Source organism: Lontra canadensis, unplaced genomic scaffold (genome assembly GCF_010015895.1).
Source record: "Lontra canadensis isolate GAN:19392208 unplaced genomic scaffold, GSC_riverotter_1.0 scaffold2, whole genome shotgun sequence".
Taxonomy (NCBI): domain Eukaryota; kingdom Metazoa; phylum Chordata; class Mammalia; order Carnivora; family Mustelidae; genus Lontra; species Lontra canadensis.
The window spans coordinates 15,893,229-15,965,003 of record NW_022630996.1 but is presented as its reverse complement, the minus strand read 5'-3'; the positions used below and the strand labels follow the sequence as shown (position 1 = coordinate 15,965,003).

At 43.9% G+C, this 71,775-nt stretch overlaps 1 protein-coding gene across 4 annotated transcripts; it reads left to right on the top strand.

Moving 5' to 3' along the window:
- The first annotated feature begins 41,459 nt into the window (after nucleotides 1–41,459).
- On the top strand, nucleotides 41,460–61,054 carry TSPAN33 (tetraspanin 33). Of its 4 annotated transcripts, none has more exons than XM_032869491.1 (8): nucleotides 41,460–41,793; nucleotides 55,655–55,739; nucleotides 56,398–56,522; nucleotides 56,858–56,932; nucleotides 57,986–58,081; nucleotides 59,360–59,488; nucleotides 59,890–60,051; nucleotides 60,263–61,054. In XM_032869491.1, exons 1-8 carry the CDS (start codon nucleotides 41,692–41,694, stop codon nucleotides 60,362–60,364), a joined length of 876 nt encoding a protein of 291 aa, XP_032725382.1. In that variant the 5' UTR covers nucleotides 41,460–41,691; the 3' UTR covers nucleotides 60,365–61,054. The 4 variants fall into 4 exon arrangements, with proteins under 4 accessions (XP_032725382.1, XP_032725399.1, XP_032725373.1 ...); XM_032869508.1 differs by having other exon boundaries at nucleotides 41,461–41,793; nucleotides 55,682–55,739; XM_032869482.1 differs by having other exon boundaries at nucleotides 41,461–41,793; nucleotides 56,395–56,522.
- Nucleotides 61,055–71,775: the final 10,721 nt, after the last annotated feature.

Genomic DNA, 71,775 nt, shown 5'->3' with positions numbered 1-71,775 from the left:
GGAGGCTGAACTAAGCCAGAACTCAAAAATTAGCGCGCATCACCCCCAGGGTGCAGTGAAAGGGAGCTACAGTGTGTGCGCCCGTTTAAAAATGCAAATTCTGGAGCCCCTGGGTGGCTCAGTGGGTTAAGCCTCTGCCTTTGGCTCAGGTCAGGGTCTCAGGGTCCTGCGATCGATCCTCGATCCTCGTCGGGCTCTCTGCTCAGCGGGGAGCTGCTTCTCCCTCTCTCTGCCTGCCTTGTGTCTATTTATGATTTCTGTCAAATAAATAAATTAAAAATAAAATAAAATAAAAATGCAAGTTTTGGGTCCACCTAGTGGCGGTAATGCTGTAAGCCTGGATGGCGCCCGGGGAATCTACGTGTTAAAGAAGCAGCCAGAGGGTTGGGTATCAGTACCTCGAGACCAGGGGAGTAAGTGGTCTTTTAGGTGCCCTTTGGCTCTGCCCTGTGCTGTTCAGGTGGAGCTGGTGAAGTCTCAGGGATGAAACGAGGGGAGAGGAAAAGCGGAGGAGAAAATCACTCAAGAGTCAGAGAAAATGTTGATGGGGAGTGTTTTAAAAAGCCCATTGTATCAATATTCCCTTTTGGAAAGCCCCAACGACTCTGGTCCAGAGTGAGTTGGATTCCCAGCGTTGGTCGTGGAGCTCTTGCGAAGACAATGCGTATTTTATTCTCCGCTAGCCCACAGAACAAAGCTCTCCCACTAACTTCCCAGCCCTCTGCCCCAGATTTGAATACGCCTGAGATGAAAGGCAACATGCAAAATGCTTCCTGCCCTCCTGCTCCATGGCTTCCCCATGGGTCCCGTGGGGTAGGAGAAGACAAAGGAGGATTTGGACAGTCTGGGGTCTGGTTCTTTGAACCAGATTAAACTCTAGGCCACTCCTCAGCAACACCCCCCCACCCCATCCCTGCAATCCCACAGTTGACTCACCAGCTCAGCGTGGCCATACCACCCTCTTGCGGCAGAAAGCGGGACTCCGCCCGGGGAGGAGAGCAAACACCAGCGGAGCAAACAGTCCCCAAAGACACTAAGTTCTCCGTTCCAAAATTGGGTAAGAGGAGAAAAGTAAGATACCACCAGAGAGACACTCTCCATTGTCTCTTTCTACTTTACCTTTCCTTTCTGCATCCCCACACCAGTCCTCCTACTTGTCCTTGCCCTCTGTCAGTAACTTTTTGGATGGCTTGCAGTTTACAGAGTTTTCACAAATATCCACTCCTGTGATCCATTCTCTCTCCCTTTTCACATCACCTCTCATCCCCTTAGAGAATAAGAAGGAAAAACTGAAAAATAACAACCTATGTAAATGCCTTTCTTGTACTTTGCATAAGGGTAGGAGCCGCGACCACACCCTTATTTTTGGGTTGCAGGACCTCAGAGCTTTGTTCCTGACCTTGACCCCTGTAGGAGCCCCTTAACTTTGTTCTGCTTTGTGGTCACAGACTGAGCCTTAAACTTTCCAGGGCTCGATCACTGGGGGAAAAAGAAAGCCAATCATGGGACTAAAGCAGCACAGGCCTAGATAAACAATTTTTTTTAAAAAAGATTTTATTTATTTGACAGAGATTATAAGTAGGCAGAGAGGCAGGCCAGGGGTGGCAGGGAAGCAGGCTCCCCACTGAGCAGAGAGCCCGATGTGGTGCTTGATCCCAGGACCCTGAGATCGTGACACCTGAGCCAAAGGCAGAGGCTTTAACTCCCTGAGCCACCCAGGCACCCCAACAATTTTGGTTTTGGTTTAACTTTTTAAAAAATTAATCACTTAGGGACGCCTGAGTGGCTCAGTTGGTTAAGCGGCTGCCTTCGGCTCAGGTCATGATCCTGGCATCCTGGGATTGAGTCCCGCATTGGGCTCCTTGCTCGGCAGGAAGCCTGCTTCTCCCTCTGCCTCTGCCTGCCACTCTGTCTGCCTGTGCTCACTCTCTCCAACCAAAAAAAAATAAAAATAAATTAAAAAAAATTAATCACTTATAATAAGACTAGGAATATGCACGGGGCGCCTGGGTGGCTCAGTGGGTTAAAGCCTCTGCCTTCAGCTCAGGTCATGATCCGGGGTCCTGGGATGGAGCCCCGCATCGGGCTTTCTGCTCAGCAGGGAGCCTGCTTCCTCCTCTCTCTCTCTCTGCCTGCCTCTGCCTACTTGTGATCTCTCTCTGTCAAATAAATAAATAAAATCTTTTTTATTAAAAGATTTTATTTATTTGACAGACAGAGATCACAAGTAGGCAGAGGGGCAGGCAGAGAGAGGGGAAGGGAAGCAAGCTCCCTTTCTTTGACGGAGAGAGAGATCACAAGTAGGCAGAGGCAGGCAGAGAGAGAGGAGATGCAGGCTTCCTGCCAAGCAGAGAGCCCGATGCCATCCCAGGACCCCGGGATCATGATCTGAGCTGAGGGCAGAGGCTTTAACCCACTGAGCCACCCAGGCACCCCTAAATAAATAAAATCTTAAAAAAAAAGAAAAAAAAAGACTGGCCCTCTCCCTTTGCCCCTCCCCACCAAAATAAATAAAGAAATCTTAAAAAAAAAAAAAAGAAATATGCACAAGTCATGAATGTACAGTTCAATTCATGTTAACGAATCGAGCGTACTGTGTAACCTGCATCAAGATCAAGAACAGACATGACCAACATTCCCTTAATGCCCTCCTCGTAACCCCACCCAGTCCCAACTCACCCTGAAAGTAACTGCTATTCTGCTTTTAACACCAAAGATTAATGTGGTCTGCTTTTGGATTTCATATAAATGGGATCCAACAATAAGTACTCATGGAGATGACCTTTGCTTTGCTGAGCATTGTGAAATTAATCTATGTAGTTGCACATGGCTCGTCCTCATTAGTGTGGTATATCATAGTAGAAATATACCACAATTTGTCCCTTTTATTGATGGTAGACATTTGGGGTATTTCCAGTTTGGGGCTATTATAAGAATGCTCCCATGAACATTCTTGTCCATAGCTTTTAGGAAATGTATGTACACATTTGGGTTTTGTAACTGGGAGTGGAATTGCTGGGTCCTAAGATTGCTTTAACTGATACTGCCAAACAGATTTCCATAGAGTTAAACTAATTTACACTCCCATGAGCAACGTGTGAGTTTCCATTGTTTTGTATTATTGACAATGTTGGGATATTGTTTTTCATTTTAGTCATCCTGGTGGGTGGGTAATGATATTATTACCTTGTAGTTTTCATTTACATTTCCATGATGACTAATGAAGTTGAGCACTTTTCAAGAGCTTGTGGGCCCTTGGTTTGGGTATCTTCTTTTGTCAAGTACCCAGTTAAATCTTTAAAGCAAACAACTTAAAGCCTACCTTACCCCACCAGGAATGGTAAAAGCATTGTTAAGTATTCAGTGTAATCCCAAGTAATCATGTTCTATTCATGGCTACACTGAGCAATATTCCTTATACTTGTATTTACATGGTGTCATTTGGTTAATACAAGTACTCTGAGAAGTAGAAGGCGGACATTATGTTTGTTTTACAGAAGGAGAAACCACCTCTGGGAGATTGTAATATGCCCCAAATCAGTGGTAAAACCAAGCTCTCCTAGCAAGATTTTGCTGTTTCCTGGCTAAGTGTTCTTTTCGTTGCGGTGGTTCTCAAACCCATTTGATCTCCCCATCTTTTATAACCAATATTTTGTATCACCCACTCTTTACTACAATGAAATTAAATCTATAGATAGTTTCCAAAGATAATATACCTACAGTATAAAGGAAAAATAAAAGAACTATCATTTGGGCACCAGGGTGGCTCAGTCAGTTCAGTGTCTGCCTTCGGCTCAAGTCATGATCCTGGAGTCCCAGGATCGAATCCTTCTCCCTCTGACCCTTTCTCCTCTCATGCTTTCTCTCTCTCTCTCAAATAAGTAAATAAAATCTTAAAAAAAAAGAACTTGTTGATTTATAATAAATAATTGCTATAATTACAAATAAAATAATAATAAGTGCCCAGGACAATTGGACTAGGACATATAATGAAATAATTGATGCTTACCCCTAAAAGCAGACTCACTTTAAATTCAAACAGCCACGAATGAGACAAATACAAGTGGTCATCCTGACAACTCTGACCCCACATGTCGCTGTTCCTGACACGATTTTCCAAATAAGCGAACAACTTTAGGTAAAATTCTGAACAAATGAAGTATAATCACCCTTTAACTTATACAGTAGTTTATTCCTGAAAAAGTCACTGTATTTTTTTTTTGCGAGACTGACGTGCTGCCTACTGTGCTAAGAAGGCACTGAAACGTCACTGTATTTTTTTTTTTTTAAAGATCTTATTCATTTATTTGACAGAGACATAGACAGAGAGCACAAGTAGGCAGAGCAGCAGGCAGAGGGAGAGGGAGAAGTTGGCTCTCCACCAAGCAGGGAGCCTGATGCAGGGCTTGATCCCAGGACTCGGGATCACAAACTGAGACAAAGGCAGCCGCTTAACCGACTGAGCCACCCAGGCATCCCAAAAGTCACTGTGTTTCTAAACCATGTAAAAAATATTTTATGTTTATATACAAAAAGAGTTAGGTTTTAGGCCCAGATAATGAATATCTGAGGATACATTTAAAAATTGGACAGCATGCAACACAATTCTTCATTTGGGGGATTACCACGCTTGTTGTGGGACAACTTAGCAGTCGTGGCTCATGTCTTCCAAATGGCAATAGTGTCCCCCGATGACTGAGACAACCCAAAACTCCTTAGGGCAGTACTGCTCCTACTGAGAGCCCAATACTACACACTCCCTACAGTAAAGTCCCTGCCTGAAATATGGAACGTGACCAAAAATCTGGGTTGGGGACCTGGAAAGACCTGGGTTCAGCACTCAGCCAAGCTTACTCTGTGAGACCTTAAGCAAGTCGCTTAACGTCTCTGAGCTCAGTGACTCCAGTTAGGAGGTTGGCTTCTGTATCCTGGAGCAGCGGTGGCAGCGCTGTTGTGATGTTCCTTGGCACCTGTTGCATGTAGAGAGTCTCTATCCCTTACACTCCTAGTCTACCTCCACCCGGCCCTGCCCCATGTTGGAAGCACTTTGCAGGGTTGACCAGTTACTCCTGCACGTGGTGCCTTTGATAGCCCCAGTCCCTGTTGATAAATAGATTCAGCAGTAGATCGTATGGAAGATATGAGCATGAACTCTCAGGGAAAAAGTATCAAAATTCATATCTATTGCCTGGGTAGAAAATATTCCTTAAGGCCTTAGCTATTGAAAAAAAATACACTATTTGACATGTTCCCGAGTCTGAATGAATTATCACATCAGAGCCGTAACCTCGGTAGATATAACACCTTCTCATTGGAATCCCAACTGCAGGCCTTGCTAACACATGCCTTTTTAAAAATTGGTGACAATTGACTGCCTGAAAAATAGTAATCAGATTAGTGAGTAAGATCACAGTGGATTCAAAAGTATTAATAGAGCCTAGATTCAAAGGCCCAGGGGTGCAGAATGTGAACATCACATGATCATAGATACACTGTACTATAGTTTTTCTAGTTAATCACATGAACTTATATAAATACAAAATTAACATGTGTTGGAGATTTTATTCAACTTATTAGTTAATGAAGGAAGCAATAAGATGTTAAAAGCATTTCAAATGAGAATTTGACACACTGGACAAGGCATTTTTATAGTTCTTTGAACAGAAACCATTTGTATTACTATGAACAAGAAGCATTTATATAGCTATCAATTTCCCCCCAATTTAACTTCTATCCCTACAGGTAGAATGTTTTGTTTTGCTACAACCTGGTACCAGTTTCCTGTTGCTGCTGTAACAAATTAGCACAAACATAATAGCTTCAAATAACACACACTTATTATCTTACAGTTAGCTGGAGTATCTTAAGAGTTATAGGTCAGAAGTCTAAAATGGGTTTCACTTGGCCAAACTCAAGATGTCCTCACCACTGTGTTCCTTCTGGAGTCTCTAGGGGAGAATCATTTCTTTTCTTCTTCCACCTTTTAGAGGCCAGTCCTGTTCCTTGGCACATGGTCACCTCCTTCTGTCTTCGAAGTCAATACTAAATAATGGTCAGTTGAGACTTTGTCACTCAGCAGTACCCCAGATTCTTGATTTCATTGTCACGTCTCCCTGACTCTCACCTCCTACCTCCTTCTTTCACTTATATGGAGCCTTATGATTATATTGGGCCCACCTGGATAATCCAGGATAATCTCTCATCTCTAGATCTGCAAATTCCTATAGAATCAGATAATGCCCTAGAGTCTGAGAGGCTATACCCTGCAGGCCACTGATGGGACGCCATTAATCTCTTTTGCCCTTTTTCCAGTCTCAGACAATTTTTCCTGATGATGACAATGCTTATAATCAGGGTGACTACGCAAAACACAAGGTCAGGCAGCCCTGAGAGCACAATCCCTGAGGAGGGAAGCAGCCGCCCCTTTAATTGGGCCATGGACACTGTCCCTCCCCAACTGACTTGGCTCATTTCCCTTGGCCTCTGCAAGCATTTGAGTTTTACAAACCTGGTTACTGATTGATCAAATTCCCTTTCCTCCACCCTGGAGGGCTGAGAATAGAGCAGAAACATTTAGTCCACAAACAGGGCAAAACAACAACAAAGGGAAATAGGCATATGGTAGGGCAAAGACAAAGCCAAGTCTTGTCATTTTGTGTCAACCTGGCCTTGTCGCAGGGTTGGGGCAGGAGTGGAGACAAAAAAGAGTAGAAGAGGAGTCTGTCCACACTGCCCTCTCCTTCCCCTCCGTTTGGCTTTCATGTAATAAGAGGGAGCCAAGACTTGCCCTGTCACAAGTCCAAGTTGGCTTCAGGCTATTAACTAAACTAAATGGCCACAGTGCTATGGGCAGTAGCTGGCCACTCTTGATCAATACAACAATTTTCAGATTGCTCCCACTCAAAGTCGTGTTTAACACTACATTTTCACAGGGCTTAGTTTCTCATCTCATCTCTCCTAAGCAAATCCTCTTAAATAAATGGCAATTAACCAAGACAAAATGAGGAGCTGCCTCACAGAGGCTAGAAGGTCCCTTCAGTCAAACCCAAATTCCTTCCCTGAGCAAACCCTGACTTAGCTTTTGCTGAATGCAAGGTACCGGGTTAGGCTCTGATGGAGATATAAGTAAGTCCTGCCTTCAAGGAGTTCCAGTCTAGGGGAAAAGAGGTAAGGACAAATTCACATGTTCAAAGCAAAGAAAGGGGAGAAGAGAGTTCCAGATGGATGGAATAGCAGTAGAGAAAACACAAAGATATGGACACAGAGAGGATGTGTTCTTGGCAGAGAACCTGAGAGTGAAAGAAGTTCAGTGTATTAGCTCCAGCTCAGGACAAACGGCACAATGTCATACAGATGAGACTGGAGAAGGGGGAGGAGGACCAGATGAATATGTGTGTACCTTCAATCTTGGATTGAGTCCTTTGTTCGCTAGGTATTTACTCAGCACTCCAATGCACCCAATACCAAGTCAAGCACTGTTAACACAAACAAAAATGAATAAGAAATGGTTCTACCTTCAATAAACCACAGTCTAGGGAAGTTCAAATAAATGCTTTCAGTAGTGTGAAACTGAGTGCTGAAAGAGATGTGCTTAAGGACTGAGCCAGAGACCCACAGAGTCTGCTCGCAAGAACAGGGGAGAGGAAGGAGGGTCACTTGGAAGGTTTTGCAAAGGAGCCCTATAATTAGTAATTCTGCCTGGGTAATAAGTAAAAGACAGGAGAAATTATTAAATGACCACCCGTAGTCTACACAGAGGGTCTATGATTCTAGACGCTCCAAAGTCACAAAACTCATTATGTCCAGTCTGATTGGGTCCTTGATGGCTTGGTTCCCATTGCATCAAGACAATCTGAGGCTAAATTGAAACCTTGCACAAATTCACTTCCCTTCTGCTCCATTCAGTTGCCTCCTGCCTTAAACACCTTGGACTGGTTTTTCTCTGCCCTGAAGCTCTGCAATTTCGCCCAGGATTTGGTTCGTCCCAGCTTTTGACCTTGGACTCACTGTCTGGCTGCAGTTCTTTAAATTGCTGATTCTATGAAAGGCCTTCAGGTCACATCACTGCCTCTACCAGTTACTCAGTAACTAACGGGCAAATTCTGAGATTCCCAGTCAGGCGAGAAGGAAGAGCTTACAGGCACTCTGCATTCGCTCTGCTTGGCTAACTTGGCATTGTAAAGAAAGTTTCTCCTTCCAGAGGTGAATTCCAGCCTTTACAGCCGGTAGAGCCAAGAGCTCTGGGCCTGTTCATGTCATTACCATCCTCCCCCAATGCTGGCCAAATCCACAGTATCTTGTCCCCACCTTCCCAACTACGCCAAAGACCCTGCAGTTTCATGGCATCCTACTGTGGCTGCACAATTTTTTGACCCTCCATGTCCCATGTTTTTTGCACAATGAAAATCATAAGATGATTTCTGTGCTCCTGCCCTCCTGGGAATCTCTGAAAGGGCTTGGGCCCCTCATGTAGCCAGAAAGACCATGTGCAGAATCCACTTTGCTCGAGTCCTCGTGGGACCACTTAGAATAAAAAAAGACCCTGGCAGGCATTGGCCAATGGCCAGCTTGGCTAAGGAAGGGGTTAGTGAGCCTCCCTTTCATGGAATTCTGCTTCCTGGCTCTGGGTTTGACCAGTGTGCAAATTTCCAGGAAGTACTGAACATCATGATGCTATTAATCAGCTTGGCTGCTGAAGGAGGTGGCTTTACAGAAATGATGGCTTTGAGGTTGTGACAAAGAAGTAGGCTGGCTAACTGTCTATACCTCCCCAGTAGTCTGGCCAAGTCCAGAACCTGGGGGGATGGTGGTCTGTTCACAACCAGGAGACCCATGTGGACGACTTGAGCTGTGTGTTCACAGCCATAGAGGTAAGTGTTATTTATGGTGTAGGTGGGGCTTGTTGTAGGCTCCTCCCTAAATAACATGTCAGTTCCAATCCTATTAATACCTTCTTCTTTTTCTTCATGCCTCACTATTTATCTGTAGGAATTTATCCATGCTTCTAGCCAAACAATTTTCTAGGTGGTGAGCCACCTTAACGAATAAGGCCAGTCCAGTGGGTCCAGATCCAATACATTCTGGTCTTGGTGAATGTCAATACCAGATGTGCTCTCCTGGGGATGAGAGGTTCAGAACGGGTTCATTCCGCATGAGACCCCATGACAGCTGGTCATGGAACTTATGAAGCCACTGACATTTTTATCATGCCCTTGATGTAATGATACCAGTACTCTTTCAAGATGCCAAAGAAGTGCCCGGGGACCTGAGGTGGCAGCATCTCCCTGGCTACCTGCTGCTTTCAAGCCTCATAGTTAGGTGCCCCATCACCTCTATCCCCACCCCTCCAGCCTCATCTCACTTCCTGAAACCTGCTTTCATCTGACTCATCCCACTGCTGGCTAAACTCATGAGGAGTAAACAACTCATGGGACAGTGACTGTCTGTGTTGTCACCCTTATGCCTATTGGACTCGTATTTATATAAAATGTCCAGCACAAGGGAGAATAGTGATCAGGCTCTTTATAAACAGTATTTATTTCCATTTTCATTATGCTATGTGATGACCCCCTAAATATAGTTTTAAAATTCCAGGATCATCTTTCTTCTAATTGTCAGTTGAACATTCGTCCTTTAATGTCTTGCCCTGACTTCAAGTTCAATGTGATCAAAACTGAACATAGTCCCTCCAAATTATGGTTTTCCTTCCTACTTCTCTATTTCTCTTACCATTCTCTCAGTCTCTGGGATTAAAAACTCGAGAGTCCTCCCTCCAGATCCTCACTAACAACTGTCTTTCGTGTTTTATCAGTTACCTGATACTTCAGATTCTTTTCAAACGCTTCCCTAACCCAGTCGTTCTCAACCCTGGTTGTACCTTAGAATTATTAGAGGAACAGTCTTGAAATACAGACGTGGGTCATGTCTGGGCCACCTCCCCCATACAGTTGTGCAGATAGTTCCATGCACGAGGGTGGGTGGGTGGTCAATTCAGTTCATGTTCTGCTTGTTAAGCTATTGGCCCCAGCATGGAGCTACATCTGATGGCAGAAAGGAAAGCCTTTTGAACTCACACAAAGGCACTGTATGGACCAAGAAAGCCCTTTGAACTCACACAAAGGCACTGTGCAGGCCAAGAAGGCCCTGGCCATCCTGCTGAAATTCTGATTCAGCCAACCTCGGGATCTATATTTAAAAGAATTCCCATGAAACAGATAAACTTTACCCCTAAATAGTCACATTCCTTTCTCTCTCTTTTTCATGTTATTATCGTTAGACAGACTACTTGTATGTGTGTTATAGACCCAATGACGCATTCTTATCATTATTACTTTTAAGGGAGCTGGAGAAGTACAAGTAAATACAAGTAAATACAAGTATGTATTTATAGAGTTTGTTATATTCACCTTCTGATTTACCCTTCCTGTTTCTCTCTGTTTCTTCCTGTGGGTTTGTATTACCATCTGGTGTCATGTCCTTACTTCAGCACAGCTCTGCTCCCACCTGCCTCCTTTGTGCTATTATTGTCAAATAGATTACATTTTTTTCATGTTACAGACCCAACAATGTATTTTTATACAGCTTATTTTATGTCATTGCTTTTTTAGAAAAAAAATATAACTCAATACCATAAAATTCGCCCTTTGATGACCCTTGATGACTAGTCCTTGTTGTTCATTGGTCTATCTTCTGTCTATTCAGAGCCTTTGCCCATTTTCAAACTGGGTTAATAGTCTTTTGACTGGTGAGTTGCAGAAGTTGTTTAAATATTTTATGTATAAAGTCCTCTATCAAACATGTGATTTGCACATATTTTCTCTCATTCTGGTCTTTTCACTTTCTTGATGCTGTCCTTTAAAGCACAAAAGGTTTTAATTTTATATATTCTTAATATAAGTACATTCATCTAGTTTGTTTGTTTGTTTGTTTTTGAGAGGGAAGGGGGAAAGGCCAGAGGGAGAAGGAGAGAGAAAATCTTAACATCTTAAGCAGGATCCATGGCCAGCACAGAACCTGATAGTGGGGCTCAATCCCACAACCCTGAGATTATCACCTGAGCTGAAATCAAGAGTCAGAAGCTTAACCACCTGAGCCAGCCAGACACCCCTGAATTTATCTCGTTTTAATAACTGTATCTACTTTTTTCTTGTTGCTTGGCCTTCTGCTGTCATGTTTAAGAAATCATTGGCTAGTCCAAGCTCATGAAAATTTACCTCTACGTTTTCTTATGAAAGTTTCATAATTTTAGCCTTTATATTTAGGTGTTTGATCCATTTTGAGTTAATTTTTGTACATGGTGTGAGGTTGGGGTCCAACTTTATTCTTTTGCAAGTACATATATAATTGTCTCTGCACCATTTGTTGAAAAGACCATTTTTTCCTCATTGAATAGTCTTAGCACTTGTATTCATTTCCTAGCCTTGATGTAGCCCATTATCACTGAGTAGCTTTAAACAACGAACATTTTTTCTCACACAGTTCGGGTGACCAGATATCAAACGTTAAGGTAGAGCCGATTGCTCCAGGGGCTTTGAGGGGAAAACTATCCTAGCTTCTGGTGGCTGATGGCAATTCTTAGTGTTCTTTGGCTTATAGATGCATCACTCCAATCTCTGCCTCCATGGTCACATTGGATTCTCTCTGGGTATCCATGTCTCTATGTGTCCTTTCTTATAAGGACACTAGTTTTTGGATTTAGGACCTATCCCTATCCAGTATGATATCATCTTAACTTAACCAATTACATCTTCGAAGGCCCCATTTCCAAATAAAACCACATTCTGAGGCTCTGGGTGGACATGGATTTTGGGGGGGACATTATTCAATCCAGTACAGCCCACCCTCTGGTTGCTCAAGTTCACATCCATCCCATTCTCTCCATCCCAAGACTTCCAAAAGTTTTAACCCATTCAGCAACCCCTAAGTCCCAAATGTCATCTAAATATCAACTCAAAAAGTCCACTCATCATCTAAATTATCTAAACAAGGGGCACCTGGGTGGCTCAGTCAATTAAACATCTGCCCTCACGTTAGACATGATCCCAGGTTTCTGGGATCAAGCCCCACATCGGGCTCCCTACTCAGCAGGAAGCCTGCTTCTCCCTCTCCCGATCCCCCTGCTGATACTCTTTCTTTCTCTGTCAAATAAATAAATAAAATATTTTAAAAATAAAAATAAATTATCTGAAGAAGTATGGGCGAAACTCTGAATGTAGTCCACTGTGGGGCACAATTCCTCTCGGTCCATAAATCTGTAAAACCTAGAAAATAAGATCTCTGCTTCCAAAATGCAATGGTGTAACAAGCATAGAAGAGAATTTCCTTTTTGAAAGGGAGAAAAATGGAAAGGACAAAAGGGATATTGATCTAAAGCAAGTCTGCAACCCAACAGGGCAAATTCCATTAAGTTTCAAAACCGAATCGTCTGTGACCCGATGCTCTGCCCTCTGGGTTCCCTAGGGTGATCCCGCCCTCTCTGGTCTCTGCCTCCATAGTCCTGCCTTCAGATTCATTCTTCCCCCATCATCTGATCCCTGTCCCTTTCAGTCCAGGCTGGCAGTGTTTCTGCTGGTATAAAATTTTCAAAAACCTTGTTGGTTTTCTGTAATGTTGAGAAGATTCATGCCATTAGACCCCATTGTTCACCATGGAGTCTTTTTGTAAAACCCTGTCTCTATTCATTGGTTTCATCTGAGATGGCTGATCAGCTCTGTTAAGTCATGACTAATCTCCTTAGCAAATGGTTGTCTAGGTACTGTTGGTGTTTCTTCTAGAGCATGTTCTCTTATATTTTGCAACATGGGTGGACTAAATCATCAAGCTCTGGCTCCTTTTTGTTTAATGGTTCCTTTTTCAATTTATCTCCTTCCTTTTGCATTTTACCAAAAGCAACAAGAAGAAACCAGGCCACACCTTGGATGTGTAGATTAGTGCTTTTCATTACATTTGGGAAGTTTTCACTCATTATTTCTTTGGCTATTTTTATTTTTTGTCTCACCTCTTCTGGTACTGCCTTTATACATATGTTGGTGCACTACATTTCTCTAAGGTTCTATTCATTTTTTCACTCTTTTTTCTCTTTGTTCTTACAGTTGCGTAATCTCTACTGATCTATCTGCAAGTCACTGATTCTTACTTCTGACAGATCAAATCTACTGTTGAGTCCCTCTTGTGAATTTTTCCTTTTGGCTATTGTTCTTTTCAACTCCAGAATTTCCGTTTTCTTATGATTTCTATCTCTATTAATATTAGCTATTTGATGAGACATTGTCATCATGTCTTTCTTTAAATGTAAACATGTTTTTTTCCTAGGCTTTTTAAGAAAAAGATATTTATGTATGTATGTATTTATTCATTTGAGAGAGAGACCAAGAGCATGAACAGGGAGGAGGATCAGAGGAGGAGGGAAGAGCCAACTCCCCACTGAGCAGGGAGCCCGATTCGGAGCTCCATCCCAGGACTCTGGGATCATGACCTGAGCCAAAGGCAGACACTTACCCAGCTGAGCCACCCAGGTGTCCCTTTCTCTAGCTTTTTGAATATATTTATGATAAATGTTTTGGAGTTTTTGTTGGCTAAGTACATCATCTAACCCTCTCATGGCAGTTTCTATTACCTGCTTTTCTCCCTGTTTTTGTTTTTTGTTGGTTTTTTTCTTTGTATGTCTCATTTTTTTTTTATTGAGAAGTAGACATTTTAGATAATATATTGTAGCAACTATAGATGTTGATTTCCCACCCAGAACGTTGTGCTATTGTTATTTGCTTTGTCATTTGTTTATTTGTTTAATGACTTTGCCGAACTAATTTTGCAGCCTATTTTCCTTGTGGCATGCAGGTTTAATGTCTCTGCTCAGATATTCACCCTTTATTTTTATCTTTTAGCTTGGCTACCTACAGGTCACCCTGGGTGGCATAATGTACTTACTGGTCACAGGTTGTACTTAAGGTTCCTTAGCCAGTTTCATTTTCACATCTTATTGCTGGACATGTGTTTGACTTTGAGGCTGTAGTCACAGTTCTGGTAGGCTTTTTTTGTTTTTGTTTTTGTTTTTGTTCTCCCCATGTCTGTTCAGGGCCTAGTATCTTGGATATTCCCTCCTGATCACTCCTGAGAGGCTGCAGCCTTGGCCATGCCCACATGTCAGGCATGTCCCAACTTCCAGGAATGAGCAATTTTACTCTGAAGTCTGATTTCCCAGGAATTGCCCCTAGTCAGAGTAGCTTATTGTTCAGTCATCATTTGGTCAGAGATTGTATTTAAGCCCCTTGTTTCATGAGGGGCCCTGTGTGGACAGGCCTGGATATAGCATGAGGAACATACATTTTCAAGTCTACCCCATGCCCTGGTCTTGCTGCCCATGATTGAGTGCAGGCAGGCAATTGTGCATAACCTTCCTAAACCCTAGAATTGAGCAGACTTTCAAGAGGATCCTTCTTGGCTTTCTCTTTCCCCAGTTCCATATTAAATTTTTTTTTTTATTTGACAGACAGAGATCACAAGTAGGCAGAGAGGCAGGCAGAGAGAGGGAGGAAAGCAGGCTTCCCGCTGAGCAGAGAACCCGATATGGGGCTCGATCCCAGGACCCTGAGTTCATGACCTGAGCTGAAGGCAGAGGCTTAACCCACTGAGCCACCCAGGCGCCCCCCATATTAAATTTTTAATTGCTCTGCCATTTTGCTGCTATCATGGAGCTACCAGTCTGTTCTTAATTGCTTTACATCAAGATTTCTGATGTTTTCCATAACACGTTAAAGCAGAGATTTCCAGGCCTTGTTCCAATAAATTGGGGTCTCAGCCAGAGCTCTAGACTTCTTTATTCTTATGGATTGCCTTTCCTTCTGGACAGAACCCTTGTCCATCAGAGCTGGGTGTGGGACCCATTTTTCCTAGAGCGACACACTGCTTTGAAAGAGGGGAGAGAGGGGAGTGGAAGCCACTGATCTTCTCTACTTCTTCTTCCCTGCACAGGACCTCCATTCTACAAACTGGCTTGAGGGAGGGGTAAAGTGTTGAGGCCCCAGTATTCTCAGCTTGCCATGCCTATAACAGAGTTTCTGCAGCAGAAGACTAGGGGCAGGAGAAACCTCAGCCAACTGCCTCTCCCACGATGAAACTATAGCCACAGACTGGGACCTGGGAGGAAACTTCTTGCTGAGAATAGAGCTCTTGGGTAGAATTTCTATAACAAAGGCCAGGTGGTGGTGGAGAAGGGGCAAGGGAATAATGGGTCATGGCATTTCTTCCTAAGATTTAGGTTTCCTTGTATATTACATCTCCATTTGCTCTATGTCTTTAGAACAATTTCCAGGGCTTTTAAATTATTGTGTTTGTTTTGTTTTACAATTTTTACCAGTTAAGTTGTTGTTTTGCTGGAGAGAATGTCCGCTTAACTCTTTATTCTGCCATCTGGAAGTCCCACCCTCTATGTACTGTATCTAGAACAGTGCCCACCATGGTAAGTACTCAACAAATGATAACTGTGTTCCAATTTGTTTCTCCCCATTTATCCTTCAAGATTTAGTGGTTTCCATCTGCTCAGTGAAGCCTTCCTCAGTTACATAGATCATGACAGCCAGCCTGCCTCGAAAACCAGTAACACATATTATGTACTGCTTTGCATATTCACTTACCTTCCATGCATGGGTGCTGCCTCCTTGGTTGGGCCATGAAATGTCTTCTGCTTTTTTATATTCCCAACACATCTGATGCCCAGAAAATATTTGTTAAATGATATGTAACAAAGGGTACTATATAATTACAGAGAAATAGTTTTTACCTGACCCTATATAAATAATCCCATTGACACATCCACTCCATAGGCCATTTTTTTTAAAGATTTTATTTATTTATTTACTTGTCAAAGAGACAGAGAGAGAGAGCACACAAGCAGGCAGAGTGGCAGGCAGAGGCAGAGAGAGAAGCAGCCTCCCTGCCGAGCAAGGGGCCTGATGCATGACTCAATCCTAGGACCCTGGGATCACGACCTGAGCCAAAGGCAGTGGCCCAACTGACTGAGCGTCCCTCAACAGGTTATTTTTAAAAATACGTTTTGAGGGCATCTGGGTGGCTCAGTGGGTTAAGCCTCTGCCTTTAGCTCAGGTCATGATCTCAGGGTCCTGAGATGGAGCCCCACATCAGACTCTCTGCTCAGCAGGGAGTCTGCTTCCCCCTCTCTCTCTGCCTGCCCCTCTCCCTACTTGTGATCGCTCTCTCTAATAAATAAATAAATAATCTTTAAAAAAATAAATAAAAATATGTTTTTATCATAATTAACATAGGATACTATTCATCCATTTAAAGTGTCCAAGTTGGGGTGCCTGGCTGGCTCAGTCAGTGGAGCATGTGACTCTTGATCTTGGAGTCTTGAATTCGAGCTTTTACTTAAAAAAAAAAAAAAAAGTAATGTGTCCAAGTCAGTGGTTTTTAGTATAATCAGAGCGTTTTGCAACCATCAGCACAATTTTAGAACATTTTCATCACCCCCATTAACAATCATTCCCTGTTTTTCCCCAATCTCCTATCCCTAGGCAAATGTACTTTTTCTCTCCATGGATTTGACTATTCGAGACATTTCATGCTAATGGAATCATACACTATGTGATCCTTTGTGACTGACTTCTTTCACTTAACATAAGGCATTCAGTGAAGCCGAACTGCAGCACATTTCAATACTTCATTTCTTGTTATTGCTGAATAGTATTTCACTATATGGATATACCACATTTCGCTTATCTACTTGTCAGTTGATGGACACTTGAGTTGTTTCTACTTTTTGGCTATTCTGAATAATGCTGCCATGAACGTGCATGTACAAGTGTTTTTTTTTTTTTTTTTTAAGATTTTATTTATTTATTTAACAGAGAGATCACAAGTAGGCAGAGAGGCAGGTGGGGTGGGGGGAGAGCAGGCTCCCTGCTGAGCAGAGAGCCCAATGCGGGGCTCGATCCCAGGACCCTGAGATCATGACCTGAGCTGAAGGCAGAGGCTCAACCCACTGAGCCACCCAGGCGCCCCAAGGTGTACAAGTGTTTGTGTGGACATGTTTTCATTTCTCTTGGGCAAATAACTAGGAGTGGAATTGCTGGGTCATATGGTAACTCTGTGTTCAGACTTTGTAGGAACTGCCAAACTGGTTTCCAAAGCAACTGAATCAGTTTACATTCCCAAAAAGAGTATAGGAATGTTGCAGCTTCTCTACATCTTCACCAACACATTTTGTCTTTTTGATACCATCATCCCAGTGAATGTGCAGTGAGATCTCATGGTTTTGACTTGTGTTTCCTTGGCAGCTACTGATATGGAACATCTTTTCATGTGCCCATTGGCCATTTGTATGTCTTCTTTGAAGAAATGTTTATTCAAATCCTTTGCCCATAGATAAATTGAGGTTTTTGTCATTTTATTACTTAAGAGTACTTTGTATATTCTAGATAACAAGCCCCTTATCACGTGTATGATTTGCAGAAAATTTCTCTCCCATTCTTGGGTTATCTTTTTATTTTCTTGATGGTATCTTTTTTTGTTTAAAGCTTTATTTATTTATATGAGAGAGAGAAAGCGTAGGGAGGGGTGGTACAAGAGGAAGAGAGGTAGAGAATCTCCAGCAGGTTCCCTGCTCAGCAGGGAACCTGAATGCAGGCTCAATCCCATGACCCTGAGATCATGATCTGAGCCAAATCAGTCAGAAGCTTAACCAGCTAAGCCACCCAGATGCCCCTTGATGATGTCTTTTGAAACACAAATTTTTTTTATTTTGAAGTATCTCTAATTTATCCATTTTCTCTTCTTGCTGTTTGTTGCTATTGTTTATCCTTTGAAAATACAGACATGAGGATTGTCCAGAGAAAGAAAAATACATATGATGGCTGTGCTAATTTTGTTGACACATGGTATTTACCCAGTTCAAATACATTTTAGCAGAAAGGGAATCTCTTGATCATAAACTCTGGGAAAAGTCAAACCACTAAACCATAGGATGGCCAAGGTCATGGTTCAACCTTAGAAAGAACTAGATGCAGAATCTCTAATAACACCAGGGCTCTCTCTCGAGCTTTCCTGTCATTTGTTTTAGTTACATAGCCAGAAATGCCATCCCTGGCAGCTTCCCCATTACACATTTTACAATTCTGACTTCAGGGAAACGGGTGCTCACATGGTTGGTGTGTCCATATTCCTGACAGGGACATGTGTACTGCCTGCCCCCAGCCCCTCACCTCACATGCCAACCCCCCTCCCCAGCCACACACCTTATATAAAAAGCTATTTTCTGGAAAGATTATACGGGGATCACTGGGGATAAGGGTAGAGGGAGAGGCTGTTACTTTTTATTTTATCCATTTTATCAGATGGAATTACTTTTATTTTTTAAAAATTTAAAATAAAACAAACCTTTAATGTTTAGAAGGGTAAAAAAATGTGTATAGGAGAAAAGATGGGGAAGAAATCTTCCAAATGCTAGAAGGAGACAGATGCATTAAGAAGATAGTCACATAGGATTGTTTTCTTTCTTTTTTTTTTTAAAGATTTTTATTTATTTATTTGACAGAGAAAGAGCACAAGTAGACAGAGAGGCACGCAGAGAGAGAGAGGGAAGCAGGCTCCCTGCTGAGCAGAGAGCCCGATTCGGGACTCGATCCCAGGACCCTGAGATCATGACCTGAGCCGAAGGCAGAGGCTTAACCCACTGAGCCACCCAGGTGCCCAGGATTGTTTTCTTTTTTTTTTTTTTTCAGTTTTTTATTCCAAATTTTTTTGTAAGGTGATTATATAATTTTATACCAAAGACAATCTTAAAAAACAAAAAACAAAAAACCAGAACCAGAAAAAAAGCTGAAGAAATCCTGCAGGGATGCTTCTGAAGAACAAAAATTAAACAAAAACCTAACCTCATTTACATCAGGCTCATATGTCCAGTCATTTTGGGCAAAATCTGGATTTCCATATCTCAGTTTTGCAGAAAGCAGAGCTGACCCAGAGCCACTCTGCTCTTTTGGTGCGGTGGTTGTGACTTTGCTGCTTAGTATGTGAGTCAAAGAACCTTCTCTGTAGCCCACATAAGCGCAAATCCAGTTCTGGGGGAAGAAGCTGGAAGAGAGTGGTAAGGTTTAGAAGCCTAGACATGATGATAAAGTTCCTTTATTATATGAGAAGTGGAGATAGGAACAAAGTCATCTTGGCTGCTCCACTGTTGTTGCTGGACAAGTTCTGTCTAGATTCACTCCGTTATGAGAATTTACTCAGTGACAGATGCAGGGATGACCTTGGAAAGTGCTTTGCTGGTTAGCGGATTTCCTTCAGCCTCAGCCCTAGCCTTTCCCTCCCTCCTTCTTTCTTTTCAGTGACACCTCCTTTTACATGGTTTCCACAAGGAGGTGCCTGAGTGGCTCAGTCATTAAGCCTCTGACTCTTGATTTTGGCTCAGGTCATGGGATCGAGCCCCGCAGGGAGCCCTGCGCTCATTGGGAAGTCTGCTCCAGAGTCTCTCCTTGCCCCTCTGCCCCTCCACACGTGCGTGCACATGCTCTCTCTCACTCTCTCTCACCCTAAAATAAACAAATAAATCTCTCTGTGGTCTCCATGAGCCTCCCAGTCTTTCTGATGGGAACTCACAGGTTTCTCGTGCTTCTCCTCTCCCACAGATTTGCCATGGTCGTTACTGTGTTGTCCCCCAAATCAGCATCAGGGAGCAGAAAAGGACAAGATGACGGAATGGAAGACGACTAAGGTGGCCACATTTCTAAGCAATAAGTTTAGGCACAGACCTGGAAGAGCCAGGCAGCATAGATGAGGGATTGGAAGAGCATTGGTTCTTTCTCTCTAGCTCCAAGACTCAGCCCCCAGGCTGTGGGAAAGGGAGAGGGACCGTGCCTGAGGTAGTCCTGCTTTTCCATGTTGTTTCGGAATTTGAACTCATGAGAGACTCTAACCTTGCTTATATTATATGCTCATTCACATTATTATTTAAACACAGCCGTCATGTTCTATATCAGTGCAGACTCCTTCCTCGTTTTTCTACACTTGCATGTCAACACCCATACAGGCCAGCAAACACTACAGCATCTGTTTTTTTTTTTTTTTTAAGATTTTATTTATTTGACACAGAGAGAGAGAGATCACAAGCAGGCAGAGAGGCAGGCAGAGAGAGAAGAGGAAGCAGGCTCCCTGCTGAGCAGAAAGCCAGACACGGGGCTCGATCCCAGGACACTGAGACCATGACCTGAGCCAAAGGCAAAGGCTTAACCCACTGAGCCACTCAGGCACCCCATAACACCACAGCATCTGATCCCTTAAAGATAATCCAGAGCTGGGTCTAACCCTTCCAACCCTTCCCTTCCAAAAATTAAACTGACTTCCAAGTTGAGGGAACTCAGTTGGTTCCTGCTCACAGGGACATTCTCCACCTTGTTCTGGGGAGTAGGGTGGGACAAGGTGAGTGGCAGAAAGCACTGGCCTGGGACCCAAACTCAGAGTGGGCAAACTACTAGAATAGAAAGTTGCCCCTTCTTCTTCTTCCTTTTTTCTTTCTAAAGATTTTATTTATTTATTTATTTATTTGACAGAGAGAGAGAGAGAGAGAGAGAGAAAGCACAAGTAGGCAGAGGGAGAGGGAGAAGCAGGCTTCCTGCTCAGTGGGGAACCTGATGCAGGACTCGATCCCAGAACCCTGGGATCATGACCTGAGCTGAAGGCAGACGCTTAGCCAAGCGTCCCGAAAGTTGCCCCGTCTTTTTTTTTTTTTTTTAGATTTTATTTATTTATTTGACAGACAGAGATCACAAGTAGGCAGAGAGGCAGGCAGAGAGAGAAGTTGCCCCTTCTTAATGTAGATCTGGAGGCTCCTGAAATTCAGCTGGTATCTTTGTATTAATTCAAGTGTGGTTTTACTTTATAAATTGTGGTTCCTTTCTCTGGTCTTGTTATAAGCTCAGGCCCTGATGCCCTGGGGCTAGAGGTTGGATTGCAGGAGACTCCTTAAGGGGCACAGGAATGGTGCGTGGAGGGGGCACTGAGCAGGCAAACCTGAGTTCTCAGAGAGTGCCAAGATTCCATATCCCAGCATCAGGCAATACAACCTATGCAGAACCAGAGACATGGGAGGCTGGTCCTGGATATAAGGAGGAAGAGAAAAGATCCCAGAATCAACAAAAGAATATCATGAAATGCAGGGAGGTTGGCAAACGCAATGTGGCCGATTTTGTTCTGGGTATTAAAATTGCAGAGCTGATCATGAACAGGATGGTACTATATGCTTGGGGGAAGGCTTGATTGGCCAGGCTGCACTGGTGAGCTCTGACCTCACTGGTACCCAGCCTCCTCTAGGTAATTGGAGGGGCCCAAAAAAGGCACTTCCTTAAGGACAAAAATATCTCCCATCATCGGTCTGATGCTGAAACAACTTTGTTCCTTTAATGGGATTGTTCTGCCAAACTGGATCAGTGTTCCTGCTAAAATGCAAATATATATTTGGAGCAGTAGCAGGGGGGATGGGAAGGTAATAAGTCTTAGCAACTACCAGCACTTTAGCAGGAATTTGTTTAGGGACAGAGAAAAATTTCCTAAGAGGACAAGGTACATAATTGGTGGTGGTGGTGGGGTCTGTAGGGGAGGGGACAGGTTGAAGGAGGGCTCAGAGACGAAGATAGGCTGAGAAAGGCAGGAGGCCATCTGAGGTATCATAGTCCTTGCTCTCAAAAGATACAAAATCCAGGCACTAAGATTGAGACAAGATAAACCGCTGACATCCAGCTTCTCGAAGTAGTCATTGAAAATGGAAGGAAGAGCCAGGGTATGTTAGAGAGTGTAGTCACACAGAAGGGGCTCACGGAGGTGGGGAATCCACCACCTCCCCGCTGGGCAGAAAGCACTTGCTAAAGGAAAGAGTTGTGCAGAGAAGGTTGAACTCAGCAAGAAATATGTCTTGAGCCAGACTCTGTATTGCTAAGGAGGACTTCCTACCCGCCCCACCCCCAGCTGCCAAGCCCTATGAAGACCACACCTCCAGGGAAATGCCAGGGGTCCACTTCCATTCCGAGAACCGATCCAATATCTTCTTGTGCTTCAACCCATAGGCTGCAGAGTGTCCTGATCTATGAAAAGGTCAGCACTCTGTGAATGGTTAGGCGCTCCCTCTTCTAACCAACTAACCAGTGCCAACTAACTACCACTTTGGAAGAGGGCCTTGGAGTCTCTGGGGAGTCAGTTGTGCTCAGCTTTATGTCCCGCTGCGCTGTGGCCCCTGGCACCCAGGGCAGGGGCTCTCCCTCCCGCACACCCCAAAATAGCGGCTGGCCTCATTAACACGGGCCAACTTGCTTATAAATTAGACCCTTCAGGCTTTACAATTCCCCAAGCCATAAAACCTCACAGCTTTAATGGCCCCTGGAAAATATCAAGGTCAATCCCCCCAGGAAGCCTCAATGGCACCATTTTACAAAGGAAGAAACAGAAGCACAGAGAGATCAAGGAGCGTGTCCAGGTCACACAGCTACTGAGTGGCTGATGTGGAGGAAAGCCCACTCAATGTCCTTTCCTCTGCCCCTTATTATTTCTGGCAGAAGATAGAAAGATAATATTTATGTCCCTAGGAAAGTGTCGTTCTTGGATTGCATTCTGATCTTTTCCTCTCAAGACTCACTGAAAGCCATAGAAAAAATTTCCCCACTGGATTTTAGTTTGTTTTTTTTTTTTTTAAACAAATCTGAAGAGAAAAATAGCAAATCTGGTATCCTAATGAGATAATTAATGCACAAGTACTTTGAAAGAGGTACAGCACTTCAGTGCTTTTCAAACAGAAGGTATTATTATGCTCTTGAAAGAAATGCATAGGCCTCACTGATGTGGGGGTGGGGAGGAAGCCTGCTCGGGATGGTGAATCACAGACTGGGGGAAGGCGTTTTCTCCAGAAAGCTGACTCATTTCTTGGTTGTCCTAAACTGAGGGAGCCAAACTTCTTGGGGTTATTTCCTACCTTGGTAAGCTGGCGATGGGTTCTTTTTGGGTTCTGGGTGGGGTTCTTTCTAACACTGCCAGAAGAACTGTCTTCATATCAGGGAGACTTGTCTGTTTAAGGAAGGCCCCGGCCAACTGTGGTGACTGCAGTTAACTGTGGTTAGTCATCACCATCACCAGCCTTGGGGACCCACCTTTTAAAAAGAGCTCTGCTGTGCTTCCCTTTACTGGAGTGGCAAAAAGGGGGTCATCAGGCAATTACCAGAGGTAAAGAAGTCTAAAGAAAGCAAAGTATAAGAACAAGAATGCTAGGTCTGGCTACATCGTGGTGACCTTGCATAAGGGATGAATTCCTAAGAAAAGGTCAGTACTTGTCTGGATCTGTCTGGCTGCTATAACAAAATACCACAGACAGGGTGGCTTATAGACAATGGATATTTATGTCTGTTGAAAGTCCAAGATCAAGGCGTCCAGCAGATTCCATGTCTGGTGAGAATCTGCTTCCTGGTTCCTAGACGGCTGTCTTCTTGCTGTGTTATCATATGCCTGAAGAGAGGAGCTAGTTCTCTGGAGTCTCTTTTGTAGGGTTCCGCCCTCATGACCTAATCACTTCCCAACGCCCCCCACATCCTAATACCATCACATTGGGCATTAGGTTTCCCCATATGAGTTTGGAGGGGGACACACATATTCAGACTGTTGCAATGATTTTATGTTGCAAGGTGACTGAAAAACCCATTTTAATCTGAATTAAGCAAAACAAATGAATTTATTGATTCATGTAGCTTAACAGTCTAAGGGCAGGGCTGATTTCAGGTACTATTGGATCTTGGGGCTCAAGCAATGTCATCAGGACTTAGTTTCACCCGATCATGCAGCTCTGCCTCCCCTCTGTGTTACCTTCATTCTGGGTGGTGGCTCTGGGTGGCAGCAGGTCACTTGTAATGCTGGGAGTCCCAGCCAAAGAGAGAGGTAATTTCTTTCCCCCTTGTTCCTCTACCCCACACTCCCACCCCGCCCCAATTCCAGGATTCCTTCTGATTGGACCAGTTGGAGCAAATATTATCCCCGGGTTCTGATTGTCTAGAACAGAGAAAGCGGCTTCAACTCTGTGCTCAAAAATAAACTTCTGCATTCCAGATTCAGGCTGAGAGGAAAGGTAGCAGTTCCCACAGGAGACCTCGAATGCTAGTAGCAGTAGCAAGGGATGATGGATGCAGGGCTTGAAAAAACAATGAGTGGGGAGTCAGTTAAACTCGTTTAGGTGTTTGAAACAGTTTCTCCCCCGAAATCAGAAACTGAATTTCAGACTCATGAGATTCTGTCTGAACTCTATCATCTTTGATTTCTGGGTGGCTTGAATGGAGGGCATACAAAATAAATGTTTTCCTAAATGCATCATATCTACAGCCTGAAGTGTAGATGTTGGGCTGGGTATCCCTCCCAAAACTATTTGCATTTAAATAAGCAATTCAGTGCCTTAATCTAAAATGAGATTAGATTAGGATTCGATTAGAGAAAGGACTCAGGTAGACTGGTAAGGGTGAGAAGTAGGGGAAGGGAAGCTTAATGGACCCCTGAAATGACAAAATAAATGGACTGTGATCTATCCTTATTTGCGTATAAAGCTGCTTGTTGGGTATAAACCTTTTTGTTTGCTTTGCCGTGGATAGTCCTAGTCCCAATTCCACAGAATCATGCTTCTTCTGAGGTCACCGCTGGATTGATAAGTCACCTCCCTGACCAGACCTGTTCTACAAAGGCCAGTTTTCCTCTATGTCTTTTACTCTACAGCTGCAGTTCTGACTTACTACACATGATCCAGTTCCAGACATCCTTCTTTTTTTAATTTTTAAAAAGACTTCATTTATTAATTTGAGATAGACAGCAAGAGAGAACACAAGCGGGGGAGGGGCAGAAGAAAAGAGAGAAGCAGGCTCACCCAGCAGGGAGCCTGATATGGGTCTCCAAACCAGGCTCCATCCCAGAACACTGGGATAATGACCTGAGCCGAAAACAGATGTTTAACTGACTGAGCCACCCGGGCAGCCCTCCAGTTCCAGACATCCTGTAGACCAGACATCTCTGAGGCACGCAGGGCTTGAGATCCCAAATCTTGTTTGTTTCCTGGCTCACACAAGCTGAACTCTTCTCGTTGTCTTCTGAAACTCTCCACAATCAGCCCCAAACTTCTTCCTTGCTCCTCCTCCATCAATCTGTTCCAGGTTTCCAGGTATCGCTACTTCTACTTCTGGGGCTCTTCTTCCCTGGAAAAGGCACATCCCGCCTCACCTCTTCACCTTTGCCACAATGCTCCTCCCGGATGCCTTACTGAGTTCTGCATATTGTTATCTCCACCCGCTGCGATCTAAAAGGATGATAATGCCAGTGGAAGTTGGGTATGATCGGAATTTTTCGCTGGGTTCTGACAGACCTCAGGACTTTTGATTTCTTCAGAGAGTGCGAAAGAACCTGAAACTTCTCCACTCTTTTGCTGGTTGGTAATCTTCCTGCTGAAAGCAAAACAAAACAAAAGAAAACAAAACGCCAAAGTCTTCTAGGGCCTTTTGCCACCTTACATGTCCACCAGGATTATCTTTTCACCATTCCCACAGTATGTTGGATTTTTTTAGATTCCCCTGTAACATGTTTCTGTCCTGTTAGCCTTCCCTCTAGCTAGCCTCACCCCTACTAACAACGTGCTCCTAATGACTTTGAATCATTTGTCGCTGGCTGCTCATTGGCTACATCACTCCAGCACCGCAAAATCTCTCTCTTTCTCTCCCCGTGTCCTCCATTCCTAACGGGGTCTAGTTAGGTCACTTGTAATGCTGGGAGTCTAGTTCTAGCCCTGAGACTGTAATCTTACATGCCTACTAGGGCCAGGGAGGTAATGCAATATTTGAAGCTGACTGAATATATATATTTAGGAGTTCACTGGAAAGGGTAAGGCAAAGCTAAAGGCATTCGATTTCAGAATTTTTAACACTGGGACAAAGGAAATTCACCTATTGTTCAAAGAGGCCTGTATGCAAACCATTGTTTGGGCTTGTCCTAAAGTTTTTCTGTTTTGCAGATTCTTCCTGGGCAGCATGTTGCCTTCTCACCTGGTGGAGTTTGAATGTATTGCTTTAATCTCTTGTAGAAGATGGCAGTAGAGATGAAGACTCAAGGGACACCTGGGTGGCTCAGTCAGTTAAGCATCTGCCTTCGGCTCAGGACATGATCCTAGGATCCTGGGATGGAGCCCTGCATTGGGCTCCCTGCTCAGCGGGAGCCTGCTTCTCCCTCTACCTGCAACTCACTCTGCTTCTGCTCTCTCTCTCTCTCTCTCTGACAAATAAATTAATAAAATCTTTTTTAAAAAGGAAGGAAGGAAGGAAGGAAGGAAGGAAGGAAGGAAGGAAGGAAAGAAAGAAAGGAAGGAAGGAAGGAAGGAAGGAAGGAAGAAAGAAAGAAAGAAAGAAAGAAAGAGAAAGAAAGAGAAATAGAGACTCAGGAGGGGGGTTATGTAAATATTAGAATATCATTTCTTTATATTTTTCATTAGCTATGTATCCTGTAATCACAAGTGGGTCATATGGAGACTTCAGGGCAAACTAGAAATATTGCACATTTAACACCAGCTTCTTTTCACCCTTCTTCAGAATCTGATTTTGGACCCTTCATGGACCTAGTCAGTTCCAAGTCACTACTCCTTCAGACGCTTTTCTTGTAACAGGCACTAAGGTTGAGTGGTTGTGAGCACAGATCTAAAGCTAGTCTATCTGGGTTGAAACCCAGACTCTACACCTTTCTGGCTGTGTCTGTCTGTATGACCTTGGGCAAATTAGGCAACGCACCCTGCCTCAGTTTCCTCATTTGCCAAGTACAGATAATAAATAATACCTACCTCATGTCATCATAGAAAGGGAGAAATTAATTCATACATATAAAGAGTAGGGTGTCTGAAAACTCAAGGAACATAAACTTGTTTTTAAACAGTATCTTATATATTTTATATTTTTAATATATTTTATAGGATATTGTATCTTTTTTCTAACCCTTGAACAATCCCCAATTTAAAGCAATGAGTCCAGAGGGGCCTGACTGGCACAGTCAGTAGAGCATGTGACTCTTGACCTCAGGGTTGTGAGTTCAAGTCCCATAGTGGGCATTAAAAAGATACTTTTAAAGTAAAAATATACACTATTTTAAAATAATAATAATAAAATAAAGCAATGGGTCCAATTATAATCATTAAAAAGTATAATAAATACATTAAAGAATAATAAGTCTGGAATTAGAAGGCAAATTATATATATAACTATATGTATTTATAAAATATAATAAACTTTTTTCTTCATTATCAAATGTATGAATTGCTCCAGATTTAGAGGTTGTTCACTAAAAATACACTTTAAGATTAAAAAACCCAACATATCATTTAAAAAGCTAAAAAATGTGTGATTTAAAAATAATTTCATCCTATGTTTCCTAAGTTTTCAGACACCGTGTACTTAGAACAGTGACTGGCACTTATTAAGCATCATTACAAATATTATTTTCCTCTGACTAGTTAGGTCCCATGGCCTTTACAGGGAGTGTCCCCTCCTCATCCTGAATCCTTGTCTGGTCCAACATCCCCACTTTGGAAACCCTTAAAGTATCATGTTTCCAAAGAGCTTGGTCTGCCTACACTATTCCTTGCTCTTCCTGAAGAGTGAAGTGATATGTGTGGAAAGAATATCATGGGGGCACCTGGGTGGCTCAGAGGGTTAAAGCCTCTGCCTTTGGCTCAGGTCATGATCTTAGGGTCCTGGAATCGATCCCCACGTCAGGCTCTCTGCTCAGCAGGGAGCCTGCGTCCCCCTCTCTCTGCCTGCCTCTCTGCCTACTTGTGATTTCTGTCAAATAAATAAATAAAACCTTAAAAAAAAAGAATATTGTAGACACGGTCAAAAGGAGTAAGTGAGCAAGGAATATGAAAACCACTGATTTTATAAGTAACCAGGAAAGGCTTCATTGTAGTAGATGCATAGAGACTTTAAATTAATGCTGACCACTTTTCCCCCCCAGTAATTTGCTATATTTATTTTTTGCCCAGATAATATGGTCACGTGGTTCACGGTCAAGGATGCAAAAGTACATACAGTGAAAACTTTCCCTTCTACTCCTATTTTCCAGCCACCTGTTTCCTTCCTGAGGGGAGGGAGGTTTGACCTGTTGCTTATGTCTCCTCCCAGAAACAGTCTATGTACATCTAGACTCACTGTCCTTCCTTCTGAATCCTTGGGGACAAGTAGGTTTCAGAATCCAGAACGTTTCAGATTTTAGGCTGTAATAAGGTATGGATAGCAAGCATTCTGCAGGCACCCCAGGCTCTGTCTAGGATGACCAGTCATGCTGGTTTGCCCCAGACTAGCTCAGTTTTAACACTGTAAGTCCTATGTCCTGGGAGTCCCCTCAGTGCCAGGCAAACAAGGCCATCTGACTAATTTTAATTTAACTAAGTTTTTATGAATGAAGGATGCTTTGTCTTTGCTACTTATTTTTTTATTTTTTTTTTAAAGATTTTGTTTATTTGACAGACAGAGATCACAAGTAGGCAGAGAGGCAGGCAGAGAGAGGAAGGGAAGCAGGCTCCCTGCTGAGCAACAAGCCCGATTCGATTTGGGGCTCGATTCCAGGACCCTGGGATCATGACCTGAACCGAAGTCAGAGGGTTTAACCTACTGAGCCACTCAGGTGCCCCTGTGTTTGCTACTTATTAACATCAATTCAAGATTGTTTCTTTATTTTTTTTTTAAGATTTTATTTATTTGAGAGAGAGAGAGAGAGAGAGAGATGAGTGGGGGGAGGGGCAAAGGGAGAAGGAGACTCCCCACTGAGCAAGGAGCCCAGTGCGGGACTCTGGGACTCAGGACTCAACCCCAGGACCCTGGGATCATGACCTGAGCAGAAGGCAGACGCTTAACCAACTGAGCCATCCTCAAGATTGTTTCATTGTCACTTTATTCTTTCTTTTCTTTGGTTTTCAGACTCAACTTTTCTTTCAAACCACTAGGCAAAATATATTTTGTTTTTGTTTTTTTAAGATTTTATTTATTTATTTGACAAAGATCACAAGTAGGCAGCGAGGCAGGCAGAGAGAGAGGAGGAAGCAGGCTCCCCGCTGAGCAGAGAGCCCGATGCAGGGCTCTATTCCAGGACCCTGGGACCATGACCTGAGCTGAAGGGAGAGGCTTTAACCCACTGGGCCACCCAGGCACCCCATAAACAAAATGTATTTGTAAATAAATTTGTATACTGGTAATTTCAAACCACTAGGCAAGTTTAAGCAATTTTAGCACTCACCAAGAGTTAACCTCAATACAGCTCCAAAGTAGAATGAACAGAATTATCAGGAATGTTCAAAAGGCAGTTACAGAATTCTTTCTCTTGTTCTTTTAAAAATTCCAGCTATTCTTCATGATGCTTTCTAGGTCTCTGGAAAACATTCATCATTAGACTTAATTTTATGAAGAATATGTGTGTATGTGTATATGTGTGTGCTCAGAGAAAACTCTGGAAGCTAGGGGGCTTATGGATGATTTTTCTTTTTTTTGTTGTTTTTATTTTTTATGAATAGGTTATGACTGTAAAGCAGTTTGAAGTATTTTTTCTTTCCTTAATTTTTAAATTTATTTTTATTTTCTTTTTAAAGAGGTGCTGACATGTTGTTTCCAGAATTATCTTGATTCTTTTCAAGTTTATTTTCTATCTCCATTAATCAAGCAGAGTCCAATTTCTTTTTTGAATCTAAACAATTTAAGTAAGCTTACAGCTAGATTGTGTGCTCTTCAGTTTATGCCTAAGGCTGGATCTTATTTGTACCCTGGTACTTAGCACAATGCCTGACATACAGTGGGTGCCCACAGCGTGTTTGCTATACTGGGTTTGACATTCCTATCAGCATAATATCATTCTGGATGCAAAGATTCCAATTATTTTCATGGATTAAATAGTTTAAACCTATTATCACAGGTTTGTACTCATGGTTAGTGCCCACGAAAAGTACCACAAAGAAGAGTACCCTATTACAAATATATCACCCTGAAAAGGTGAGCCATGGCTTTCCTTTAATCGAGGGGACATAAAATTCAAGACTGAGAGTGGTCAAAATTGCCAGTGGTAATTTCTATCCTAGCAATTGCTGTCACAAATATGTGGATTTCATAACAGAATGAATGTAGACTATGAAACCCGATTTATATCCAACCTATCTTTCAAAAAGAGACAAATTCCATCTGTTTTTATGTAATGAAATCACATCTTTAAAGAACTGATCATACTTGAAATGCAAAATGCAATTATACTTCCATACTTTTATTTATTGTTTCCATGTCATTCCATTAAGAACTGGCAACAGACTCCCCTCTCCTGAAGAACTCTTAATAGCCTGCCCCCCTGCAAAAGAGTGCAGGTCTTCCTAAGAATTCATCCCTACTGCTTCTCATTGCTCCTAGATCTGTATGATTTAAGTTATAGCACACCCCACAGGATGGGGTACAGAGTATAACCCATGAAGGGGTCACATGCATACTGAAGAACTGTATTATTTTACCAATTTATATCAGCCAACCACTTCCCAGCATGGAACAAGTTCACGGACCCAGAGCCCCTTGATGAAGGGGAATGAAGGTCTTCTTGAAGAAGGAACCTACCACACGTAAACATGCACACTGGAAATCCTCCTAGCCTTCTCTAATAGGAACTGTGGCCATTTCCCCGGAAACATTAAGAAAGGAGAAATAAACATTTTAGGGAAAATTAGACACTGGATCTGAACAGATATTAACTCCTGAGTACCCGAAATGTCACTGTGGTCCACTAGTCAGAATAGGAGCCTACAGCTGTCGGGTGATCAGTGGAGTTCTGCCTCGGGTGTGTCTCAACGGTGGGACCAGTGGGTTCCTGTAACCAACTTCTGGGTAATTTCCTAGTTCTGTAATGTACAGCTGGCACAGACATGCTCAGCGACTGTCTGAATCCCCACGTCGGATTCTTGATACATGGAGTGAGGGCTGTTATGGTGGGAAAGTCCAAGTGGAAGCCTTATGGAGCTATACCCAACAATATAGTCAACTCAAAGCAACACGATATTCCTGAGATTGGTGCCACTATCAAAGATGTGAGCAGCATAGTGGTCATGGTTCTCAATACATCCCCATTCAACTTGCTTATTTGGCCCATGACAACAAGTGCATCTTAGAGAATGAAAGCAGTTCAATGTCAACTTAATCAAGTGGTGACTTTCATTATAGATGCTGTTCCAGCTGTGGTTCCTTTGCTAGAGCAAACCAACCTATCTCCTGGCAATCTGGTAGACAGCTATTGACTTGGTGAATGTTTTTCCCTCCTTACCCATTAGTAAAGGCCATCAGAAGCAGTGTGCTACCAGCCAGCAGGACAGTTTACACCTCCACTGTCCTACCTCAAGGCTATGTCAATTATCCACCACTATGCCATGAACTAATCTGCGGGGACCTTAGTCAACTTTTCATTCCACAGAACATCGTGCTGGTCTATTACATTGATGATATGACTTTGATGAATGAGTGAATAGGAAGTAGGAGCTAGGTAGACACATTGATAACACTAATGTGTGCCAGAGGGATGGAGATAAATCCCACAAAAATTCAGGAGGCTTCCACCTCAGGAAAACTTCTAGAAGCATTCAAGACAAACTTAAAAAAAAAAATGAACCGATTGTTCCACCTGGCCCCTCCTATCTGTAAGAAGGAGACACAGTGGACCTCTTTAGATTTTGGAGGTGACATGGGCCTCATTTGGGAGTGCTGCTTTTATTTATTGGATGACCTGAAAAGCTGCCAGTTTTGAGTGCAGCTCAGGACAAGAAAAGGATCACAGTAGGTCCAGGCTGCCAGGTAGCTGCTCTGCTACTTGTCATAAGACCTAGCAAATGCAGTGATGTTTGAAGAGTCTAGGGCAGATAGAACAGTTGAATGAAGGTTTTGACAGACCCTACTATAGGGGAATCAAAGCACAGACCCTTAGGACTTTGGAGCAAAGCTGTGCTATTCTTTGCAGATAAGTACTCTCCTTTGGAGAAAGAGCTCTGCTCTGCTTCATATTCTGCATTCATATTGAATGTTTGCTTGGTCACTATCCCCCTGATCCTGTCCTGAGCCATTCATCCACCAAGTCATGAAGTTGGACATGCACATCAGTAGTCCATCAGCAAGTGGAAGCTGTGTATATGATCAGGAGACTGAGCTCAAGCAGGTCCTGAAGATACAAGAAATTTGCATGAATAAGTAGCGCAGAGGCCCATGCCCATATTCCTGCCACACTGCCTCCTCCTCCTCTACCTGCATCTCTGGCTTCGTGGAGAGCTCCCCATGACCAGCTGACTAAGGAAGAAAGAATTTAGAGTTCACTTACAGGTGGTCCTGCATGATAAGCTGGCCCTACTCGAAAGTGGGTGGTCACAGCACTATAGCCCCTCTCCAAGGTGGCCCTGAGGGTGGTGTGAAGAAAATCCCCCCTGTAGGCAGAACTCAGGCTGGGAACCTTGTGGTTCATTGTGCCTGAAGAGAGAGGTGGCCAGAGGTACATACATAAGTTGACCCATGGATAGAGACTAATGATGTGGGTGGATGGTCAGAGACACAGAAGTACCATGGTTGGAAAATTGATGACAAGAAGGTCTGGGGAAACGGTGTGTGGCTAGGCATACATGAATGGTCACAGATTGTGAAAAGATACTTGTGATCCATATGAACGCTTACAAAGAGCAACCTCAGTCGAGGAGGGTGTTAGTAATCAATTGCACAAGAAGACCTGTCCTGTGGATAGGTTGGCCACTTTCTCCAGTTATCCCTGTTCTTGCCCAGTGAGCTCATGAGCAAAGCAGCTGTAGCCCCATGAATCAGTAGACAAGGGAATGAGTTACTGTACTGGCTGGGGTGATCGATCCCGACTACTAAGGGGAAATCGAGAAGTTACTACACAATGGAGATAAGGAGGAGTATGTCTGAAATGCAGGTGGTCTCCTGGGGTATCTCTGAGACACATAGAATCACATAAAGTCAGTGAAGAACTACCATAACCCATAGAGGTGGGACTGTGAAAGGACCAGACCTTTCAGGAATAAAGGTTTGGTTCTCCCCACAAGCTCACAACTACTTTTTTACAACTATTTTTTTCCCCTTCAAGGAAGTAGTATGTGTATAGTGACTACTTTTCTAAATCTTTTGCAGCTAAGGTGGCAAAATGTGACCTAGTTCTGGCCAATGAGATATTAACAGAAGTTGCTGGTAGAACATCTATGAGCACTTGTGAAAGCGACAGATGCATCTGGTTTGCTCCTTTTCCTGCTCCCTTCCCTTGTCTGGAGTGTGGACTTGATACTTGGCTGTGAGGCAGTCATCTGACCATGAAAATTAAGGGCGCATTCTAACACGAAGGTAACAGAAGAATAGAAGGAGTTTGGCTCCTTGGGGACATTATTGAATCTCTGAATGCAAAGGACCAGCCCCAGACAGTCCAGCCCCTGACTTCTTGTTTCCTGAGATAAAAACCAAACCAAACCAACCAACCAACAAAAACTTACTTGGTTAAGCTACTGTTGTTTGTGTTTTCAAATTACTTGCAGCTAATCTAACAAATAGACCTCACAAAATGTTTTTAAAAAATTATTTTAAACTAGAACTCATTTTTTAATTGTGCAAGTTATATTCTTACCTAAGAAAAGATGGTGTCCTTTAGAGAAGTTTCTTAAAGTATGCTCTGCAGATGATCTGCATCAGAACTACACAGGCTGCTTGTTTAAGAAGATAATTTTCCCATGTGATTGTTTGCCTAACCTGCCCTCCCAACTAAGATTCAAAATTAATGGGGCTAGGTCCTGGGGAATCTGCCTTTTCCACGAACTCCCCCAGTGATCCCTGTCTTCAGAAAATCTTGAGAACCAACCTCAAAATATAATCCAAACACGTTTGAGTTTTTTTCCTGGCAGCAAGGCAAATGTAGAGGTATTTTTTTCCCCATTTGTGCACCAATACTCAAACTTCCCAACCCTATCTTGAATATAATCAAGGAGGATCTGTGCTCCTTCTGGAAGAGGAATAAAACGTCAAGCTTCAAAAAGAACACACAATTTCCTATGAGGTTTTGAGCAAATGTTCTTTCTCTATTAAGTTTAACTAAATTTGCTAACACTGCCAATCATATTTCCATGTTGTATATGCAGTCGTACTCAGTATTGTATTTCAATTGTCTAACAAATTTGAAATGAACACAGTCCAATATAATTCTAATTTAATGTTCCCTTCATTTAGGCTTTACTGAGTTATTGATTCTTTTTAGGCTCAGAACGATCTTATCCAATTTTGTCTTTTTCATTGTATGTAAGTTCTTCTTACATGAAAAAACATAGGTAGACACAATTTTAAAAACCCCAAATCTTGAATTCGAGTGCGATCAGCAGCCATTTACTAAGTAATAATAGAGATCATTGACCAATTTTAGACCCCCGAACCATTCCTGACCCTATCTTTTGGAATCTAATTTCTCAGAAGAAATGAGAAAATGAAAATATGCTTTGGGAAAAGCATATTTTCCTCGCTGGTCATTATGCTATGCTCAGCTCGTTCCTGAGTTCTTCTCTTCTTTGCTTAGGCTGTTTCCCTGTCTAGTTTAGCCCAGCCCCACCTCCTCCACAAAGCTTTCTTCAGTTGCCCCCATCTAGTCAGTTCTCTGAATTCTTACTCTACTCACCGTCATTACCATCCAATTTTCTAAACCTTCCCAAAGGAGATTTTAGCACGTTAGTCTTCAACTAAAAATTCTTCAGTGACACCACGTTTTCAACAACAAATACATTCTATAAGTATGCTCTGCTAGATGTCAGGGATACACAGGTGTTTAAAACACAGCCACTGTCCCACAGGGATTATGGACTGATGGGTTATTCACTGGAATTCCCTAATGGTCTACACAGTGGACTGGAAAGAACTTTAAGGCCCTCCCTGATCTGTCTCCAATTTGTTTTGCTAATTCTATCCCCCATTATTCCTTTTCCTTTGATCCAAATAAACTGGGTTACTTGCTGCTCCCCAAACACATCTGCTACCTTTTTCTCTTTCATATTCTCACTTTGATCTCTGTTCCTGAAATGACCTCCTTGCTTCTCTTCCCATGTCCGTTCTGATATATACTTAAGGTCCTAGATTTCAAATGCCACCTTCTTCATGAAATGTTGTGATTGCTTATGAAGTTACAATTAAGTCGGGGTGGTTTTTTTTTGTTGTTGTTGTTGTTTTTGTTGTTGTTGTTGTTTTTTAAAGATTTTATTCATTTGACAGAGAGAGATTACAAGTGGGCAGAGAGGCAAGCAGAGAGAGAGAGGAGGAAGCAGGCTCCCCACAGAGCAGAGAGCCCGACGCGGGATGTAGTCCCAGGACCCTGAGACCATGACCTGAGCTGAAGGCAGAGGCTCAACCCACTGAGCCACCCAGGTGCCCCTTAAGTCGGGTTTCTTAAAAAGAAGCCCATGTAACACCAAATCACCCAGCAATGGTTGGTTCTTGATGAAGTCCTAGTTTGAACAAACCAGCTGTAAGAGATATTTGTCGGGGGGGGGGGGGGGGGGGGGGGGGCGGGGTGGCTCAGTGGGTTAAGGCCTCTGCCTTCGGCTCGGGTCATGATCCCAGGACCCTGGGATCGAGCCCCACATCGGGCTCTCTGCTCTGTGGGGAACCTGCTTCCTCCTCTTTCTCTCTCTCTGCCTGCCTCTCTGCCTGCTTGTGATCTCTGTCTGTCAAATAAATAAAAAATTAAAAAAAATTTAAAAAAAAAGAGATATTTGGGAGTAAACTGGCAAAATTTGAGTATGAACTGGGCACAAAATAATACTAGGGAATTGTTGTTAAATTTATCAGAAATTATAATGTTATTGGAGTTATGTTTTAAAAAATCATTATTTATTTATTTATTTATTTATTTTATTTTTAGATATGAAAACTGAATTAATTAGGGTGGAATGTTAATGATGGCTGGGGCTTAAAAATGAATGAAGGAAACACGGCAAAGTGAAAATTTGGTATTGGGAATACGATGTTCTAGGATTATTCTTTCCATCTTTCTGTATATTTGAAAACATTTCTAATCAAAAGTGAAAACATTGGGACGCCTGGGTGGCTCAGCTGGTTGGGTGTCTGCCTTCGGCTCATGTCATGATCCTGGAGTCCTGGGATCGAGTCCCACATCGGGTTCCCTGCTCAGTGGGATCCTGCTTCTCCCTCTGCCTGCGGCTCCCCCTGCTTGTGCACTCTCTTTATGACAAAAAAATAAAATCTTAAAAAAAAAAAAGTGAAAAAAAGAACCCCAAGCATCTTTTTCCTGTAAGAGTAAAACATGTTCACTAAAGAAAGTAACACCGATAAAGCAACCATTATCCTACTGCACTGAGATAATTATCATTTATATTAAAATGCATTTCCTTCTATATAGTTTCAAATATACTTCTTTTTACTTTATAAAACTGTAGTTATTCTGGACATACAGTTTTATATTGACCTCAGATTTTATTTTTTCTAATTTTTTAAAAAGACTTTTTATTTTATTTTAGAGAGAGAGAGAGAGAGAGCACAAGTGGGAGGGGCAGAGAGAGAGGGAATCTCAAGTAAATTCCACACTGAGCACAGAGCCCAACTCGGGTTCAATCTCACCACCCTAAGATCAGGTCCAAGCCAAAATCAAGAGTCAGTGACTAAACTAACTGTGCAATCCAGGAGCCCCTGATCTCAGATTTTAAAAGAACATGTGCAACAGGTAGAAGGAAGGGCACATAAATAAGGGAACAATGCATTTTATAGATATGTTACATATCAATAAAAAATTAAAATAATGCGGGGCGCCTGGGTGGCTCAGTGGGTTAAAGCCTCTGCCTCCGGCTCAGGTCATGGTCTCCAGGTCCTGGGATCGAGCCCCGCATCTGGCTCTCTGCTCGGCGGGGAGCCTGCCTCCCCCTCTCTCTCTGCCTGCCTCTCTGCCTACTTGTGAATTCTGTCTGTCAAATAAATAAATAAAAATCTTAAAGAAAAATGAAAATAACGAGGAAAAAAGTTTAAAACACTAAATAGATTTGCCTCGTGATTCTCTTAGACTCACATACCAGCAGTGAATTCTTTTACAATCCTAGAACCCACAGATGGGCTTTTCAACTTCATGTTTCAAATCATCACTGAATCACTTACTTGCCTTTTTGCAGTTCCCAGCATTTGCAGTTCTCATGGTGGGCTCTCCAGGCTACCACCTGTTTTTTAGAGGAAATCACCAACGTGGCTAACTGGGACCACCACAAAGTCATCAGCCACCCCAGCTGGGCTTTCATGACTGCTGAATGGCCTTCCTTCCAGTCTCCTGCCCTGTTCTACTTCAAGCTCCTCCTTCCCAAAGCTTCGGATCTGCATCTTCTTTCCTCCTTGGCACCCTTCCTGCCTTCACACACTCTCTTGCCAACATTAGCTCCAGCCATGTGACTAGGGTTTTTTTGTTTTGTTTTTCGCTTTACAGAAATATTGTTCAAATATTTTAATTCTGTTCATAATCACATAAATAATATAAAACACAATTTTAAAGTTAGAAACTGCTATACATCCTACCACATCAGTGCAAATAACTTTGCTTTTACATTTTCTTTGGTTTATCAATATTTACACATATTGTGTAATACTATAATACTGTGAATAAGCTATTTTCCACTTACATTTTTCCATATTACGTATTATCACGTAATCTTTGTGATTTCAATTGAAGTGGCCACATCATATGGTCCAAGTGATTAAAATACCTTTCAACTGTCCTGCCTGGGCTCCCTTGCAGTGTATTCAATAAATTTCTATCTCCTCATAAATAAATAAATAAATAAATAAATAAATAAAATGCCTTCCAAGGACCTGAAATAAGTCAAAGACCTTTCCTGGTTATCAGATACTTTATATATACTTTATTCTACCATCTGCTTTTTTGCACTTTCTGTATCATGGAACTTTTCTCAAGTCACTATCTATATTTTCCACATTATTTTAAATGGCTGCATTGCATGTCATAATAGGGATGTAATTTTTTTAATTTGATGCTTTGAAGAGTTAATATACTCAGAAAAAATAAAATGGCGCACAGTGGAAATTCTCTTTCTTCACATCTCGGTTCTCATCTACTCTAGGCCATAACCTCCTTCCTCAGTGTCTTTTGTGCTTTCCAGAGTTTATTTAGGTAGATGCAAGCAAATACAAATGTCATTTCATATTTTGTCTTTTTTAAAAATGAGAATGTTATACATTATATACACTGTTCCTCACTTTGCTTTTTTTTTTTAAAGATTTTATTTATTTATTTGACAGACAGAGATCACAAGTAGGCAGAGAGGCAGGCAGAGAGAGAGAGAGAGAGAAGGAGAAGGAAGCAGGTTCCCCGCTGAGCAGAGAGCCCGATGCGGTACTCGATCCCAGGACCCTGAGATCAGGACCTGAGCCGAAGGCAGAGGCTTTAACCCACTGAGCCACCCAGGTGCCCCATCACTGCTTTTTTCACTTAGTAATTTATTTTGGAGATTGCTCTTGGTATACGGAGCGTTTGCTCATTCTTTTTTCTACAGCTTTATGTCTTCCTACTACATAGCACCATCCTTGATGGACAGTGGGTCATCCCATTGATTCTTTTTTTTCCCCCAAACTTTTATTTAAATTGTAATTAGTTAACTTAGAATGCAATATCTGTTTCAGGAGTAGAATTCAGTGGTTCATCACTTACATACAACAACCAGCCCACATCAAAACAAATGTCCTTAATACCCATCACCCATCTAGACCATCACCCACCCACTTCCCTCCATCAACCTTCAGTTTGTTCTCTTATTAAGAGTCTCCTATGGTTTGTTTCTTTCTATCTCCTTTTCTCCCTCCCATATGTTCATCTGTTTTGCTTCTTAAATTCTACATATGGGTAGAATCACATGGTATTTGTCTTTCTCTCACTTATTTAGCTTAGCATAATATACTCTAGCTCCATCCATGTTATTGCAAATGGCAAGATTTCATCCTTTTTGTTAGCTGAGTAATATTCACATATATATTATATATAGATAGATAGATAGATAGATAGATACACATATATATCTAATTATCTAGACCATTAATAATGGTCTCCTAACAAACCTTCCTCTCTGCAGCCTCTTTCCCACTCTAAATGAAAACAAAATACAAAGAACAAAAAACAGATCTTACATCATTCCTTCTTCAAAACTTATTTCTGGGGATGCTAGTCTGGCTCATTCTGTAGAGCATGTGACTCTTGATCTCAGGATTGTAAGTTCAAACCCCACATTGGGTGTAGAGATTACTTAAAAATAAAATCTTTTTAAAAAAATTATTTATTTATTTATTTATTTGACAGACAGAGATCACAAGTAGGCAGAGAGGCAGGCAGAGGAGGAAGCAGGCTCCCTGCTGAGCAGAGAGCCTGGTGTGGGTGGGGCTGGATCCCAGGATCCTGGGATCATGAGCTGAGCCAAAGGCAGAGGCTTTATCCCACTGAGCCACCCAGGTGCCTCAAAAAATAAAATCTTGGGACGCCTGGGTGGCTCAGTTGGTTGGACGACTGCCTTCAGCTCAGGTCATGATCCTGGAGGCCCGGGATCGAGTCCCACATCGGGCTCCCAGCTCCATGGGGAGTCTGCTTTTCCCTCTGACCTTCTCCTCGCTCATGTTCTCTCTCACTGTCTTGCTCTCAAATAAATAAATAAAATCTTTAAAAAAAATAAAAAATAAAATCTTTTTAAAAACCCAACCTTTTATTTCAAAACCAATGAAGCACCAACTCCCCAATCTGGCATTCAAGCCCTTCCAATGATTTTTAACTTAATTTAACATGTATTGGCATCAGTCCATGTTATCTTCTACTGCTATACTAAGCTTATCCAATGCTCTAGCCAAACCAGTCTGGTTATTTTTCAATAAACACACAGTGTGTTTTTACACTTCCAGTCTCTGGCTCACCCTTTTGTCCACCTAGATTACTCTTCCCTTTCATCTCTTCTATCTTAAGTCTTTTCCTCCTCTGATTTCACTTTCTATGATATCTTCACTAACTGTCCACCAAATAAATGTGCTGTAGTTATTTGTGTCGTTATCGTAGTTCCCTACTGGATTCTAAATTCTGCTCAAACAAAATATTGCCTTGAGTGAACCCTTCAATGTGCCAGCCTATGCTAAGTGATTTGCATGCATTATCTTGTTTAATCTGCACATCAACATTGTAGGACAGGACTTTCCCATTTAACATTGAAGAAACTGAGGCTCAGGGACATCAAGTAGCTTGCCCAGGGTCTTGTAACTAAGGGTGGAATCTTCCTTAGTCTATTTAAGCTGCTATAACAAAAATACCGCAGCTTGGGTAGCTTATGAACAGCAGAAACTTATTTCTCACAATGCTGGTTGCAGGGTAAGTCCGAGATCAAGGCTCCTGTCTGGTGAGAGCCATTTCCTGGTTCTTGGGCAGCTGTCTTTTCCCTGTCCTCTCATGGTGGAAGGCGTGAGGAAGCTCTCTGGGGTCTCTTTTGGGGTCTCTTTTAGGGTCTCTTTTATAAGGACACTAATCCCATTCATGAGGACTCCATTCTCATGACCTAAGCACCTCCCAAAGGCCTCTTTTCCTGATACCATCACGTGGGGAGGAGGTGGTTAGGAATATGAATGGGGGGAGGGTACAAATATTCAATTAATAGCATTCTTGTTCGTATTACTTATGTTAGCCAGCACAATGCCCACTACTACACTGCACTCAACCTGTTTGTGTCAGATCAACACGTTAAGAACAGTGTCTGTCCATAGACCAAGATTCTACGGAAATAGGAAGGGGGCGGGGAGGGGGGTTGAAACCGTAATGAACTGAGATGGCAGGATTGCTGGTGATGCTTCCAAATTTCCACTAGTGGGTTCCAGAGCTTCTGAAATAAGCATTTAAAATATATAGTTTCTAAACCGGATTGCCGTTACTCTTAAATATCTTCTAGTTGTTACATGTAGGTTAGTTTTGTCTCCTTGATTTTATTGTCCTCTCCCCGGGGATTCTCTCTCTTCTTTTGTATTCCCACAGCTTTGGGCGCATTGCTGAACACACGACGTACGTACTTGTTGATTTTAAGGCATGTGTGTTTGCAGGTGTGTACAGCAACAGGGTAGAGGACATGGGTGTGTAATGCAGTGTGCATTCCATCTCATCCCCTTTCCCTTGAGCAGCTGCTGCCTGGATGCTTCCCTTCTCGGGGGAGGCGGCAGAACCACTGACCCTTTAACAAGTTGTCCCTCACAGAACAGGTGTCTCCCCCGCCTTTCGGAGGAGAGGGATGGCGGGACGCTTAGTGACATCAGCGACCGACCAATGAGAAGTCAGTCTTCGGCGGCTGCGCCAATGGGCGGCCAGGGGCGGGCTCGGTTTCCTGGGAGCCTGGCGGGCCAGGCTGGTCCTCCCGCCGCCGCGGAGTCTCCGCCGCTCACGCTGCCAGCCGCCGCTCCCGCGACTCCCGGCGGCGGCGCTCCTCCCGGACGCACGGCTCGGGCATTTCCCACCGCGGCGCAGCTCCCCCGCCTCCCAGGCTCCCGCGGTGGCGCGGCTCATGCCCCGGGGCGCAGGGCGCGCAGGTGGGCCGGCCGCCGCGGGGAGATAGGCCCCCGGGGGGACGGCGGCGGGACCATGGCCCGGAGACCCGGGGCGCCGGCCGGCTATGGGGAGGAGTTCACCTTCGTCAGCCCGCTGGTGAAATACCTGCTCTTCTTCTTCAACATGCTCTTCTGGGTGAGTCGTGGGGGTCTTGGGGGCACCTGGGCTGCAGGGCACCCCTCGAAGGTGCAGTGAGCTGTCCACGGCCGAGGAGGGTCGTCCCGGGATGCCAGGTTAAAGGCGAGCGTCGTGAACGCCACTGCTTAGTTTTCTGGGCTGATGACACTTTGGGGTAATTTATCCTGGGGAGGGACACCATACTGGCACCGCGTCTGGAGGGGATGTTGGGGGTGGGGAGAGGGGGAGGATAATGCAAGAGATTCAGTAAAGACTTAACGGGTATCCTCTGGTCGTTTGATGAGGATCTGTGACAGGCCAAAATAATGGGTTTTCGCAGGAGAAGCGGGTTTTCCTGTTGGCTCAAAGCAGATCCAATGGTACATTCATGTTTGGGGGACTTTCAGGCCTGGGGGCTGGGAGGCTGAGCAGCAAAGAAAAAAAGAGGAAGGGGGGAAAACCCAGACCTTCCCTCCCCCTTACCTCAGAGAGGATAGGTTAAAGGGCTTCATCTTTTCCTTTTGGAGGCCTCTGGTGCCCCCCTCTTCCCAAAGGCTGAGAAGGGGCAGGAATGGCCTCCAGATGTGGATGTCTTTCCCAGCACTGTCCCAAACTTTGCCCCACCTTTCTCAGGACCAGACTCCATCCTCTGGAGCCTGATAGTCTTCAGCTTCTTTTAACTGGACCCTGTTAAAGGCCAGTAGTCCTTTCAGAATCTTACAATTAGTGTGGAAAAGTGGAAAAAATATTGGACTGGGCCCATCTGGATTCTCGTCTCCAACGTGTAGTTGTTGACTTGACGTTCGTCTCTGTAGGCCCTAGTTCCCTCCTCCATAAAATCAAACCCAGTATGATCAGGAATGGCAGAAACACTCTGCTGGAGCCGGGAATCCAGCTGGAGCAGATCATGAAATGCTAGCTCAATCCTGTTTCATGTCTGTAGAGTTCCTGAGCTCCTCTGGGTTTGAGAACATAGAGAAGTCCTTCTCCCATCCCCCTTTCTCTTCCAGCTCCAGCCATGCCAGAGCGGCTGCTGTAGGTGCCCATTATCCCTGTCCATTTCAGCCTGAGACCAAAAGTTCAGACTTGCAGGAGGGAGAAAGCTTGAGTCTAAAATATGTTTCCTAGGAGAGGGAGCAGACCAAGCATCTAAGCCAGTTGCTGGAAAGGTTCACAGGGGCGGTGGTTTGAAGAACAGACACAAAGTACATAAGTGCTAGCCTGTTGGGACAAATGAGAGGAACCCCAGAGGGTGGTGGTAAGAGCTCAGCCATTGTACTGGGAAAAAAATGAAGTTTGAGTTCCTAACAAATTCTCAGTTTTAGAACTGGGAAAAAAAAATCTAGGAGATATCCTGTCCAGCACCCACATTTTATATATGAGAAAACTAAAGCACAGAGATGTTAATTATCCAACATCTGACAGCTGGTTAATAAGTTTGATCTGGTGGTTTTTCTACTGAGGTACAGTGCCTCTAGGGGAAGTCCGGGGCCCAGATGACTGCTACTGTAGCTGGGCCTTTAGTATTCCTAGTTAACCCAACTTCCCATGGTCTAGGGTCTGCCTCAGCCGGAGGTTAGGGAAGAACAGACAAAAACCCACCACCGCTCTGCCGGGGCTGGGGGATGTTCTAAGGGAAACTCCCCGCCTAAGGGCAAGTCCCCGTGAGCCCTCCTCCATGCTCACTGAATGTTCCAGGCCAGGAACATGCCATTTTTGGGGATGACATACCATCCTCAGAGCCAGCATTAGCATCCCAGGGACCTCAGATCCTCATTCTGAGTTTCTCTGTCAGCTGAGACCGCTTCCTCTTTGAGCCCTTGGCAATTCACCCTTATCTGTGTTCCCCAGTGACAACAGCTGGATACATCTGTTACACTTGCGTTCATGGTCATTTTCTTAGATTCCCCCACCCTATTCCCCACCCCCACCCCCCTTTTACCAGACAAATGGCTTTGGGAGGTTGCAGTCAGGGAAAGAGTGTGGCTCCATAGACCCATTTACCTTGGTAAAAATGATTCATTCAGGGTCAGAGGACCTGGCTAACTAAGCTGGCACCTTCCCAAATTAGAGAAGAGCCCCTTCTTAGCCCTACTTTAGACTCATAAAAAGTCAGAAGCTCTAGAAATAGCACAATGAAGGACAAGAGGCCCAGTTCCTTTCTGGCATCAACTTACTGTGTGACCCTAAGCCAATATATCTGTCTCTCTGTCCTTAATCTTTCTGCTCGAAAGGAGAAAAATTTTCTGCCTCTGTGAACTATTTAAAGATGAATGCATCACTTTGGGGAACTGTTTTTCTTCAAGACCTGGGACTGGATCTAAGGATGCATCTTTCTGTGTCCCAGTGTCCCTGGGACATTGACCTTCCCAGAGGCCAGTACTTTTTGGGTGTGACTGAGTGTTACCTCTCCCCCAGGCCCAGAGACACAGAACTACATTCCACACAAATGCAGCTGGAGATGAAGGGCTGCTTCCCCAGCTCAGCAGTCCTCTTTCTTCCTACCACCCTTCAGGGACTGGTTCCTGTGCTTTCTTCTTTGTAGGCTCTGGCCATCCTAATCCAATTCCCCTCTTCTGCCTAGGAGGCTCCCATGTTGGCCCTCTCCCTTTCCAGGCAGAGTGCCTGTTCTGGCCAGCGCCTGGAGGAGCTGTGGATGGGTGTGTTTGTGCTGGAACACACTCGGAAGGTAGCCAGTATTGTCTGGGGTCACACTCAGTGCTGGTATGACACTGGCTATCCCTGCTGCGGCTCTCACAGCCCCGACCCTTGGATTGTTTAGTCTGACTCAGAAGGCTGCCGGCATCTTTGGGAGTAGGACCCATTCCTCCTGTTCATGTTTCAAATCTCACTTCTCCTTTTGCCTAGGTTTTCTCCCCAGAATCATGCTGCTGGATGACTGATTGTTGGGATCCCATGACCCAGAGTAATTGCCCCAAGATCCCAAAAGTTGTATTACAATCTTTCAGTTAAGAAGTGGCTGACTTTCCTCCCCTCCCTGTGCTGGACAGCTCTGTGCAGAGGCAAGACCAGTGCCACGGTACGTGCCTTATCAGCCTCGGGCACACACTGGCGGGGACATTATCAGTGCTGCCCATAGCGGGCCTCTCCCTCCTTGCTGGTCCTTTTTCCACCCAGGGCAGCAGTTGCGGTGGTTTCGAGTCAGGCTGCACTCAGACCTCCAGTCCCTGTGACTCAGCCCAGACTTCCTTGGTGGCCATGCCTCAGGGCTCCCATGGCACCTTCTGTATACCTCAATTGCCTCATCCCCTACCTCTGCTGCAATGATGTGTTTATTTATGTCTCCTCTTCCAGACTTCAGGCCCCCGAGGGTAGGGTATGCTGCCTTATTCACTTCTTGCTTCTCAGGGCCCATCTGAGTTTGGCAGGGTGGGTATTTACTGAATGTTTATTGAATGGCAAATGATGGAGCAGCCCATGCCGGGTGAGGGTGTAATGCCCCTCCGCCCTCTTTTACAGACAATAGTCTCTCAAGATGCAGTACCACCAGAAGTCCTTGAGCATCCTTGGTGGGGTAGAGGGATCCGACTGTGTTCTCCTCTGCACTGGGTCCTGTGGCCTAGCACCCCTCCCTCAAGCCAGGTCAGCCATACTCCTCAGCATCTCCCTCAGGGTTGTGCATAATTACTACCTACAGCACCCAGATTTTTTCACTCCCACTGCAACGCACATGGACACCTGTCCTGATCTTTCCTAGACCAATCCAGACCTCTAGTTAGGAATCTTCTTTAAGAAACTCACTCTCCCCTCCAGGACTACTGGAGTCCACAAGGGCAGTGAGAATGCCCCAGACCACCTGCAGCACCATCTGTGGCCATCTGGCTCAGGAGCCATAGGGAAATGACCAGCATTAAGCCTGGCAAAAACCCTTCCTAGTAGCAGAGGCCCTTTCTACCACCCAGCATAACCCCCAGTGTACGGGCGTGTGCACACGCATACCTAAGTACCTTAGAAGGCAGACCTCCCTCCCCCACCCCAGGTCTCCTACTTTCCCTGTAGACCAGGCAGGTTGTAATAAGTGATGTAGTCACGTTCTTTTAATTAAAAAAACAAAACAAAACATTAAAAACAAACAAAACATTAAAAAAATGAAAAAAAAACATTAAAAATTAAGACAAGATGCGTATCCTATGCTGTCAAGTCACTCATGTGCTTTCTTATCTCAACAGCTCTGTTTGCCTTGTACCCAGTAGAAAATCATAAACTTCAAGAAGCCTTTAAAAGAATTAAAGAAAACATGTAACACTTCTCAGAGTCTTGATAGCAGGGTCAGGCTGGGACCTCCAGGACCATAGTTTGAGTGTTTATACTCCCATGAGCCTTTACGGACCTCTGTCTCTCATGTATAACCTTGGGAAACCAAGATCAGCCATGGCTAAAGAGAAGCTGAATGGTTGGCTCCAGACACTGGAAAGGAAAGAGTTCTGTGGATTCCCCCACTCCAGCAGGGCATCCAATCCAGAGGGAGAAAGCCAAGAGCTAGTTTCAAACAGATGGTTGCCACCTGAGAAACCCAGGAACAATGGTGCTGGGATGGCCAATGAGGACAGGGCATGCAGAGCCCGGGCAGGGAGAGAGGAGGCCCTGCTTTAGGTTGAGCAGGCTTATCCAGAAATAAGGACAGAGAGGACAGAGAAACCAGAGGTACAGACCCCTCCTTCCTCATGTCCCTCTGGGTAAGAGCAAGGTTTTGGTTCCCACTCTATCCCCAGCTGTCTCCCACCATCACCTTCAAAAGAAAAGGGGAAGCGATTCCAAGAAGAGGAGAGGACTTTGAGACAGATGCCCCCACTAGATGTGGACTGGACTCTAGAATGTGGAGACAGACATGGCCAAAGCTTTCTCTCAGGGGCTGGTGGGCCCTGTGTGGTGATGCCGTGTCTTCCCCTTTCAAGGTGCTGTTCCGGGGACTTTCCTCTGGGCCCTGCTGGCCCTATCACGTCTTGGTGCTCTCTGACTCTTCCCCTGGCCAGAGCCCCACCCAGTTTGGAGATTACCAGCTGCTCGCCCAGGAGGACTGCAGGCAGCTTTTTCCCTCCTCACGTGGTGCCCCAGGGGAATGCACGTGCCCTGGATTTGCCATGAGTCAGGGAGAGGAAGGCAGCCATGGGGCCCAGGTCACACAGCTCCGGCTCGGGGGACAGGAACACTTAGGTTCCTGTCCCATTTAGTTGCTCACTCCCTAAGGGAGCTGGGGAGAGTTACTTGAATTCTCCCAACATCAGTTCTGTAAAATGAAGATGCTAACACCCTCTTGGGACTGTGGTCAGAATTCAAGGAAAGAGTTGATATAAAGGGTCTAGCCCAGTGCCTGACCCTTAGCACTCAACAAAGGGTAGCTATTGCTGTTGCTAGAAAGAGCTCCTAGAGCTCACCCGTTAGGGATGATCTTGGAGAGCTAGGATGAGTGCTTCTTCTGACAAGTTGTAAGTAGCTGAGGTTTGAGTCTAGGTGAGGGCTAGCTAAACTTGGGCCTGACTTCCTTCAGCCTCAAACCCCCTTTGCTCATATTTCTACTGTTAGCCAGAGAGAGGTGATAATGAATGATGCCTTTATATATTTTATAGTTCACAGAGACATTTCCTATCTATCATGGGAACAGAGACCCCACTGTGTCTCCAAGGGCCTTCTGTCACTTGTCAGGGCTTGTCATACCACCTTGGTCTTAAGGTACAATCCAAGTGGACTCCAAGAGCTAATTTGCCTGTAATTAATAGCATTTGGGTACGAAAGCCAGGAGAACTCTTTTTTTTTTTTTTTTAAGATTTTTATTTATTCGACACACAGAGAGAGAAATCACAAGTAGGCAGAGAGAGAGGAGGAAGCAGGCTCCCCACCGAGCAGAGAGCGCGATGTGGGATTCGATCCCAGGACCCTGAGATCATGACCCGAACCGAAGGCAGAGGCTCAACCCACTGAGCCACCCAGGCGTCCCGCCAGGAGAACTCTTATTCAGAGTTTCATCTTGGCACCTTATAACCTTTCTTCCCTTCGTGCATTATAATATCCCTGAAGCTGTGAGTGTTCCAGGGGCTAGAATAGGGTTTTTCTTGTATCACCAAATCATGGTTGTCTTTCTGCAGTTTGCAAGAAACAAAGTCAAATAATGGAGAGAATAATCTTCATTTTCTATTTTCTCCCATGAACATTAGTATCTGTGGCTGCTTATCTGCCAGCAAGAGCTAGCAGAAGACAAAGGGAAGAGGACAAGGAGCAACCAAATATTATGGAAAACCAGGAAACTATTTAGAGTAGCGCCTGTCTTATTGTTTTATGAGATGTAGAGACATATGCTTAACAGCCTTGTCATTGCTTAGTAAATTGTTCCTTATTTCTACAATAGAAATTAATACATTGTTCTTCCTCACCTGACACTTTGAGAAGGACACAACATTACCTGTGTAAGATTTCTGTAAAAAATGTGTCACCTGAAAAAAAATTGTGTCACATGAATCTAATTGTGAAGAAACCATCAGATAAATTCAAACTGAGGGATATTCTGCAAAATAACTGGCCTGGGCTTATAAAAAATGCCAGTGTTGGGGGACCTGGCTTGTTCAGTCGGTAGAGCATGCAACTCTTGATCTTGGGGTCATGAGCTCCAGCCCCACACTGGGCATCATGAGCTTCCAAAAAAAAAAAAAAAAAAGCCATTGTCAAAAATATGTCAGAACAAGTATTGACAAGGACATGGAGAAATTGGAACCCTGGTGCTTTGCTGGTGAGAATGTGAAATCATGCAGCCAATAGGGGGAAAGAGCCCAGTAACTCCTCAAAAAATTAAACATAGGGTGCCTGGGTGGCTCAGTGGTTAAGCCGCTGCCTTCAGCTCAGGTCATGATCTCAGGGCCCTGGAATCGAGTCCCGCATCGGGCTCTCTGCTCAGCGGGGAGCCTGCTTCCCTCTCTCTCTCTCTGCCTACCTCTCTGCCTACTTGTGATCTCTCTCTGTCAAATAAATAAATTAAATCTTAAAAAAAAAGATTAAAAAAAAAGTTAAACATAGAATTGCCATATGACCTGGCAGTTCTGCTCCTGGGTATATATCCAAGAGAGTTGAAAATTTGTATTCAGGGGTGCCTGGCTGGCTCAGTGGGTTAAGTCTCTGTCTTCGGCTAAGGTCATGGTCTCAGGGTCCTGGGATCGAGCCCCGTATCGGGCTCTCTGCTGAGCAAGGAGCCTGCTTCCCCCTTTCTCTCTGCCAGCCTCTCTGCCTACTTGTGATCTCTCTGTCAAATAAATAAATAAAATCTTTAAAAAAAAAAAAAAGTATTCAGGTGCACCTGGGTGACTCAGTTGGTCGGGCGTCTGCCTTCCACTCAGGTCATGATCCTGGGTTCCTGGGATTGGGCCCTATATCTGGCTCCCTGCTCAGCAGAGAGTCTGCTTCTCACTCTCCTTCTGCTGCTCCCCCTGCTTGTGCTCTCTCTCTGTAAAATAAATAAATAAAATCCTTAAAAAATAAAAAAAAAGAAAATAGGTATTTAAACAAAAACCTGTACACCATCGTTCACAGCAGTACTATTTCTAGTCGCCAAAAGTTGGGAACAATTCAAATGTCCATCCGTGGATGAATGGATACACAAATTGGGTTATATCCATGCAATGAAATATTATTAGGCCATAAAAAGTAATGAAGTACTGATACACGCCACAGCATGGTTGAACCTTGAAAACATTATACTCAGTGAAAGAAACCGGCCACAAAGAGCCGTATTTATAGGCGATGTGCAGAATAGACAGAACCATAGGACTAGAAAGCTGACTTGTGGTTGTCCGGGGTTGGAGGTGTGGAGGGAATGGGGGAGTGACTGTTTCATGGGTTAGAAGTTTCCATTTGGGGTGATGAAAACATCCTGGAACATGATAGCAGGGATGCTCACACAGCAACGTGAATGTACTTAAGGCTGCTGAACTGTAAAATGGTTAATTTTTTTCATATATATATTTTACCACAATTTTTAATTTATTTTTAAAGATTTTATTTATTTGACAGAGAGGGAGAGAGAGAAAGCATGAGCAGGGGGAGAGACAGAGGGAGAAGCAGACTCCTCGCTGAGGAGGGAGACCAATGTGAGGCTCATTCCCAGGACCCTGAGATCATGACCTGAGCTGAAGGCAGACGCTTAACCCACTGAGCCACCCAGGTGTCCCTTACCACAGTTTTTTAAAAGTCAGTGTCTTGAGACCAAAAACAAAGAAAAGAAAAAACTGCAAAACTCTTCCAGGCCAAAGGAGACTTGATCGCTAAAGATCACTAAATTCATGATCTTTTATGGGATCCTAGATCAGAAAAAAAGAAAAAAAAAAACAGTTATAGGGGCGCCTGGGTGGCTCAGTGGGTTAAGCCTCTGCCTTTGGCTCAGGTCATGATCTCAGGGTCCTGGAATCAAGCTCTGCATCGGGGCTTTCTGCTCAGCGGGGAGCCTGCTTCCCCCTCTCTCTCTGCCTGCCTCTCTGCCTACTTGTGATCTCTGTCAAATGAATAAATAAAGTAAAAAAAAAAAACAGTTATAAAGGACGTTATTGGGAGAATTGGGGAAAGGTAATATGGACTGTAAATTAGATAGCAGTGATAGCATATTAAAGTTTCAGAAAAGAATTCAGTATTTCAAAATTGTACAGGTTATACAAATAGAGAATTGTAGATTCATGGTGCTCTCACCCCTGAACAGTTTTAAGATCCATTGCCTTACCCTTTGTTGTAAGGACAAACCCCTCCTGATTAAAGTTTGTGAAATTGCTTACAAGTAAATCCCAGTTTAGGAAAATCTGATATTAAAAAATGTGGATTTACTAACCAATTAACACCTAACAAATTGGGAATGGCTGTATTTAAATAGATTCCATTTTTTAAAAGATTTTATTTATTTATTTGTCAGAGAGAGAGAGAGCACAGGCAGACAGAGTGGCAAGCAGAGGCAAAGGCAGAGGGAGAAGCAGGCTCCCTGCTGGCAAGGAGCCCCATGTGGGACTCAATCCCAGGAAGCTGGGATCATGACCTGAGCCGAAGGCAGATGCTTAACCAACTGAGCCACCCATGCATCCCTAGATTTCATTTTTTAGAACAGATTTAGTTTTACAGAAAGATTGAGAAGATGATACAGAGAGTTACCATATACACTACATCCAGTTTCTCTTGATATCGGACGTGAGTATGATAACATGCGTGCATGAGTACACATTCATGACAATTAATGGTATTGTCATTATCACTGAGGTCTGTGCTTTATTCAGATCTCAGGGTTGTTTTTTTTTTTTAAGATTTTATTTATTTATTTGACAGAGATCACAAGCAGGCAGAGAGGCAGGCAGAGAGAGGGGGAAGCAGGTTCCCCGCCAAGCAGAGAGCCCGATGCGGGGCTCGATCCCAGGACCCTGAGATCATGACCTGAGCCAAAGGCAGAGGCTTAACCCACTGAGCCACCCAGGTGCCCCTCAGATCTCAGTTTTCAGGTAACACCCATTTTGTGTTCCAGGAGGCTATCCGGGATACAAAATTTCATTTAGTTGTCCTGTCTCTTTAGGTTTTTGTTGGCTGTGACAGTTTCTCAGAATTTCCTTGGTTTTGGGGGTGCCTGGGTGGCTTAGTCAGTTAAGTGTCCGCCGCTTGATTTCAGCTCAGGTTGTGATCTCAGGGTTGTGGGACGGAGCCCTGCGTTGGGCTTGCTCTGTTCATGAGATTGTCTCTCTGCCCCTCCCCCCTCCAAAAAGAAGAAAAGAAAGAAAAGAATTTCCTCGGTTTTCATGACTTTGACAGTTTGGAGGTGTACTGGTCAGTTATTTTGTAGAATGTCCCTGTGTTGGAACTTGCCTGGTGTTTTTCTCACGGTTATATTGGGGTTATGCGTTTTCAGGAGGAAAACCACAGGAGTGAAGTGTCATTTTCATCGCATCATATCACACACCTGTGATTTACTTCTGCTGGTGTTGACCTCACCCAGCGGAGGCAGTGTTTGCCAGGTGTCTCCACCCGCAAAGTTAGTCTTTTCCCCTCTCTTCCATCCTGTGCTCTTTGGAAAGGAGTCACCAAGGGGGCAGCTCATACAGGGGAGTGGGGAGTTGGGCTTCACCCCCTCGAGAGTGCAGCATCTATACCAGAGTACAGCATCTACACACAAATTATTTGGAATTCTTCTGCATAGGAAATTTGTCTTTTCTCCCTCGCTTATTTATTTAAGTCCTTTTAAAAAAATTTTAAGTCCTTTTTATCTGTATGGACTCATGGGTATTTATTTTATGTTTGGGGTAATAATTTCATACTTCCTCATTTCGATGTCCCTTTGGCATACCCATGTCAGTGTGGGGGGTGTGTGTGTGTGTGTTCGTTTTTGAGCATTTCCTTACTTTCTGGCACCATGAGACACATACTCCAGGCCTATCTTGTATATCTCCTGCTCCAGTCGTAGATTGAACCATTTTCCAGGAGCCCAGGAGATGGCTATTTTCATTATAAGGTGATTACTCACCTTCTATAAGGATAAAGGCATTGGTGCATGCAAGTTATTTTATATAATTTGATTGACAATCTTCGGGAACATGCCTTTTGCTAGACTCAGCTATTTTAAAAACTGTGTCTGGCTTTTTAAAAATTTCCAGTGAGGCTTCATTCTCGCCAGAATATGAAAAGCCATTCTAAGAAGTGTCTTTATCTCCATCCTCATCATGAAAGGAGGTCATTGGCGATATTGCAGGGTGTTATAAGGATTTTGTGGCAAAGCCTGACACGGTGGAAAGAGCTCCAGACTGAGACTGGAGACTGGGTTTAGTCCAGATGTTTCCTCTGCACCCATGTGCACTTGGTCAGGCATCACTGTGCTCTTTGGGCCTCATCTATAAAAAGAGGTGAGTGGCTGAGCTCATTTATAAGGTTCTATTCAGCTCTAAAGCACCGTGCTATTAACGGCACTGGCTTTGAGGAATTCAGGGTGGGGGATGTGGGCAGGAATGGGGTGTGAAAGGGGAAGCTGTGACTCCAGGATGAAGAGGCAGATCAGTGATAAAAATGTCACATTTTAGCGTTAGCTAGTGAGCTCCAGGTAAGCAGTGTCATTAGCCATCGTATTAAATATTAATGATGATATTAAAGTCTTCATCTAGATTTTAATGTAACCTGCACTTGCCGCTCTAGATCCCTGGCTGAGTGTGCTTTAGGGTTGTGGTGCTCAAACTTGGCCGCACATTGGAATCACCCGGAACGCATTCAAAAGTTCCGTTGCCCGGGTTCCAATGTCAGAGATTCTGAAATAGGTGGTTTGGGGTACAGCCGAGGCATCAGCAGTTTTAAGTTCTTCTCTCCCTGTCCTCCCTTCCATTCTAATGACACCAAGTTTGGGAAGGATAGGCTCTGGATATTCTTGTTCCTCTCCCATATAACATACAGGTGTCCTTAAGGGCAGGGACCGTATCTTACTCATCTCTGCGGTCCTCAGAGTACCTTGTGCATAGCTGCTGAGGAACGGAATTTGGACAGTGTATTAGTTTCCTCTTGGAACTGTAACAACTTACAACAAGCTTCGTAGCTTACCAGGACACAAATTCATTTTCTTACGTTCTGAGGGTCAGAATTCCCAGATGGGTCTCACTGGGTAAGATTAAAATATCAGCAGGGCTGATCCCTTCTGGAGGTTCCAGAGAACCTATTTCCTGCCTTTCTCTGCCTTCAGAGGCTGTCCATCTTCCTTGGCTCCTGGCACCACACCACTCCAACCTCTGCTTCCACTGTCATGCCGATCTCCTTCTCTGACTCAAACCTTCTTGCCTCCCTCTTCTAAGGCCCTCCAGGATAATCTCCCCGTCTCAAGACCCTTCATCACATTTGCACAGCCCCCGTGGCCATGGAAGGAGACATAGTCACAGGTTCCAGGAATTAGGACAGGACATCTTTTGCGGGGGACACTAGTCTACCTACCACAGATAAAGACAGAGCGACCGCTGTAATTACAGGCTCCACATGGAACTAAGTCATTGTGTTCTGTGGCATCTCTTTACTTTCTCTTTCTTGTTTTAGCTGTGTTAGGATTTAATCAGAGACCATCTCTGTGGAAAGTTACACATCCTGGTAGAAACTTAACATGTTGCAAAAACAGTGAGGAGCCTGGGGAAAAAAAAAGAGAAATAAAGAGCAGATACATATCTTTCAGTGATTCAGTAAAAGAATATTCAGAACCATTAATTGGCTGTGAGGAGTTTTAAAAGGCAGGCCGAGATGCTCAGTCACTCTGGCAAAGGGCTGTGCCTGCAGGCCTTGGGGTGGCTGGGACCTCTGCCGTGTGGTTTCCTCACCTCCCACCCACTCTGCCTTGCTCCTTGCTCCACTTGCTGGGGGACAGCAAGCCAGCCGGCACCCCCAGCCCCACTCCCAGCTCTGCCAGCTGCTCCCTCTCTCCTGCACAAAGAGCATAAGGGCCAGCATATAACACATCTAGTCCTGAGTCTGAGGCAGTGTCAAATGATTGAGGGGGGCAAAGCTGTGTATCTAGCCAGAGAAGAGTCCGGAAAGATATGGTTTTAGATAAGGGTTTCCATTTACTGCTAAATGCACCTGAAGGCAGAGGCCACAAAGGAAAAATATCTTTCTGCTGAGGGGCTACTCTGACCCTATTACCTCTCTAGGGGACCTATTCCCTTCTCCCACCGAAGCCCCAAGATGGCTCTTTCCAGCTGGTCTCTGTCTTGTAGGACAGTGGAGTCTAGCCAGCCATCTCCTTCCCCACTGAGTTGGTCAAGTCCCTGCTGCTGAGAACTCCCTCCAGCCAGAGCTTGGTCCCAGCGATTGCCATGGTGACAGCCAGCTGCTGCTTAGCACCAGCCTGGGGACTGGGCACAAAGAAAGAGTGGCCAAGAGATGGGCACCCTGGGCTGCCCTGCACTCCTGGAGGCCTGGCGGGTGGGTGGGAGTAGGGGCAGGAAAGGCCCCTTTGGGGATTGCTGGTAGTCTCTGAGGGGTTTGTTCTCTCAGGGAGGAGCTGGGAAGTTTGAAGCGTCTAAACTCTTTTGCTCCACGCTGGGATCCAGGTTTACAAAGACAAAGCCTCCTTTGCCAAGGCAATTTGGTATTTTACACACATGCATTCGTGCATGTATCCGTTCACATTGAGATGCACTTGCTTTCTTGCATTTGACACCATTTTGACCCCCAAGAGAGTTAGAGACCTGGGAGTTTACATCTACTCAGGCCTGTTTCAGCTTTAACACCTGCCCATTGGGGGTGCCCAGGTGGCTCATTCAGTTAGGCATCTGCCTTTGGCTCAGGTCATGAACCCAAAGCCTACTTTTCCCTCTCCCTCTCCACCCCCATGCTCTTTCTTGCATGCACGCATGCACTCTCTCTTTCAAATAAATAAATAAAAATTTTTCAAAAACCCTTCCCTTTGATGTAGTTGAATTCAAATTCAAAACTTGCAACCCTGGACAAGTTAACTATTAGTAATGATAGATAATATTTATTGTCAGGCATTGTGTTAAATGCTTTCCATGCGTTATCTAATTTCACAGTAGTTTTATGAGATGTAGTTATTTTAAAAATCCCATCTTCACACTAAAACTGAAGCTTAGAGATTTGTTTATCAGAGGCCCAGGTTTCACTGGCTCCAAAGCCCACATTCTTACCCACTGTTAATAACCTTGAATTGCCTTAATTTCCTCATCTGTAAAATGGGGGAAAGAGCTGGCTCACAAGATAACTGTGTTGTGGGATCAAATGAGATTATCTTGGTAAAAGCTTTTCTTGGAGACAAAGCAGACAGATGCTATCAACTGTATCTCTTGGGGGGACAGAGATGCTCATCTCTGGCTCCTAGGAAAGTCATCTTCCTCAAGGTAATTTACGAGGGGCTCTCTGGTTTCCAAAATCTCAGGGTCTGCCTCCTTCCCTGTGTCCGCAGGTGATTTCCATGGTGATGGTGGCCGTGGGAGTTTATGCTCGGCTGATGAAGCATGCAGGTGAGCTATAGGCCCCCTCCAACTCCCCAAGATTCTTGCCAAGCCCCTTCCTTCTCTGCCTCCTTCAGCCTGGCCCTTTAATATGCTTTCCCATGTAAGCTGCCTTCTAGCCCAATCTTAACCCCCTACTCCAAGGCATCAGGCCAGCCATGCTGGTTCACCAGGATTTCCCTGAGCTCCCACGAATCTTCCAGGATGTGCCTGCATGTTAGGCTTGGAAAGGGTCCAGGAAAGGAGGTAGGCCTCTGGGAGCAGGGAGTAATCAGAGGCCTCAGCCCCTCCCTCTCTCTGTCCTGAAGTAACTCAACCCCCATTCCTGTTCTACTGCACGAAGTCTCCGGGAAACGGAATCTGCAAAACTGGGAGCCTAATGCCATTCTAATTCTTTTCTGGAGCGGAAGTGGTTCCTCCTCTCTTAATCTTGGGAATAAAGGCTCTCACTTTGTTAGTTCCTCAAATGAAATGTCACAAACCCTTCTAGGCCCTTTTTATTCTCCCCATGGGAGGGGAGTACTGCTTCCCTATAACCGTCATCTAACCCTACTAGAGATTCCCCCAGCAGAGGAGAACAGTTTTGGGGGAGACCCCTACCTTGTCCCTGGGTATTACTCTCAGCCAGCCCCAGACTCAGACTGAGAGACAACCCCTCCTCCAGAAGCAGCCTTGGCTTGCCTGGCAGTGGACCCTGCCATTCTGCTGATTGTGGTGGGCGTTCTCATGTTCCTGCTCACCTTCTGCGGCTGCATTGGATCCCTTCGTGAGAATATCTGCCTCCTACAGACGGTGAGTGATCAGTGTCCCCACCATAAAGACCCTGGCCTCCTCCCTATGCCTCCCAGGCTCCTGATGCCATTCCTACAGCCTTTCAGTTTTCTCTGTCCCCCTCTCCAAAGGCCTGTACTGTCTGCTCCCCACTATAGAGCTCAGCCCAGATGACCCAGCACATGATGGTCACCCTTAAGACAGCATGGTGGAGGCAGAGGCCTTTATCATGCATGGGGCATCTGGGAGAAGTGCCCCACAGCCCCCCAGTATCCAGTATTCCCCATGGCCCTGGGGGAGGGGCTGGAGCTCAGCATGGTAATCAGCTGTCTCCTTTTCCTGCCTGCTCCCCACAGTTCTCCCTCTGCCTCACCATCGTGTTCCTGCTACAGCTGGCTGCAGGGGTCCTGGGCTTCGTCTTCTCAGACAAGGTAATGTTGGGGGTCAAGGGGCCTCCTCAGGTGTGAACCAGAGGGAGGAAGAGAAGGTTCCTGCCTATACTTAGCCTGATTAATTAACCACAGTGCTCTGTCCCCTGAGAGGCATCAGCCTTTGAAAGATTCTCCTTAGGGGTGAACGAATGGCCTTTAAAGTCACCATATTTAAGCAGGATTTCCAGATCATAAGGTGTTTTCCTCTGACAGTCTCAGAAGCCAACAGGAAAACAAATTCTATGAACACAAAGTTAAAATAATCTGCAAACTTTAATGGCAAATTATTGGATAAAACACAATTATCAAGTAGACCATAGACAATATGAAGAATCTTTTATTTCCTCTAAACATTGCTTATTGGGATAAACAGAAGGAAAGAAGAGGGAAAGTAAACGAGATTTTGAGCAGTGCTCACCATAGCTGGAAGTGATCTGCTATTTAGGGACAGTCCTTTTAGTTAAGAACAAAACTTCCTTTCTCAAAGGGCAAATGATTGCCAGGGATAGTACTGGACTATAGACAACAAACTTTGAGAAAAGTAGCAGAGGAAGAAGGAAGAAAGCATGGTGGAAACTATGAAATGGGGAGCCACTGAGTTCATTCAGAATGTCCTAGTCCTTCTGGCTTAGTAAAATCCTAAAATGATTTGTTTGGAGTCTAAATAGATGCTATTCTCTTCTGTCCACTAGAGGTCAGTGTCTCAGCTTTAGAAGCACTTTACTACTAAAATATGTCTGTATTAGATTCTCTGCTTTGCATCAATAAGTATTTTGTGGTAATAGTGTTCAGAGGTAAATAAATCTTGGATTATCTCAAAATGTGGCTCTGAGAAGAGGGAGCAGCAGGTCCTGTGTTTGTTCTCTTGCCTCCTGGTACCTGAGGGCCCAGGGATGGATGGGCTTTGGAACTGGCCATCAACCTAGGACCTGGTTCTGATTTCAAGGCTGACTTAAATGAAAAAGGATGATCACTATCTACTGTTATTCCTGACTAGAGAAAAGGGTTAGGGATTAGTCCCATGTTCTGATTCACTACCCATGTCTCTGGCAGGCACGAGGGAAAGTGAGTGAGATCATCAATAACGCCATTGTGCACTACCGAGATGACTTGGATCTACAGAACCTCATTGATTTTGGCCAGAAGAAGGTATGGGTGAGGAATGGGGGGAGGTCATCTGTGGTCTCAGAGGCTGTAGGCAAAAGTTAATACCATCCTAATACGCACCTCACCCTCCAGGCCTAAGTGCTTCCTCATTACCTGCCAGGTAATGGATTCTGGAAGGAGGTTTGGCAAAAAACCATACATAGCAGAGTGCTTTAAAAGTACTTTTAAGAGAACAGAGCAGTAGTGTATATAGTAATCTACCATGTGTGTAAAAAAAGAGAGAGGAAAGAATATGTATTCATATTTACGAAAGGAATCTATAAGGATATGTAGAAACTATTCTAAGTGGTTACTTATGGGGGGGATAAGGAAATGGGCATATTTTAAATATTACCTATTCAAAAGTTAACTTTTTAAAATTGTGCCAAAATGTACATAACATAAAATTTACCATTTTAACCTTTTTAAGTATATAAATCTGTGGCACCAAGGACCTTTACATTGTTTACATCCGTCACCACATCCCTCTCCAGAACTTTTTCATCTTCCCCAAACGAAGCTCTACCCATTAACCACTAACTCCCCATTTCCCCCTGCCCCAACTCCCGACAACCACCATCTCTTTTCTGTCTCAATTTGACCACTCGAGGCACCTCATATGAGTGGAGTCGTACAGTCTTTGTCCTGTTGTGACTGGCTTATCTCACTTAGCATGTTTCCAGATTTCATCCATGTTGTATGACATGTTAGTTTCCTTCTTTTAAGGCTGAATAACCTTCTGTTGTATGTATCTACCACGTTTTGTTAATTCATCCATCTTTTGATGCACACTTGGGTCACTTGCACCGTGTAGCTATTGTGAATCATGCTGCTATGAATCAAAAGTTGAATTTTAAATAAAAGTGCTTTTGAGATCAGTACGGAGTTCCCCTTCCCTTGGTGCAACTTACTTGGATCCTACGTGCTTTCAAGGAGTAATTATGGGCCCATGATATTGAAGACTCTCTTCTGTTTTCTCTGTATTCAAAGAAATATTTTTAACAGTAATCCTTTAATTATTTCAGCCAATGTTTTTGAAACACTCCCTTTTGCAGTCTCTATCCTGTGCAGAAACTGCTCTCAAGGAGCTCCTAGTTGAATGCTGTATGATGACCATACAACTATGGTCGTCATAACAAGGCATATAAAGGGAAAGGCCACTGAGAAATGTGGGCTCAAGGTTTAAAAACAACCTGAATTTATAAACGGAAGCTGGCCACGGACTTTCAGCTGCTCTGAGGACTGGGTGATTCTTAACCTCTGTGGTGGGTTTTGTTGCAGTTCAGCTGCTGTGGAGGGATTTCCTATAGGGACTGGTCCCAGAACATGTACTTCAACTGTTCAGAAGACAACCCCAGCCGTGAGCGCTGCTCTGTGCCTTACTCCTGTTGCTTGCCTACCCCGAACCAGGTGAGCCTACATCCCACGTCATTTCCTCCTGGGCAGCAATTTCAGTTACTTGCGGACTAGGGTAGCCACTGTGGGGAATCCCCACTCCCTAGCTTAACCAATCAATCTTGTAGGACAGCTGCCAGATGTTTCTTTTCACCCCAATCTAATGGCTCTGTTTCCTTTTCCCTCCTGTGGTCCACACGGGGACTCAGAAGGTGCAGGTCTCTAAAGCAAGAGAACTGAACTCAGATCTCCCAGAGGAAAGGAAGCATGCATTTAGCAACTCCCAAGTTAGGATCCTTCACATATATTCCCCACCAATTTAGGAATTTAGGAAGGGTGGGAAGACCATTGGCGAGGGCCTGAAATTAAAAGTTTGGGAGTGGGAGTTCCATTTGGCTTTTCAACTCTTTCCCCAGGCAGTGATCAACACCATGTGTGGCCAAGGTATGCAGGCCCTTGACTACTTGGAGGCTAGTAACGTCATCTATACCAATGGCTGTATTGACAAACTGGTCAACTGGATACACAGCAACCTCTTCCTTCTTGGTGGTGTAGCCCTGGGCCTGGCCATCCCCCAGGTAACTTACCCCGTAAGACTCGTGGGTCCTACAGCCCCGCAAAGACTCCTTTGTTTTGGGGAGGGCACCTGGAGACCAGCTAGGGTGTCAGGCACTGACATTGCTAAGAAGCAGGGGATTGGGATGGTGCTAAACATACTGGGAAGATTGATTCAGGGAAAACAAAGATACCACTCATTGCTGAGGGCCCAATCCGTCTCGCCTCTCCCAGCTGGTAGGAATCCTGCTGTCCCAGATCCTTGTGAATCAGATCAAAGATCAGATCAAGCTACAGTTGTACAACCAGCAGCACCGAGCTGACCCGTGGTACTGAGAATCCATCCTGCATGTCCTCACTATGGCGACAGGCGAGCGTCATCAACCAATAGCAGTGGGTAGAGCTCTCGGCACCAAATGGAGATTTGGATTCCAGTTCCCCAGCAACAGCCCAGTGGGGAGAAGCCAGCTCCAGCCCAGCAGAAGGCAGGGTGCACAGGTGGCTCAAGTCTAGGAAGGCTGTCCATCCTTCTCTCCTCCATCCTAGCCCTCAGCATTGTTAGAGTTATTTTGCATTATTTTTAACCATACACATTTGGGTTTATGGTTTTTGTTTTTGTTTTTTATTTTGTCTGGGCAGAGATGTTTGGGAAACATCAGTTGCACAGAGTCTTGGGGGTACTAGGTGTTGCTTTTCACTGAGGTGCTACAACCAGTGGTCCTACCAGGGCTGCTACTGAGCCTCCTGGACATAATCTGATTCCATCTGTTGCCAGCAAGACCTGGCTGGAGAGTGGACACTAACAGCCCTACCTGGAGTCCAGTTGGTATGATACCAGCTCCAGAAGGGAAGGGAGTGGAACAGGCAGTGAGCTGGGGGTCGACTGGGGACAGTTGTATGTGCTGGGTAGGAGTGGAAGGCGGTATGTTTACTAAATGCTGCCCTGCCATCCTCCCAGGTAGTCAAAGGGAACTACATCCTGCCCCTCCCTCATTTCCATGGAAACGTGGCAGCAAGGGCAAGGGGTACAAGAGCAGCCAAATTCATCCGTCTCCCCCACTCCACCCCTTTTTAAAATGTTTGGAACCACGGTCCTTATACTCTGCAGCCAGCAGAGGTGGGACTGAGCCATTTGTGTCCTTGACTTCCTCCCCTCTTGTCCTCCCTTTCCAGCAAGTGGGGTTTCTTTAACCTTGGCAGTACCCTGAGGAGGCACGATTAACATCCCTCTCCCCGCCCCCATTACCGTGCACCAAAGCTCAGTATTTCTACAGTGTTAGAAGCAGGGATCTTGTTGTGAGGCAGGGGAGCCAGAAGTGGCAATAAAAGTTTGTTGACCTGCGCTAAATTGGACTCCATGAATTTTCCATTCTGGCAACTAGAAGGGGAGGCATAGAAGGGCGCAGCGGGTGGGCCCTCCTTCCAGGTGGGGACTGGAGGCTCCCCAAAACATCACAACACCTCCCGGGCCCCATCACTCGCCCCATCTCCCTCAACCAGAGGCACTACTCCCCTCCCACAACCCTACCCTCTCTGGTCTGAATTAGGTCGAAAGGTTCCCAGTTCCGACCTGGGAATGGCGTAGTGTTATCCTAAAACCTGATGTTAACTTTTCCCCAAACTAAACTGAATTAAAATTGGCCACCCAAAACTTTGAGGACGGGAGTAGGTAAGAACACAGCTGGAAATCAGAGTCTAGCAGTCTCTGCTGGGACGGGGAGGGGAACGAGGAGGAAGAAGGCCGTCTCTTCACCCACTCCAGCTCCCTCCTCCATCTTTATCTGAAGGAGCTGGTACCGCTGCCCGCCGTACTTCAAGGAGTAAAAATTTCCCAGCCCGGCTCGGGGCTTGCTCACGCCGTGAGAAGCGTGCGCGGGCGGCTAGCCGGGAGGCCCGGCTGCCGCGTCGGGGGCGGGGCCGGGGCGGGGCTGCGCGGCGCTGTGTGTGGTCCCCGCCCCCGCGGCGGCAGGAGCCGGCGCCTCCGCCCCCCGCCGGGGTGGAGCTGGGAGCTGGGTTGCCAGGGGCTGCTTGCAGGCTCCCGGACGCACCTCTGCTGTTTGTGTTCCCCGAGGTCTCCTGGCTGCGCTCTGCTGTCGGGGGTCTCAGCCTAGGAGCTTTAGCCTGGCCGGAGAAAGACTCGAAAAAGTCCCTACCGCGGTGGGGAGACCGAGTCGCGAGTTCTCTCCCCGCCCCCAGTTTCTTCTAAAAGAGCCTTCTGCTCCTGGGAGGGCGCCTTTCCAGCAGCCGCCTGGGGCCCCTGCCAATGTTTAGCTCCAGCTAGTAACACAACTGAAAGAAAAAAAAATAATAAAATCATCACAAATAAAAAAATTAAAAGTAAGGGCCTTTTATTCTGAGAGAAGAGGAAAACGCGTTTTCTTTGTGTCCAAGATACATTTTATAAAGCATTTTTTACTTTTTCTTTTGGTGACGCGGACTGTCGTTTGGGTTAGGAGTTGGGGTGACGCACTTCCCCGGTTCACACCGGCTTGGACGAGCTCGATTGGCAAGAGGCTCATGTGGGGCCTCTTGGAATAGGGGAACGGGAATGGTGGTCCGCGGAACCAGGATTCAAATCCAGACTGCTTACCTGCAAACTATACTCTTACTTAGGTCTCATCGTATGTAGCCTCCTGGGCTTGAACAAAAGGGTCAGGAATTTCTGCCCAAGTCCCAGGCCTTAAAGGGCCTTTAGCAAAAGTTCAGAAGCTGATACTGCAGTTCATCGTTCCCAGCTAGATACATTTCTCAGTGTCTCTGGTTCTCAGTTTCTTAAGCCTTATTTCTATTTGGCCTGATGCTGGGAGAGAAAATGCCCCAATTTTAAAAATAGTTTCTCATTGGTATTTCACGTTTCATTTTAATTTGCTGCCTGGATTTTGGTTTCTAATAACCCTAGTCTCAAAGATATAGGCCCCAGAGGTGGGTGAATAGAAGAAAATTCTTGGGGTGGTGGAGATCAGACCAGATGGACGGACGTGGAGAGAAAGAAAATCTGGCTGGCGTGAGGTGGCAAGAACGGTACTGCTAGGTCTGTGGACTTCAAACCCAACTATGTAAACAGGGACTTTGAGTCCAAGAGTGCAAATTTTGCAGAATGTTCCATGAAATAATGATTGCCTCTGAATTTGTTTCCTATTGCTGCTGTAACAAATTACCTCACGTTTAAAACAATACAAATTTGTTATCTTACAGTTCTGGAAGTCAGAAATCTGAAATGGGTCTCACTGGGCTAAAATCAAGGCATCATCAGAGCTGAGTTCCTTCTGAGGGCCCTAGAGGATCCATTTATCAACTTCTAGAGGCTGTTTGTTTGTCTGGCCCCTGTTTTCATCTTTAGAATATATCAGCCTCTGCTTCTGTGGTCACACCTTCTTTTTCTCTGATTCTGACTCTCCTGTGTCCCTCTGATTATATTGAGCCTACGCAGGTTGTCCAGAATAATCTTCAATTTTAAGAGTCTTAATTGAAGCACATCTATAAAGTTCCTTTTCCTCTGTAAGGTAATAAACACGTAGGTTCCAGTAATGAAGGCATGGACATTTTGGGGTGGTCATTATTCAGCCTAGGACACTCACTTCCCACTCTCATGTATCTCTTAAGGTGGGGAAATCTAGGAATGAGCTATTGTTGGTTATTGGCAATAGCTTGAGGTGGGCGTTGTCTGGCCTTGGTTCTAAAAATCGCCTACCATTTATTGAGTGCTTACTGTGTGCTAGGCACATGTTTATTACAAGTTTAATATGTGGGTCCTTTAATATGCTATTTTCTGACATGTTCCCATCCCAAAGAGCAGATATGTTAACAGGGTCAGGGACCAGTTTCAAAAAGGGGACACAGAAAACTTTCTTCCTTCCTTCCTTCCTTCCTTCCTTCCTTCCTTCCTTTCTTTCTTTCTTTCTTTCTTTCGATTCCCCTGGAACCGGAAGAGTTCCCCTAGGCCATTACTCTAAAGAGGTCAGGAACATTTTGTAAACCGTACTCTCTCCTCACAAAAACAAGTTAAGACTAATTAGATATTCCAAACTGCCATAGATAAAACACTTAGAGAAGGGGATAAAGTGGGGAGTAACCAGACTCTAGAAATTATATTGGAAGTTAAGCCTCTAGAGTCTTCTCACCACCACACCAGGAACCTGGTAAATCAGTCAGATGATTGGAAGAGCATAGATACTCCAGAAGCATTTTCAACCATCAGTACTCACTGACTAATAAACACAGTGATGAGAGGAAGGGGTGATCACTAATAATGTCAGGACAAGTAGATTATGGTATGAGAAAGAAGTAACTGAGAGTCATCTGTCACACATACTAGTTGCATTCCAGAGAGTAAAATAATTAAAGCAAAACAAACAAACAAAAAAATGGAATATCATATTGATCCCAGCTGTCGGGAGCGAGAGTGGAGAGCTTTTCAGTGCACCAGCCGAGTTCACAGTGGTTCTTCCTTCTTTGGAAATTGGCTCCCTATCTCCCCCTCAAGCCATAGGGGTGAGTCTTAAGGAACCATATTTGTACTATAAGACATGGTCTTCCTGACAGAGCTAACTGGATCAGTTGTAGGCACTGCATTACTTTGCCAGGGCTACTGTAACAAAGAGCCACAAACTGGGTGGCTTAAAACAACAGAAACTTATCATTTCACAGTTCTGGAGGCCAGAAGTTTAAAATCAAGGGCTGGTAGGGCCATGCTCCTCCTGGCACCTCTAGGGGAGGATCTTCTCTTGCCTCCTCCAGCTTCCAGTTAAGCCTCCAGAGCTGTAGCCTTGCCTGGCATTCCTTGGATTGTGGCAGCTGAACTCCAACCTCTGCCTCCATCTTCATGTGGCAGTCTTCCCTCTGTGTCTGTGTCCCAATTTCCTCCTCTTCGTCTTTTTTTTTTTTTAAAGATTTTATTTATTTATTTGACAGAGAGAGAGCGAGATCACCAGTAGGCAGAGAGGCAGGCAGAGAGGGGGGTGGGGAGCAGGCTCCCCGCTGAGCAGAAAGCCTGATGCGGGGCTTGATCCCAGGAGCCTGGGATCATGACCTGAGCTGAAGGCAGAGGCTTAACCCACTGAGCCACCCAGGTGCCCCCCAGTTTCCTCTTCTTATAAAGACACCAATCCTGTTGGAATAAGGGCCCATCCTATTCCAGTATGACGTCATCTTAACTAATTACAACTGCAATGACCCTATTTCCAAGGGAAGTCACAATCTGAGGTACTGAGGGGGTTAGAAGGGAGGAACGAGAAACACTATTCAACCCGTAACAGGGTTCCTTCCCTGGGATTTGGAATTGAGAACAAGATTCTAGTCACAGCCTGAGCTGACTGGTCTGGTGAAGAAAGAGAAGCAAGTGGAAACTGGGGCTCAGCCTTCTTACACTTTATGCCGTAAGTAGCAGAGAAAGTCTATTTACGGAAAGAGAAAAATGAAACAGACGGGGGGTGGGAAGGCAGAGAAAAAAAAAGGGCAGAGGAAGGATGCTGCGGGTAGCTGCTTTCACTATGGTCCTACAACCTTTGTGCAGCTCCACTGCTGTCCAGTCTTGGGTTCCCAGAGACACTGAAGGCTTCCTGAAAAGCTTGGTTTGTTTGCTTAAGGAAACTCAACTTGCTTTCTGTTGCTTATAAGCAAAGCTAATAGAAAAGCTATAATCAGAATAAGATACCCTATTAGTTTTCCTTGCTGCTGTAACACCTTATCAAAAACTTAGTGCTTAAAACAACACAAATTTATTATCATATAGTTCTATAAATCAGAAACGTGGTATGGGTCTCACTGGGCTAAAATCAAAGTGCTGGGTGGCCTGCATTCCTTTCTGGAGGTTCCAGGGGAGAATCTCTTTCCTTGACTTCTCCGGCTTCTTGAAGGCCCTTCTTCCGTCTTTAAAGTCTGCAACACCATTTGTCCCGTTCACTACAGCCAGGAAAAGTTTTCTTCCTTTTAAGGGCTCCAGTGATTGGATTGGACCCACCTGCATAACATAAGCTAATCTCCCCCATGTCAGGGTCCTTAACTTTAATCACATCCATCTGCAAAAGTGCCATGCAAAGTGTAATATTCACAGGTTCAGGGATTCGAATGTGAACATTTTTAGGATCCATTATTCTGCCTTCCACAGATCTGCAGCAAAATGAGTCATGACCATTTGTAATAAGAAAGATGGCTGAGAGTTTAACGGTCTTTCTTTGTACTGTTTCTCTTGTAAAATTGTTTCATTTTATTTGAACCACTCATTCTGAAGCTTTGGGCTCCTAAAGCTCTTTTTGAGGACCACAGGGTGAACTCTGTCAGATTCAAGGACCTTTATTTAGCTGCCTTCTCATAGCTGAAGTTTTAACTATCCCGGAAAGACACTAAACGAGAACATATTCCCAAAAGACCTGATTGGAGCCAGGAAGGAATAAACAGAATGGAATCAAATTGCTTATACCCCATTAGAGAATTGCTTGTATTAAAATGTTATTACTGAAAAAAAGACAATTGAAATTTCTCTGAACAGAGAGTCTGGGGTGGATACCTTGATAAATGTGTTGTTTCTGGCAGAAGGCTGTAACGGCCAGTTTACTTATAGACACAGTAAAGGAAATGTGCATCTACAGGAAGGCAGGTACACTCATGTAGTCAACAAAGACAAATGGACCAGGTGCCTCTGTAGGACTGGGCATACAGTGGAGAACACAAGTTCCTGCCTTCCTAGCTCTACTGGATGGTATAGATTTATACAAATATGTGATAACTTATACATTACATATACTAAATGTTAGGGAGAGATACAGGCTATGAAGAAAAATAAAGCAGGATATTAGGGTAGAGAGTGATAGAAGAGGTGCTGTTTTGGATGAAGCAGTTTTAAAATGCCTGAACTTTAAAAAAAAACATTATTTTTTGAAACAATTATAGACTCACAGGAGGTTGCAAAGAAACATACAGAGAAGTCCCATGCACTTTTCCCTCATCTGCCCCAATGTTAGCATTTTATGCAATTACTGTAAAGTATCAAAACCAAGAAAGTGACATCAATGCAGTCCATAGGGCTCATTCAAATTTTACCAGTAACACATGTGCTCAGTTGAGTATGTGTGCATAATTCTAGGTAATTTTAATGTAGGTGTAGTCTTGCATAGTCATCAGTACGATCACGGTAGTGACCTACATATACAAATTATACTCAATAGAGCTATTACAAAGAAACACTCGACTGTGCCATCATCACAAGGCCCATCAGTGTTACCTCTTTGTAGCCACACTCATCCCTCACTCATCCCTCCCCACCAGCACTAAGCCCTGGTGTCACTAGTCTGTTCTCTATCTCTATCATTATGTTATTTCATGTGACATAAATGGAAACATGCAGTAAGTATCCTTTTGAGATTAGTTTTTTTCACTGTCATTCGCTTGAGATCCATCCAAGTGACATGTATCAATAGTTTTTCCTCTTTGTATTTCTGGGTAGTTTTCCCATGGAATGGATGTACCACAGTTTGTTTAACCAAAGATGCTTGATTAGTTTCCAGTTTTGAGCTATTATGAATAAAACTGCTACGAACATTTGTGTACAAGTTCCTGAGTGAAAATAAGGCTTTGTTTCTCTTGGCTAAATGCCCAGGAGTGTGATTGCTGGGTTGTATGGTAAGTGTATGTATGGTTTTTCCAGAGACTGACAAACTGTTCTCCAGAGGAGCTGTATCATTTTATATTCCCCACCAACGTATGAGTGATCCAGTTTCTCCACAACCTTGCCAACATTTGGTGTTAATCACAGTTTTTCATTTTAGCCATTTTGATAAGTATGTTGTGATATCTCATTGTGGTTTAATTTGCATTTCTCTAATGACTAATGTTGTTGAATATCTTTTCATGTATTTATTTGCCACCAATATATTTTCTTTGGTGAAGTGTCTGTGCATGTCTTGCTCATTTTCTAATTGAATTGTTGGTTTTTTGTTTTTTTTTAATGCTTAGTTTTGAGAGTTTTAAAAAATTATATTCCAGGGGCACCTGGGTGGATAAGTCGATTAAGTGTCTGCCTTTGGCTCAAATCATGATCCCAGGGTCCTAGGATGGAACCCCATGTTGGGCTGTCTGCTCAGCGGGGAGCCTGCTTCTCCCTCTCCCTCTGCTGGCCACTCCCCCTGCTTGTGTGTACTCTCTCTCTGTCAAATAAATAAATAAAATCTTTAATATAAACAAATAAATAAAATATATTCCAGACATTAGACCTTTGTCAGATATGTGATTTGCAAATATTTTCTCCCAGTCTGTAATTTGTCCTCTCATTCTCTTAACAGTGTCATCTGGAACAAAGTTTTAAATTCGGATGAAGTCCAATTTATCAATTTTTTTCTCTTATTGGTCATTCTTCTGGTGTTAAGTCTAAGAACTCTTTGCCTAATCACAGGTCCTGAAAATTTTCTCTATGTTCTTCCCTAGAAGTTTTATAGTTTTACATTTATATTTAAGTCTATGATTCCTTTTGAGTTAATTTTTGTATAAGGTGTGAAGTGTACATTGAGTTTCATACTCTCTTATGGGTGTCTAATTGCTCCAGTACCATTTATTGAAAAGGTTATACCTCTTCCATTGATTTTTTTTTTTTTTTTTGCCTCTCTGTCTCTATGAATTTGCCTCTCCTAAGTGGCTCATATAAGTGGAGTCATTCACTCTTTGTCCTTTTGTGTCTGGCTTATTTGACTCAGCATATAGTTTTCAAGGTTCATCCATGTTATACCGTATATCATAATTTTATTCATTTTTATAGCAGAATAATACTCCACTAATTGGGCATATTTGTGCGCTTGTTTTTGAGATCTCTGTCTGTTCCATTGGTGAATGTGTCTATCTTTCCACCAATATTACCTTGTTGTGATTATTGTAACTCTAAAGTAAGCCTGAATATTGAGAAATGGTCTCTCCTACTTCATTCTTCTTTTCCAAAAATTGTTTTGGCTAATCTAGAGCCTTTCATTTTCCACACAAATTTTAGAATAGACTTGTCTATATCTAATACAGAAACTTGCTGAGATTTTGATTAAAATTATGCTAAACCTAGAGGTTTAGGGCATCAGTTTAGGGGAAAATGACATCTTTCCTATATTGAAATTTCCCATTCGTGAATGGTGTGTCTCTCCAAGGATTTAGGTTATCTTTTATTTCTTTCATCAGCATTTTATAATTTTTATTATTACAGATCCTATATTTATTTTTGTCAGATTTATACTTAAGTATTTTATTTTCTTTGGAGTGATTTATAAGGCATGCCTTCTTCAGGGGGAATATTTGGATGGAGACCTGAATGAAGCAAGAACATGGAGTGAGCATGAGTGCAAAGGTCCTGAGACAGGAGCTTGCTTGGTGTTTGTAAAGAACAGCAAAAAGAACAGCATGTTTGAGGCAAAGTTAGCCAGGAAAAGAGTAATAGCAAATGAGCTCCAGGTTGTCAGGGGTCAACAGGGCCTTGATGAAGTCATGACGAGACTATATTCTAAATGTGACGAGATGCCATCAGAGAGTTTTGAACACGGAGGTGATATGGCCCAATTTATATTTTAGAAGCACTCTCCTGGCACTGGAAAATAGGCTGTAGGAAGGTAAGGGGAAACAGGAAGCTGTATTAGGAAGCTCTTGGAGTGGCCCAGGTGACAGAGGCTGGTAGCGCAGACCAGGCTGGCAGCTATGGAATTGATGAGGAATCGTTGGAGTCTAGACATATTTTGAAGATGTAGTGAGAGGACTAGGTACAAGATGTTAGAGAAAGGGAAGAGTTGAGGATGATTCTAATGTTCTTGGCCAGGGGCAGCTGGCCAGGCAAGCTGTGGTGCCATTTACTGAGAAGAAGAAAACCTCATTTTAAAAAAAATTTATTTATTTATTTGTCAGAAAGAGAGAGAGAGAGAGAACAAGCAGGGGGAGCAGCAGGCGGAGGGAGATGCAGACTCCCTGCTGAGCAAGGACCACCCCCTCCACGCCTCCCCACGCAGGACTTGATCCCACGACACTGGGATGATGACCTGAGCTGAAGGCAGACACTTAACCAACTGAGCCAGCCAGGTGTCCCTGGAAAACTTCAATCTTTAACATAAAAACAAAAATTGTCACCTCCCAGAAAAGACCTAAAACCTGCCATCCAGCACAGTCCCAGACCATCCACATTTCTGCAATGTTGGCTACTAATTGGACTTCCAGAAACTACTGAAATGGCCCCATTAGAAGGATGTTGGAGATGAAAGAAGGGAAATGAAACCAATAGTTATTAAGCACATAAGGGCCAAGATTTGTCATGCTACTTCTCATTAAACCTCATTAGTTTCCTTATAGCTAAATAGTAATATGCTTTTTTCTCTTTTCTTTTTTAATTGCTATAATATATATATATAAACATAATAGTTATCATTTTAACCATTGTAAGTTTATACTTCAGTGACATTAAATACATTTACAATGTTATATTACCATCACCATGATCTAGACCCAAAATGTTTTCATCATCCCTAACAAAAATTCTGTACCCATTAAACAATAACCCCCCTTTCCTCCCTCTTTAGTCCCTAGTAAACCATATTCTACTTTCTGTCTCTATGAATTTGCCTATCCTAAGTGGCTCATATAAGTGGAGTCATTTGCTCTCTGTTTTTTTGTGTCTGGCTTATTTGACTCAGCATATAGTTTTCAAGGTTCATTCATGTTATACCATACATCAAAATTTTATTCATTTTTATAGCAGAATAATATTCCATTGCATGCATATACCACATTTTGTTTATCCGTTCATGTTAATGGACAATTGGGTTGTTTCCACCTTTTGGCTATTGTGAATAACGCTGCTGTAAATATTCCTATATAAGTATCTGTTTGACTTTCTGCTGTCAGTTCTTTTGGACATATACCTAGAAGTGGAATTGCTGGGTCATATGTTTAGCCTTTGAGAAAACCATGAAAATTTTCCATATGAGTTGCACCATTTTCCATTCCCACTACCAATGCACAAGGGTTCCCATTTCTCCCTGTTCTTGCCAACACTTGTTACCTTCGTGTGTATGTTTTAATAGCCATCCTAGTATAGTAGCAGTGAAGTAATATCTCGTTGTGGTTTTGCATTTCTCTAATGACCAATGATGTTGAACATCTTTTCATGTGCTTTTGGGCCATCTGTAGATCTTCTTTGGAGAAATGCCTATTTGAGTCTTTGCCCCTTTTTAAAGTTGTGTTGTTGTTGTTATTGTTGAGATTTAGGAATGCTTTATTTTTCCTGGATATTAATCCCTTATTAGATATATGATTTGCAAATATTTTCTCCCATTCTATAGGTTGCTGTTTGTTTGTTTTTGCTTTTCTGATAGTATCCCTTAATGCACAAAAGTTCTTCATTTTGATGAAGTCCAATTTATCTTTTTTCTTTTAGTGCCTCTGCTTTTAGTGTCAACCCATGAAATTGGTGCCAGATCCAATGTCATGCAGATTTTCTCTGATGTCTTTTTCTGAAAGTTTTATAGTTTTAGCTCTTAAATATAGACTTTGATATATAGACTTAAATATATCCAGTTTTTCCATCACTATTTGTTGAAAAACCTGTCATTTCCTGATCGAATAGTTTTGGCACCCTTGTAGAAAATTAGTTGGCCATATATGTGAGGGTTGGTTTTTAGGCTCCCTGTTCTCTTCTATTGGCTGTCTTCATGTCAGTACCATACTGTTTTAATTATTGAAACTGAATCGTAAGTTTCAAAGTTGGGAAATGTAAGACTCCCAAATTTATCAGTTCT

Excerpts from the sequence above, each read along its gene's own strand:
- TSPAN33 (XM_032869482.1), top strand. The coding sequence starts at position 41,692 with ATGGCCCGGAGACCCGGGGCGCCGGCCGGCTATGGGGAGGAGTTCACC. Across the intron at positions 56,933-57,985 it reads GCTTCGTCTTCTCAGACAAG|GCACGAGGGAAAGTGAGTGA; the intron begins GTAATGTTGGGG and ends TGTCTCTGGCAG. Across the intron at positions 59,489-59,889 it reads GCTTGCCTACCCCGAACCAG|GCAGTGATCAACACCATGTG; the intron begins GTGAGCCTACAT and ends CTCTTTCCCCAG.